The sequence below is a fragment of the Perognathus longimembris genome, chromosome 22 (genome assembly GCF_023159225.1).
Source record: "Perognathus longimembris pacificus isolate PPM17 chromosome 22, ASM2315922v1, whole genome shotgun sequence".
Classification (NCBI taxonomy): domain Eukaryota; kingdom Metazoa; phylum Chordata; class Mammalia; order Rodentia; family Heteromyidae; genus Perognathus; species Perognathus longimembris.
In genome coordinates, this window is record NC_063182.1 from 28,246,616 (window position 1) to 28,318,704 (window position 72,089).

At 35.5% G+C, this 72,089-nt stretch overlaps 1 long non-coding RNA gene across 1 annotated transcript; it reads right to left on the reverse strand.

Annotated features, from left to right (window-relative positions):
- Positions 1–13,734: 13,734 nt before the first annotated feature.
- On the reverse strand, positions 13,735–40,672 carry LOC125340067. Its single transcript, XR_007208678.1, has 4 exons — positions 40,662–40,672; positions 37,875–37,877; positions 26,475–26,481; positions 13,735–13,860 (listed from the first exon to the last, which is right to left on the reverse strand). It is a non-coding gene; the product is annotated as an uncharacterized LOC125340067 (long non-coding RNA).
- Positions 40,673–72,089: the final 31,417 nt, after the last annotated feature.

Here is a 72,089-nt window from a genome sequence, read left to right on the forward strand (position 1 = left end):
TGGATCTGTCTCTTGGACAGAGTGGAGTATTAAAGTCTCCCACTATGATTGTGTTTGGGTCTATCTTGTTCTGTAGTTCTGTGAGAATTTGCTTGACATATTTAGGGCCTTTTTTGTTTGGTGAGCATAAATTTATCACCGTGATGTCTTCATTTTGGTTTTTTCCTTGTATTAAAATGTAGTGCCCCTCTTTATCTTTTTGAGCTGATTTTAATGAGAAGTCCAGCTTGTCTGAAATGAGGATGGCTACCCCTGCCATTTTGGTTGGTGCGTTTGCTTGGAAGATCTTGCTCTATCCTTTCATTCAGAGCCTGTTTTTGTCCCTTGCTGTAAGATGCGTCTCTTGAAGACACCAGATAGTAACTTTTTGTTTACAGATCCACTCTGTCAGTCTGCTCCTCTTTATCAGAGAGTTTATACCATTTATATTCAAAGAGATCATGGATAAGTGTGTTTTTTCCCCTTCCATTTTCCTGTTAGGTTGTTTTTCCTCTCCCTGCTTTCTTATCTTTATTGAGCTGCTCTTCCTGTTGGGCTCTGGCTATTGTAGTTTCTTTCTGTTTCTGTCTGAGGGGTCCTGTACGTTTTCTGTTGGGTGGGGTTCCCCCCTTAGTGTGGGGGTCAGCTACACCTTTAAGGGACCACAGCTGACCTCAGCCTGTCCCTCCCCTTCCTGTCTTTAACCAGAAGAGAAGGAAGTCTGACATCACTTGAGGGACAGCCCCTTGGGACCAATCAGAGGCCCCTCTCTTGTGTCCACCTTTAGGGTATATCTGGGAGGCTCCTCATTTGAATAAACAGAAGCCCTAGAGGCTTTCTCCAGGGGCCCACGCGTCCGTGTTGTTCTTGGCTGCTTTGGGGCACCCTGCGACCACACGCCACCGAGGCTACCCGTGGCCATCGCTCCCGTGAGAGCGATAAAGGGCCACCCAGGAAGGGGCAGACAAGCCCCTTCCCCCCCCCAAGCGAGGGGAAGTTGAGAGAGCCCACACCTTAGAATTCACTGTAAGGCTGGTTTTTTATTCACATAATCCTTTAGATGTTCTTTGCTATGAAAAGATCTGCTTTTTCACTGGAAGGTGAATTCTAATTTTGCTGGGTATCTAATTCTGGGTTGCAGTTGTTGGCCTGGAGGACTTGAACTGTGTTCTTCCATTCGTGCGTTTTAAGTTTGTGTGGAGAGGTCTGCCATGATTATGATCTTTTTTCCATTGCACTATAGCTCTTTCTTCATTTTGGCTGTGTTCAAAATTTGCTCTTTATTCTTGAGATCTGAGGTCTTGATAATTATGTGCCTAGGCGAGGATTTTCTAGGGTCTGGTCTGCCAGGTGTCCTATAAGCTTCCGTTATTTGGGTGAGGTTATCCTTTGTCAGATTGGGGAAGTTTTCTGCAATAACTCTATTGAATATGCGTTGTAAGCCTCTGCTCTGGTACTCTTCTCCTTCATCTATTCCAATTATACACAGATTATATCTTTTCTCCCTGTCCACTATCTCCTGGATTAGTCTGCCCTGGAGTTTGACAGTTTCTTGGAGTGTGGTAATCTTCTGATCCTTATCAGCTGCATCAATGTCCAAAAGAGAGATTCAAGATTCAAGATGATCAATTCTTTGTGATGTGGCTTTGAGTGTGGTTTGCAATGAGGCTTGTGAGATGTGTATGGTTGCCAGATCTGCTCTCATTGTGGTAATTTCTTCTTTTAATGAGTTGTGTTTTGAATCTATTTTTTCATGCATTTCGTTTTTAGGATGTTAAAGTCTTGATTAATGGATGGGTATACTGTATCCATTTTTGCTTCCATTTCTTTCTTCACTTCCTGAAGGTCCTTTGAGACTTCCATTCTAATCTCCTGGAACTGTTTTCTGAATTCGGTCTTGAGGCTTCCGATCATTTCTTCTATCTTAGTCTCAGATGTTTTTTTATTCTCCATCTCCTCCTCGGTCGTACTGCTTTTTGGAGCTGGTGAGTTGGCTTGACCTTTCATGAAATTTGTAATATTTCTTTGTGATTTACACATCTGGAGATCTGTAGGTGGCGACCTTGGCTTTGCTTTGTGCTGGTTCCCTCTGGTCCGTCAGTGGAGACTTGTTTGTATCTTGGCTCTGGGTTTGAGTTTGGCTATTGAATCTTACTGCCCAGTGGGTGAGTGTGACGGTCTCGGTTGTTGCCGAGGTGGTCACCCTCACCACAGTTAGGGGTGGGTAGGTTCTGTGTCTTTCCCTGCAGGACTGTGCTCAGCCATTGTGTTGTGCTGACCTTTGTGTGCCCATGTTGGGGGTTTGCAGGTCGCTGATTCAGTGTGGCATGGCGACTTTTCTCTTCTTTGATGCTTTCTCCGCTAGTTGTTGTGAGTTAAGAGAGCTCACCTCTCAGATTGAGAATTGCCACTCACCCACCTGTGTGGATCGCTCCTGTCAGAGCAGGTGTTGCTGTTGAGGGGTGGCCCGCCCACCTGTGTCGAGTGCGCCTATCAGAGCGGGTGTTGCCACTGGGGGGCCCTGCCCACCTGTTTGGAGTGCGCCTATCAGAGCGAGTGTTGCCACTGGGGGGCTCTGCCCACTTGTGCGGAGTGCGCCTATCAGAGCAGGTGTTGTAGTTTGCCCGCTTGTGTGCTCCCGCAGGGGGTTGGGCAGGAGATCCTCCTGCTGGAGGGCTAGCATGCTGACCCACACTGGCCCTTGGTGGGGCACATGAGTATGCGCACTTGTGCTTCTTTTGGGGGCGTGCTGCCCCGGATTGTTGGAGGGTGCTTGTGCCCTCTCACAAGTCTGCTGTGGGGGGCGGTATGAGTGGGCCCCAGCAGGATCAAGTGTTCAGGTGTGGATTGGCACCCACAGACTCTCTGTGCCTCCGCTGTGGGGGGGGGGGCGTGTGTTCAGGCCCAGGTGTTCTGCTGGGCTGGTATTGCACACCAGTGAGCCTGTGACTGTTGTTTAAAAAGCCCGCGTGGACCAGGGCACCTCAGGTGGCAGTCAAATGCCTACCAGTCCCAGGGCCCCTGCTGGGGGTGTGGTGGGGCTAGTGTGGGCAGATTCAGGCTCCCCAGCTGGGGTTTTGGGGGATGCTGGCCTAGGGTGTCTCCCCGGTCACTTTGTTGAGTGCTGCTCCACCTCTGCTATCTCCCGTGTCCCAGAGGCTGTAGGGTCCTAAAGCCGCCAGATTTGGGGCTCCTTTGTTCCCTCAAGGTAGGGATGGGGAGGGAGGGAGCTCTAGCTTCTTTGTAGGGTTTGGGCTTCTGCTAGAGCTGGTCTTCTGTTGGGGGAGGGGGTAATGGGGAACTTACTGGTTGTGGATTGTGTGTGTGTCCCGTGCTGCTGTGGGCTTTTCGGGGCTGGGGTGCTGGGGTGTGGCGATCGGTTGTTTGGTGGTGGCGGTACTGGCTCTCCCCGTCTGGCTCTCCCCATCTGCGCCACCGGTTCCCCTGCTGCTGTTGTCTAGTCCTGGCTGTTCGGTCCTGCGCCTCCGGTCCCGCGCTGCCATCTGTCTCGGTCATTCTGCGCTCCGTAAGGGTCCGTGGAGCTCCTGCTGTCTGGACTCTGCGCTCCTGGCATGACTTTTCGTCTGTTGCTTCTCTGGTTGCTGACGGTCTGTAGTCCTGTTTACCGGCACCGGGGCCACTTTCCCAGCCTGACTCTGTTTGAGCTGGGGTTGATTGGGGGGGTAGGGGAATGTGGGTGGGGTTGGGGGGGTGCCCCAGAGATGTTCCCACTCCATACAGGTTATAGGCTCTTCTTTCTTTGTTCTTTTTCATTTCCTGTGTTTCTCTCTTTGTTCTGGTTGTTGGGTTTGCTGGTGTCTTGATGGGGTATTGGATGTTGGAGTTCCCAGCTCACTATTTGGTTGGAGTGAGTTGGGGTGTCTCCCTATTATGACAGCACCATCTTCCCTCCCCATTTCCTCACTTTTTAAAGATAATTTTTATTTTGCTTACTTAGTCTGTAGGGAAAGTTTCTAAATGGAAATTCACACAACCTCTTGTTTTCTATGAATTAAATATGCAAACAGTTTTGCTGGAAGAACTTCACTTTGAAAACTGTTACCTGGTTCCAGAAACTTTATTTCAGTATCTTGAGGAAAAGCAGTAACATATTTGATTTAGGGATTCAAAAACACTCAAATTGTTTGAGGAGATTTGTTTAGGTTAATCTTATTACATGTACATACACTCATCTAAGTATTATATAGAAAATGCAGAATTTGTATATGAAAGAATACCTTTTATTTGTAGCCAATAAGAAACATATATTTAGATCTGGCATTTCTTATGAACTCTGGATATTTATTCTGGTGCCAAAATAAGGTTAAATATGTCAAAATCAACTCAGATGCCTTGCTAGAAAGAAATTAATTTATTATTTTTCACTCTATCCAAATGTACGTTGTTATCAATTTCTCTGATATAACTGAATAACATTACCCAGATGGTCAAACCAGAAAAATGAGTTTGACCAATCAACATTTTTGGGGGAAGGGAGGAGAAACAAAACTTGGTAGACATTTATTGAGTAAACAAGCAGGAAAACTGACAAGCAGACAAGCAGAAAGCAGAGACACACTAACAGCATGAGTGCTCTCAAAGGCAGAGTATCAACCAAGTTTTGAGTAATTCCTCATTCAGTTTTAATACTTGAGTGTTCTGGATTTTATTCTTTTTTTCTATTCCTTTAGTTTATCTATTTCGTGTTCACCTGGGTTACGGTTTTATAGACATAATACACCTATTTGCACATGCATCCATGCATATATATGTATATATATATACATATATATGTATATATATACATATATACATATATACATACATATATATACATATATACATATATACATACATACATATACATATATATACATATATATACATATATATGTATATATATACATATATATGCATACATATACATACAAGCATACATACACACATATATATATATATATATATATATACATCTGTGTATAAAAGTTGATCCCAAATGAATTCCCCTGTATTGCTTTTCTTATCCTCTCCTCCTCTCTCATATTTTCTCTCTCATCTGCCCCTCTAGTCATTCTCCTTTTACTTTCAACACAATTTCCCCTTCCTTTTTTTCCTAGCTCCCACAAATGACAGAAAATACACAATATTTTTTTTGTGGGACTGTCTTGTTCTTACTTGACCTCATAATTTATATCTCATACATTCTATCCATCCTCCTCCAAAAAAAAGGCCCTATCGTACCTATGGTTTCTATGACCTTTGGCTGGAAAATATGGGCAGAAGCAAGCTGAAGGCCTATATAGATTTTATAACTAGTACAAATTCCATAGGTGCTTTAAGCATGCTAATCTGTAGATTTACACTTGACTGTCATAAAACTAATGTGGATTGAGATAAAAAACTAACCAGAGCACTAAAAGCTTAATTTTTAAAGTATTTTAGGGGCTGGGGATATGGTCTAGTGGCAAGAGTGCCTGCCTCATATACATGAGGCCCTGGGTTCGATTCCCCAGCACCACATATACAGAAAATGGCCAGAAGTGGCGCTGTGGCTCAAGTGGCAGAGTGCTAGCCTTGAGCAAAAAGAAGCCAGGGACAGTGCTCAGGCCCTGAGTCCAAGCCCCAGAACTGGCTAAAAATAAATAAATAAATAAAATAAAGTATTTTAAGTGTACTAAACACTTACCTAAATTATCACATTAAATTTTTATTACAATTCATAAGAAAATATTGTTTTTAATTCATATTTAGGGAAATAGTTTCCTATGACAGTTTCTGTTGTGCCTAAAATTTATACCATGACTATCACAATTTTGAGTTAGTTTTAACTACCCAAGTGCTTCATGTGCCTATTTATGTTTATGGATTTTCTGTTTATTCTGTTCAATTCCTGTATGATGATCAAATGTCTAAAGTCTCAGAGAACTGCAAAATAATATGGAAGCAACAGATTCATTTGTGACTATGATTAAATAGGTTGCTTCTAGAAACAAAAATATTTTAAATCTGTAGGGCTGCAGATAACTTAAACTGAGCATATACTCTATAGTCAAGCACTGCTTGCTAAGTACAGGAGAAAGACCTGTGGATATAAAGTTTCAAGAAGGAAAAGGCAAAACAAGCACAGAGAAGTTGTTGCCATCCAAGACCATAAACAGTGAATAAACAGGCAGACTCCATGTGTTTTTGAGATGTAGAAAAAGAAGAGATCATATTGGTCATAGAAGTTAGAATAAATTTGATAATTATTCATTTATTTCTCAAGTAGGTTTAAAAGCTGCTTAGAGCTTTAACTGTTCAGGACCTTTATAACTGAGAAGAGATAAGATGATTTAAGAAAAAAACTTTTCTTCATAATTTATAAAAATATCTCACTGGCAGAATAAATTAGTAGAATACCAATACTCTAGATAAAATAAAATAGAACAGGGTAGCTTTGCAAGTTGCAAGATCTATTAGGGCAATGATCAGATTTGATTTATTCATGCTATCACCACACCAAATGCAGTTTGTGAAGGCTTTAATATGTGAAACTACTAGGGAAGGGGAACACTAAAATGGAGAGACAAAAGGTAAATGTTGAACCAATGCAACAGGAATACTTACAAGACAATATGTTGTAAAGCATCTGTACAACTCAAGGGAGGGTGGGGAGGGTGGGGAGGGAATCGGGGAGGGGGGGAAATGGGAGAAAAACGAAGGAAGAGGTAACAAGTTTGATGAGAAATGTATTCAATGCCTTATTATGTATGAAACTGTAACCCTTCTGTACATTACTTTGACAATAAAAAATAATAATAAAAGATTGGAATGATGTGGAAAGTATAGAGACATAATGGAAAACATGGCTTAAAGCAGTCATATGTATTTATATAATGCATTACTCAGCAGGAAGAATGTATTATCATTTTAAAGACAATTGTGAGTTACTCCTTTGCAGATAATTTAATGAACTACGTCATGAAAAATCTTTGCTTATTTCTAAAGATGAAATAAAAATACACACTTTATGTTAGATAAAATTAAAATGATGAGGGAAATAGAATTTATATAGAAGAGGTGGGAAAATTAAAACTGAAGTCAGGCACTACTTTCAATTTGCCTTAGAAAAACATATATATATATATATATATACATATATATATATACACATATATGGAGAAAGAGTTTGCAGAAGGTATTTGAATAAGATATTCAAGAGTCAGAATTTGAATTACTTTATTGAAATGAGTCAGAATATGCTAGTCCAATACATAAATTGATATACTGTGCATTTTAAACTGAAGGAATATGAGGAAATAAAACAAAAACAAAAATCTCCTCCATCTTTACCATCTATCCAATTCTGTCTCAAGCAGATAAAACAATAGCATGTCTAACATAAGGGAAGAAAGGGTAAAGATGTTGAGACACAGAGAGAAATTTTGAGCAAAGCAGGCCTTCATTACAATCTGAGCATAGAGTTTTGTCCACCAACCACATTTTGTATTTTATCCATAAGTACACACAGGTTTCTCTGTTTGGATCCATTGACATTTCTGAGATTCTCCACATTATGTGAAACTGATATTTGTATGCCTTTCTCTTATTAATCTGTCATTTGTTACTGGGTCTCAATCATGAACTTTGTGACAAGTGAAGAAAATAATTCTTTTTCTCTACATATATTTGTGGTTGCATTTTCATAATATACAGAGAGCTGTACACCTCCATTGCAGTGAGCTCAGCAAATGCCAGCAAACATTGTAGATGATGATAATGATGGTTATGAGGTTGACAAGAACAAGATTTCACAGATGTTTAATATTGTATTATGCTAAGATCTACTTTGAAAAGATTGACTTCTCATAGAATTACATAAAATGAGAACATTTACTGAATAATAAACTCCTTGAAAATAAGAACCACATCTTAAGAATCTTAACATGCACTCCATTGGAGTCATCATTATTATACATTAAATGTAGAAATAAATGTTTTTTGTAAATAAAAGTTTCCAGTACTCTTAAAATACTCTTAGACTTCAGTGACTATTTTATCTGGTCAGAATAGAATGAGTTTTATGTAGTGTTTAATGAATACAGACACCAAAGTATATTTTAACATTAAATTGTTAACTTTTATAATAAAGAGAAGTTAGATAACTGCAATTAATGCCAGTGATTCCCTCTGCAAGAAGATGTTAATCAGTTCTGAAGTTAAGCAATTCTTAAAACAAATGAAACCAAAGAATAATACATACATAGATTCTCCTCCCATTATAATGAGGTTATCTCTGGATTAATCCATTCTGAAATAAAAAATATCCTTAAGTGAAATACATTAAATCTTTCTAACATTCCTACCAAACAACATAGAATTTTGCACTGTGTCTATTGCTCACTCTGGTGATTTCTTAGATGTGTAGGAGCTCTTACTTGTTATTACTGCTCAGAGTTCTTAGAACACACTGGACAATGTAGTTGCAGACTGGGAAAAGGCCAAAATCCAAAATCTGAAGCACAGGTTCAACTGAACAAATTTTTTGTTGTTGTTGCATCACCAAAAAGTTGCTTAAATGTTCAAATTAGAAACCATTTTTACTTCTACCCAAATGACATATATATTCTATAATGTGCATCATATATCATAGCATACACTCACATATCATGTATAATACATAAGCCTGTAATTTTAAGTTATATTTATTTTATATTTTATTTATTTTATGTATTTTATATATTTATTATTGTTATTTGTTCATTGAATATTTAAGTTCTCCAGGTAATAGAATGGCAAACAGAAAATTCAGGAGTTTAATTTCTGAAAAGCCAATCAGTTAAAAACTGGAAGAGCTGTTAGTTATCATTTTCTATTATTTTGTAATATAATGATAGAAAACAAACTGCTCAGAGAGCCCATAGTCAGTCACTTAGATGTATAAGCGCTGGCTGTATGGAAAGACGTGACAACTTTGCTCATTTGTATTGACAAAGGAGATCTTTAAGTTTTAGATATCACTTTGACAATAAATAATTATTCAGAAAAAAAATTATTCAAAAAAAGAGAAAAAGCAAAATAAATAAGTAAATGCTACTATTTCCGACTTGGGGCGGGAGGGGGGGGGGAAGAAACAAAGAAAGTATGTTTTCCTTCTGTATATAACCCTTTTCTAACTTCACTCAATCCCTATAGTTAAACGGTTGCCTTAGTACCGATCTTGGGCAAGGAAAACACACACATTCCAAGTATTTCTTTGGTTTCATTGAGGTTTTTTAAAAAGAGAGAAGGTTCCAGTCATTTGCAACCCATCTGCCAGTGTGTTCTCTGCTCAGTGACTGGTTCTTGCAATGGCTGGGTTTTCAATACAAGCTGTCAATATATTTATCTACTTACATGCTTGCTCTTTCCTAAACATTGCCCTATGTCATTCTGTCACTTAGAGGAAAATGTTTTGCTTTTCATGTTTAATGGTTATTGCTGCTTGGTTTTTTTTTTTTTTTTTTTCTGTCTGTGTCTCAGGGCAAATGTAGAGCTGATGAAATGAAATGTTTGACAAGTTTTGAGTCAAAAGAGCAATGTTAATTCAGGACAATTCATCGCTGACAGCAATGGTCAGATAAGTCTGTTATGAGCAGTGTTCTGTTTAAAGGAGCCCTTCCAGTGTTTTTCTCCTGTACAATATTTACTCACAGAATCCTGTTAAATATGTACTAAGATACTTTCTGTATTAAAACCTCAGCTTTTTATGTTATTGGGTGTGGGGAGAGAAATGTGCTAGATCAGAAATATGAAACATTTAAGAAAAGCACACACAATTGTCATGGACACTTTATATTTTATTAAAAGTACTTCTCTGTGACTAGTTTATAAATAATTTTGAGTAAGAATATGAGATCATTGTTTTTTCCCTAGATAGAAACAACTGAGACAACCTTTATAAAGTACTAACCTAGGCTTCTACCAAAATGATCAGCATTGATATTTAAATCGAGAGACAAAGGATAAAAAGACAAATAATACCAAAAACAGCACATACAAAATGATTTGCTGTAAACCAACTGTACAACTCATGGGGGAGAGGGAGAGGGGACAGAATGAGGGAGGAGGTAACAAGTTCAACAAGAAATGTACTCACTGTCTCACATATGAAACTGTAACCCCCTGTAATTCACTTTGACAATAAAGGGGGGGAAAAAAAGAAGGCTGAAATCTGGAGGATATCAGCGTGGGAAGAATAGTTCCAGGCTAGCAAAAATCCAGACTGGAAGTTTGACTTAAGTGGTAGAGCACCAGCTGTAAGCAAGCAAGTTCAAACCCTAATATTTTATTTGATATTAATTAAAATCATTAAAATGTCTTGAATATGGCTGCCCCTGCTCAAAAGTGTCAGAGTTGTAAGACAATAATTTTAAAGTATTTTGTAGCTCTCCCTTTAGAGGAGAATTTCCACTGTTGCCTTTATTTAACTTTCTATTGCTTCATTTACAAACTTTGTTATCTTTAAATAATTTACATAATTATATAAAAATGTATTATTAATATAGCTAATCAATATTTTTGCTCCTTTATATGGGATGAGATAAATCTCAGAAGAGATATGTGATATATAGCCTTAAAACATTTAAAAATGATTCCTGTACTCACACTCATACAGATACACACATGCCACATACCTGCATAGATACACAAACACATAGGTAGGCATGGAAGGATTAAGTAAAACACTCTTTTAAACTATGTGTTGACATCATGGTCTGCATAGCAGAAGGAACAAATGAAACATTATTCTAAACTTGCTTAAAGAGGTGGTTCACAGTGGAAGGAAAGGATAGTGCTTAGATTTGTACTGTTAAATATGAAAGAAGAAATTCCTTTCAGAACGCTAGTGTCATGGGGAAAATGGTTATTCGTGAAGCATAGTAACTAATGAGTAGGTAATGATTCAGTCAAACAAAAAGAAGTGCAATAAAAGTCAATGTTCTATTTTATGACTTTCCTCACATCTTCCTAGAAAAGTTTGTATGTTAGTGTAAATGTATTTCTATTGAAATTTCAAGGAGATTTTTCACAACTAGTTAAAAAGTTATGAAATTCTAGGCCACTATTTCCAGCTTTAGAAAAAATATTAAGTACAAGATCTTTTCTCTTAAGATATACTATGCATGAGGCTACAACTCAAACTTATTGCTTTAAATTGCTAAGGAAAGTTATTCAAAAAGTGCCTCACTAAGAGATTGACTTTGGAATAGAGAGGAAACAAATAGTTTAGAACAGGGTAAAGAATAGAAAATAAGTCAAGGTACAAATAGGTAAAGATGTGTAAGTTCATTCCAGTTTGGATTTTTTTAATGAAAAGCATGTTGTGCATAACTTCTCAAAGTCCATCCACCTCACTTCTTTAGTTTGAATACATATTATGTTTTATTTAATCTCAAAAGGAGAACACCTAAGTTGAACAATTCTCAAATGTAGGTGGATTTTAAAAGTAATGGATTAAAAGATAAGCCGTGCACCCAACAAAGAGTAGGTATAAAAGAGAAAATTAAGTGACAAAATGCTTCAAAGGTTCCAGTGACCAGAATGGCAAAGGTAGCATCTGAGTGCCTTATGTTTGCTGGTTTGTAAACATTAATTCCAAGAAATAATTTATAGCCTCTCTCCCCCATTAGATGCTGGTATATCTGGCAGTAATACAAGGAAGCAATATAAATGCTCAATGTTTTCAAATTACTGATAGCCATGTCATGTTTACAGAGCAAAGAATTGATCAGACTCAGCCTCTGGGATGGTACAGCCACTCATATTAGTAAATTCATATACTGGCATAGTTATCAACAAGGTAAATATGCACTTTAAAAGTCAAGGGAAATGGAAGCTAAGAAAAATAGCAAGCGATTTTAGTTAGTTTTACCATAAGTCTATGACCTCTCAGAATCCAGATACTATTTATTACCTACTTGAATGGGCTCCACTTTGACAATAACAGTAGCACTTTGAATTAATGTTGTATTGACTTCAAGTTCCAAAAATAATGCATTTACCAAACAACATGAAGTAATCTTTCCCAAATACTACCAGTAAAAAGATTGACTGGTAACCAGTTTCCCACAACTGTTGATTAGTTATAACAGAATGAAAAGGCAATGACTTTAACATGATCATCCATTTTATTGCTGTTCTTAATGTATTTTAATGTTTCATTTAGTTTAAATAAGAAGTTAATAATAATAAAACTTTTAAATTAAAAAGGTTTTTTTACATGTCTCAGTAAATGTTTGACTTTAAGTCATAAGGTTTATTAATTTTAGACAAACAAAAACTTCAGTCTTACAAAAATTCAGTTCAAATTTATGCATACATAGGATAATTTTGACTACTGTATTAATGGTTTTATTATAGAAGAAATAGTAATTCTTTAGAGAAATGGCAATGTTTAGCAACATTCATGTGTATTTTATGCTTTGTAACAGCAATTGCACTTCAGGTAAAGCTCACTAACTTGGTAAATAAAATCAGAGTTGTATAGGTCTACATAATGGAAAACTTTTAGTAAAAATAACTAAAGTATTGTTTAAAAATTAACATGAGACTTAATAAGAAATAAATAAAACAGATATGTATGTATATACATATGTTTGAATAAAATTTTACCTTTTATATAAATGTGATTTTGGGCTTTGTCAAAGTATTTATCCTAATATAGAATATGATTACAGTTTAAAAGCAATTTGTTAACATTGGGATTTAATAAAACCTATTAACCTCACTGTAACTAAGTAGTGCGATTATACCATAGTAAACAAATATTCCAAGTTGTTTTGCTTGAAAAAAGAATTTTTCTATATTGCTATGTGTTTATAAAACAATGAAAATGAAGAAACAGACGCATAAACTAATTCGAAATACTGTGTTGTCTTCTTTTTAAAATTAAAACAAGAGGAAATAAGATGGACCTTTGTAACAAGATATAATCTTGCTTTGTATTTATAGTTGAATAGTTGAATGTTACCTACTTTTATTTGAGCTAGAAAGCTACAAAAAAGCCACCAGTGAGGTTCATGTTCCTGGTCAAGGTAAAAGCAACCATAAGCAGATGCTGGCAGGCAAGGCCGATTGCTGTAGTGATCCCAAACTCCAAACCTTTTGCCTGTACCAGCTGTTTGCTCCTTTTCACATGAAAGCTTCCTACCTGACCATTCCTCCAATCTGTTTTCACTCATTGTAGTATGGTGACAAGACCTGAATAAGTCGCTTTGTAGATCAAATGAGATATTTGTTTGAAAGTTCTCTACAGTGAGTTTTGTTTTTTGCAACCTTAAGGTATCTTTATTGTATCTTAGATTTTATTTCCCTTCAGTTTGTCTATTTTTCCCTTAAGGATTATAAGACAAAAAATATATTCCTACCCATATGTCTGTTTTTCTTTAAAAAATATTTCTACGTAGTGGATACACAGAGGGGTTACAGATGCATCCATCAGGTACAACCAGTACAATTCTTTTTGAAATATTTTCCCTTTCCATCCTTCTCTCCCAATCTTTCCCTCCTGTCCCCACTCATAAACTATCCAGTTCATTTTCTATGTAGTGTCCAGTGAATGTCACTGTTGTGTTTGTTCATCCTTAACTCACTTTTTTTGGTATTTTTTATTGGCAAAGTAATACACAGTGTGGTTACATACATAATGCAGTGAATACATTTCTTATCAAACTTTTTAGCCCCTCCTTTGTTTTTCTCCCACCTTCTCCCCTCCCCAGATCTCCCCACTCCCAAATGTACAGTTGGTGTATAGCATATTGTCTTGTAAGTATTGCTGTTGCATTAGTTTGCCTTTTACCCTTCCTCCATTATGGTGTTCCCCTTCTCTAGTTCCCATAAACATACATACAATGTGCCCTCCTTTAGCCTCCCAGATGCAAACAAATACAAATACAGAAAGAAATGAGGACAAAACAAAAAAACAGCAACAATGGCATCTAAAGAGTGTCTCCTGTTTCCTTTTTTTTTTTTTCTTAGTTCATTTCATAAAATACTGTTTTATGTGATCATCTGTCCATTCCTATTGAGCCGACTCCTATGCTCAGCCTCCTTTGCTCTCTGTATGTTAACGATTAGGGTCCTATATAATTGATCATATCCTGGTTTTATTTATTTGTTTTGACCATTCACTATGTTTATTTGTAGATTTAGTGGCACATTCCAGTTTATCACAAATGAGGGAAACCATGCAGCCTATGTTTCTTTGGTTCTGGCTTACTTTGCTTAATATAATATTTTCCAAGTCTTTCCCTTCTTTGCAGATAGTACAATATCTTTCTTTCTGATGGATAAGTATAATTAGACTCTGTGTGTGTGTGTGTGTGTGTATACACACACCATGTTTTGTTGATCCATTCGTCCACTGAGGGATATATGAGTTGACTTCAAATATTGGTTATGGTAAACAATGTTACAATAAACATAGTTGTGCTGGTGGCTTTTGCTTGGACTGTTTGCCATCCACTGGATAAATGCCCAGGAATGGAATTGCTGTTTCATAGGGGAGCTCTATGTTTAGTCTTTTAAGGAACCTCCATACTGCTTTCTAGAGTGTCTGAACAAGTTTACACTCCTACCCACAGTGTAATAGGGTTGCCTTTTGGACACATCCCTGCCATCATTTGTTATTGTTAGTTTTCCTGATAATGGCCATTCTAACTGCTGTGAGGTGGAATCTCAATGCAGTTTTGATATGAATTTCTTTTATGGCCAGAGATGTTGAACACTTCTTGTGTGTGTATTAGCCATTCTTTTTCCTTCCTCTGAGAAGTCTCTCTTTATGTGTTTAGCCCATTTATTGATTGAGATGTTGAGCTGTTGAGAGTTTTTTCTCTTGGGGGGGTTAATTTTTGAGCTCTAAGTATATTTTGAATATGAGGTCTTTGTCTATTGTGTAACTAGTGAAGATTGTCTTCCAGTCTGTGGGCTTTCTATTTATCTTACTAGCTACATTCTTTCCTAAGCCGAAGTTCTTCAGTTTTATATAATCCCATGTGTCCAGACTTTCTTTGATTTTTTGTGATTCTCAATCTCTGTTTAGGAAGTTTCGCCCCATGCCTGGAAGGCATAGGGTGGCACTACCTCTTTCTGTAATATTTTCACAGTATCTGTCCTTACATTGAGGTCTTTGATTCATTTAGAGTTGATTCTGGTACAAGATGATATATGGATATATCTAGTTTCAGTTTTCTGAATGTAGATAGACAATTTTGTCAATGCCATGTGTTGCAGAGACTGTCTTCCTCCAACCTGTATTTTTGGCTCCCTTATCAAATATTAGATGGCTATATGTTTGCTGGCTTATTTCTGGATCTGCTATTCTGATCCATTGGTTCATATGCCTATTTTTGTGCTAGTACCAAGTGGTTTTTATTACTACGACTTTGTGATAAACTTTGAAGTTGGGTATCAATATTCCTCCAGCGCTGTTGTTCCTGCTAAGATTGTTTTTACTCTTCTGGGTCTTTATTATTTCATATGAGTTTTTGGATTGAGTTCTCTATTTCTTTGAAGAAAGTTGTTGGGATTTTGGTGGGTTTTGCAATGAAGTTGTATATTGATCTAGGAAAAAGCACTGTTTTTACTATGTTAATTCTTCCCAACCAGGAGCAGAGATGTTTTGCCATTTGCTTGGGGCTACTTAAATTTCTTTTTTCAAAGTGTTAAAGTTTTCACAGTAGAGGTCACTTACAGCTTTGGTTAAGTTAATTCCTAAGTAATTTTTTAAGGCTGTTACAAATGAAGCTTCTTTCCTGATTTCAGTATCACTCTTCTCATTGTTGACTTACAGGAAGGCTACTGGTTTTTGTTGTTGATTTTATGACCAACTACTTTGCCAAAGTTTCAAATCAATGTATTGTCTTGTGAGTCTTGCTGTTGCTTTGGTTTGCCCTTTGTCCTTTGTTTCACCATTCTGATGTTGCCCTTCCCTTACCTAATTCAGAAAAAAATGTATATACAATAACTAGGGTACCACAATCAAACAGAGTGACAATAGGGGATAAATTATAGGAAAGAAAAAATGAAAGAAAAAAGAAATATTTTCATGTAATGTGTTAAAATCAACAACAACAATGAAAAGCCTATTGTTTCCATATCTTGGAGTTCATTTCCCTTAGGTTCATCTTATATGATCATATGTATATGACTATTGAGTTATTGAGATCCTCTGCTAGGACTATATGAAACATATACTAATTATTACTAATGAGGGAAACCATGGAATCTATGTTCCTTTGTCTGGCTCACTTCACTTAATATGATTTTTTCTAAGTCTTTCCATATCCTTATGAATGGGGCGATGTCCTTCTTTCTAATGGGAGCATAGAATAGCTTGGGTGAGGAATCCATAGGAATCAAATTCCATCCATATGTTTCTCTTGATTTATTGTTCTTGCTAGGAATTCTGGCACTGTGGTGAAGAGGAGAGGAGACAGTGGGCATCCTTGTCTTCCTCTTGATCTTAGAAAGAATTGTTTTAACTTTTCCCCACTAAGTATAATGCTGGCTGTAGTTTCATCACAAATAGCCTATGTTATATTGAGAAATGTTCCATGGATTCCTACCTTTTCCAGAACTTGTACCATAAAGGGGTGTTGAATCTTGTCAAATGATTTTTCTGTATCTTTGAGATAATCATGTGTTTCTTTTCCTAGCTTCAGTTGATGAATTACATTAATTGACTTGCATATATAAAATCAGATTTGCAACCTTGGAATGTATCCCGTTTGATTGTAATGTATGATATTTATTATTTATCTATCTATCTATCTATCTATCTATCTATCTATTTATTTATGTATCTATTTATTTATTTATTTATTTATCCATCTATCTATCTATCTATCTATCTATCTATCTATCTATCTATTTATTTATTTATTTATTGGTTAGCTGTTGAATTCTGTTGGCCAGAATTTTGTTGGGGAGTTTTGCATGAACATTCATCAAATTGGGTTTATAGTTCTCTTTCTTTGGTGGATCTCTATCTGGTGTTGGGATGAGCATTATGCTGGCTTCATAGACTGAGTTTGGTAGTGATCTTTCCTTTTCTATTTCATTGAAGGGTTTCATGAGTATGGAAGTGAGTTCTCCTTTTAAGACCTTATAGAACTTAGCTGTGAATCCATCTGGTAGCTATATCTGTGTCTATCTCACATATATGTGTGGATAGACAGATATTAAGTTCCTTTGGGGAAATTAAATAAATTCATTTTTAGGTTGACAATGCTGGTATGTGAAATTTTCTTTCAAAGTATTTACTTTTTGAGAAGCACAGGAAATCTTGATCTCCATTGAAATGAGTTTAGCAAATTGCACTGCCTCAAAGTTCTACCTGATAAAACAAGGAATCTACCATGCACATAAAATATTTAACATAGAATCCAATTTCTTAAGAGTCAATCCATTGAATTTGTGCTGTTCTCTATAATGTAATCTCTTAAATTCTCTTCTCTGGTGAAGTTCTGCATTATTGCATGTGCTTTGAATATCAAACAGTTCACTTGAATAATTGGGTTCTTTTAAAGCATAACAAATGCTTATATTTATTTACCTTGTTATCTTACAAAGAATCACTATATTTAAGTTGCCTTTTTATAAAGGCTGGTTTTCCTTTTGCAAAGTTTTCAATAATTATATCAGCTCTGAACCTTTGTTTTGTATTCTTAAAGGACATATATGTATTTCTCCACCAATTACCTCACCATCGATTTCCATTTAAGTATCACAGCTCCTGTATTGACTTTGCTTTGGGAATAGTGAAATGTTTATTTAGATCATTTTCATTTTCAATTTATTCTTATTCTAAGTGATTCTAAGAAGGAAGTCAATGTTTTAGATACACAGAATATGGAGTTAGAAAATCATGAAATTTTGCTTTATATATTAAAGGATATTTAGTCTTTGTATAACGAACCTTCCATCATTATATACTTATAGGTTTAAAATAATGTATTGTGTTATATGCAAATTCAGTATAGTTTTCTGGCATTATTTTAGTTCTCTATAAGAAATACATCAATTGATGTCCAAAGTAATTTTTGTTTGAAAATTTTGGGCCAGTATTGAAACTTGAACTTTTTACCTCAGATTCTCTGTTGGCTTTTTCACTCACAGCTAATACTACAAAATTGAGCCATGACTCCTATTCTGTATTGTTGATGTTTATTTGGAAATAAGAACTTCTCAGATTGGTCTTCACTGGTTGGCTTTAAATTTGAGATCCCATACCTCAGCTTCCTGAGAACTGGGAATATAGATATGAGATGCCAGTTCCTGGCTTTCTACTTGGTTCCTGAGAACTGGGAATGTAGATATGAGATACCAGCTCCTGGCTTTCTACTTGGTTTGGAACTACAAGGTATCCAAAATGATTCACCAAAAGTTTTTGGCCATGTTATATTGAAAACTAGTTAGATTCAATATGTCTACTACTTTTTCAAATTTGCATCACATATATAGAAAGATTCAGTAATTTTACTATAGCTACTCCCATATTAAATAAAAATAACAATTACAATTTCTTGCACAAGTATTGCTAACTTTTTTACTTTTATTTTTATAATTAGAATTCTGCAGGCTCTCTTGGCTGTTATTTTAGATACAATTATTATGTTTTTTTACAGTGTTTGTGTGCAGCTGATGGAGAGGAATGAATATAATTTAGCATCATCACTTTAAATGGTATAAAGAAGTGGCATAGGAAAGAAGGAGTTCAAGAAAAGAGGAAGGGAAAAGATTGAGAATGAAGAAAGAATAAAGGGAAGGAGAAGGAAGAAAGGAAAAACAGAAGGGAATAAAGATACAGAATCACCGCATCATTTCAGATTTACTGGTGGTTAATTGGAGATGAGAGTCTCAAGTACTTTCTTGTCCAAGCTGGCTTTGAATCATGATCCTCAGATCTCAGCCTCCTGAGTGGCTAGGTTTACAATCATGAGCCACTGGCACCAGGCTTATATTTGTTATTTAGCATGACATAAATTCTAATGTCTTTTCTGATATCAAGAGAATGTTTCTTAGGGATAAAATTTAAGAAATACAATGTATTATTCATGTTACTTGACTTTGGATATTTGATTCATCACCATTGATTCCAAAATTACTGATATACGAGTAAGGATCTTTACAAAATTATGAAAGCTTCCACACCCCACAAGCCTTATGGAATTTTCAGGTGGTCTTTGTATAAAAAAGAACAAAACCATCTCATTTGCAATATCATGACTAGAATTAGAGATTATCAACTGAGCTTTGATGGTTCACGCATGTAATCCTAGCTACTCAGGAGGTTGAGCACTTGAGGATCACAGTTCAAAACCAGCCAAGGCAGGAAAGTCTGTGAGCCTCCTCCCTCAAATTAACCACTAGAAAACTAGAAGTAGAGTTACGATTCAAAGTGGTAGCATGATAGCCTTCAGCAGGAAACCTCAGTGACAGTACCCATGCCCAAGTTCACAACTCACGACTGGAAAAAAAAGAACTAGAGATTATTGTATTAAAAATAATAAGCCAAGCTCAGCACCAGTGGCTCACATCTATAATCTTAGCTACCCTGGAGGGCGAGATCTGAGGATCTTGATTCAAAGCCAGCCCAGACAATAAAGTCTCTGAGACTCTTGCCTACAATTAACCACCCCAAATCTGGACGTGGAAGAATGACTCAAGTGGAGTCACTAGTTTTGAGCAAAAAGAATGCTCAGAGATAGGCTTAGGCTCTGAGTTCAAACCAAGAATCAAGACACACACACACACACACACACACACACACACACACACACACACACACACCACAAATAAGCCAGACTCAGAAAGACAAATATTGCAGTCTACATGTATTTGGAATTGATAGCCTCAAAAGCATTGAAATAGAAGAGTTTGCATTTCACCTGATTTTTAGATGTTGAAAAATATCATGAGCATGAGGTAACAAGGGAAGGGCAAGGAAGGGTACATGTGATTGAACTATATTATACTCTCTCACAAAATGTCACAACAAAATGCATTACTTGTTAAAAATTTTTAAACTAATGAACAAAAGATAAAAATTATTTACTATACATGTTTACATACATACTTAAACAACCACTGTGCTCAGTGGTATGCTTCTCTTATTAATACATTTTCCTTATTATGAAATAAAGGAAATAAAGAAGGCAAACTATTTGTTCGAATTTGGTTTTCATTTATATTTAAATCTGCCAATGAATCTTGGCACAACAGAATTCTGAAGTAGAATGAACTATTGCAGGTTCAGTAATGTGTCAGGAATCAAGACTATACAAAGTTACATACTCCCCTGAACAATGTTTTATATACTTTAAATTAGCGACAAGTTATCTAACAATCTTTTTTTTTCCTACAACTAGAATACAATCCACATGATACTACAGAGAGTCCATGGAGGAATTTTGTTTTCCATATGTAGTGTGTTGACATCTTATTTCTTTTCTTTAGGTTCTGCTGACTGTGATGGAGGCTGGTAAGCTATCCACTGAAGAAGATTGATTCCTGTTGGTCTATTTAAGTAAATCAGTGGTACTGATTTTTCTATGTTTGCTGGTAAAGGATCACAGAAATTACAGAAACATATTGAAGGCAAAAATTTTAAGAGCTTTGTTTTGTAGGTTAGGTTGCTAAGCAGATGTTTGGAAATGGAAGATCGTTATAAAGTATCTAGTTTGAGATACTGTCCTTAATTATCGGGCAGCATTATTGTAATCCTATTATTGCAAGGGAACAGTGAAGCTCAAGATTGAGATCAAGGAGAGAGAAGATGCTGTTGGCTTGAGATAGAAGAAGAGGCACTAAGGCCAGGAATGTATGTGGTCTCTAAAACTTGGTGGGGAGAAAGGAAAGGAATAATTCACTAGCATGTCTTTACTACACAATGCAGTTCTCTGTCCTTTTACTTTTGGCAATACAACTACTTCAGACTTTTTACTTCAAAAACTAAGATACTTCTAAATTTATGTCAGTGGCACTGAGATTGAGCCTAGACCTCAAGCTTTCTGACAGGTGGAAAGACTTGATCAGGGCCATCCTTGGGTTACATTAAACCTACATATGCCACTCAGGTGACTGGGACCACAGACATGTACCATAATGCTTCATTAGTTGAAGTGGAGTTGCCATTAGCTTTTTTTTTCAAGAGGCAATTCTTCCAGTTTCTGCTTCTAGAATACTTAGGATTACAGACATACACCACCAAACACAGACCATGTTGTATTGTTTTTAGCTAAAAGAAATTCAGTAGAAGACTCAATATACAAATGTGTGATCTGGCTTCAAATACATTACATAAACAATTTCAAAAGCCTTCATCTTTCTATGGCAAGTCACTTTTTAAAATCTGCTAACAGACTTCTTAGGGATTAAGATACATGGTATATGATGTTCAAAATAAATTACTTCTTATTGTTATAAATGCTGAAGACATCATTATGAGTAGTGAAATAATTTTTTTTCAATAAAAATCTTGAATTCTGAAATCCTATAATGTCTTATGAACAATCTTGATATTAATGACATTTTCTAAATGCCTGGTGAATTTAAATTTTCCAAATGCCAAAAATGTTTAAAATACCCCCAGTTATATGGATTTTTTATTTCTTTTAAGTAACTCATGATTTCTAATGGTGACAGATTCTGAACTGTGTGTCTAGAAGCACAAAATAAAATTTTAATAAAAATATGCTGTTTTAAGTTCATTCAATAATTTGGGTCATTTGAAATAACCTCTACAGAAATTCAGAATGTGTGTAGAGTAGATTTACAACATGTTTGGATTGTTGCTTTAATTGGCCTTACTGTATTATGAAAGCACATTAAAATATATTTTCAGAATAAAATGTTCATTTTCACATTTCCCTGATATATAATACACAGTCATATTTAAAATATTTTCTTGGTTCTAAAAGTAAGTATCCACCAAGTCTATATCTAGCTCACGCCTGTAACCCTAGCTACTTGGGAAGCTGAGATTTGAGGATCATACTTCAAAGTCAGCCCAGCCAGCACAGATACTTGTGAAATATCTATTTCTAAATTACTAGGTAATGTCATAAAGTGCTAAATCCAAATAGATCTGTTGCATTATAGGGTGACTACTGATAACAACCACTTACTATATATATTTTTAAAGGATAAAACATTTTTAAGCTTTATGATTAAGAAATGTTTAATCTGATAGACACTATGTACCAAATATATTTCACTCTAAAAATATTTTCAATTATGTTTTGTTGTGTCACTTAACCATAAACTTGAAAATCTTCAAAATTAAATATTTTCTTCAAAGCAACATGTATTACAATTCACAGGTTTAATATACAATTATATATAAAATTTAGGGCTTTTGTAAATTGCGATTAAGTATTGAAGGATTATGAAATGTACTGCTTGTTGGTATTTTTCTTATGCTTGTAGCAACATAAAAGAATTGCTATGACATCTGCCCCCTGGAATATCTTCTAGTATTATGCATGTGAGTTTGTTCCTTAAATGCCCTCTTGAGTTTTAACACAGCAGTGATTACCAGGGATTAAAAACCTAAACAATAGTTTCATTATAGAAAAGAGGAACTTTATACAAATTTTAGAATTATTCTGAACCAAATGGGATATAATGCAGTCACCAAACTCACAAAACTATACATGAAAATTTCTACAGGAGTGAACCACATTTATTTGAGCAAAACTTTACTGTATTATACTTTAAAGTAAAATGTTAAAAAGGTAGATGTAATTTACCATTTGTCATTGACAATTCAGATATCTTAATGACTATTCAACACTGTATGCATTAAGTAAACTGTACTGGTCTTTCAAGAGTATTGACATCTAACGATAGCTTTTTTTTATATGCTATAAAAATTTTCAGTTCTTACAGGAAATGTATCAGTTGAGAGATTTGTTGATGAATTATTTCTTCATTACCTTATACAAAAGTAGTTTTTATGAAGAAGATACATGCAATTTTAAAGGAAAAAATGGTGACTACTGAGTTACTTTATTTTTTCATTAACCAGCAAAAAGCCAGAAGTAGCTGGTCACAGGGGACTTACCTCTGTAATCCTATCTACCGAGGAAGCTGAAATCTGGGGATCAAGATTTGAAGCTAGTATGCAAGAAAAGTCCATGAGACTCAGCTCCAATTAACCACCAAAAAGGTGGAAGTAGAACTCTGGTTTAAGTGGTAGAGTCTTGAGCAGTCTTGAGCAGAAAAAGGAGAGAGAGAGAGGAGAGAGAGAGAGAAAGAATGAGAGAGACAGAGAGAGAGAGACAGAGAGAGAGAGAGAGAGAAACAAAGCAGAACTTGTTGGGTAGTGCTGATAGTAGTCTAACATTAAAATGGCGGGGCGGGGGGACCATTACAGAAAGCAAAGATTGGGCTGATGAGCTTTGGGGTAGAAATGAGGGCTCACATGAGAACTGGAAAGAAGACCATCTATTTCAGCAAACAACTACCTGATTTTGTATAATCATGACAGGGACACACCTTGAATTTAGAGGCTCATGTTCCAACATGTCTTTCTTTTTCATGGATGGTACTCTAAAACTTGGATCAGGTATCCTGGAAATTTTCTAGATAATAAGAAATGTATTCACTGCCTTATGTATGAAACTGTAACTCCTCTGTACATTGCTTTGGCAATAAATAAATGAAAATCAGAGATGGACTCTGTGAGCATTTCTGTGTGGGCTAACTGTGATTTTCCAGATCTCACATCCCCTTGTATAACTAGGAGTAGGTTCTGCTGCCCAGCTTAATTTGTCTGAATTCTGCCCATATCTTGAGACTTTTGTGTCAGATTGTAATTAAAATCAATGGTCGAATTAATTTGAGAAGGAAACACAAAGCTTTCTCACTTCACATTTGATCAAATAACACATGCTCAGTGAAATGGTCTAAGTACTTACTGTCTTTAGAATACTACAATTTTTTAATCATTCTCTGTGAATCCGCTTCATTTCTTTATGTGACAATGAAACACCTCTATCTGTTATTTCTTCAAGGACACCTAGTATGCAGAAGAATTATAAGAAAATGACCCAATGTTGAAAACTGATTCAAAATTCAAAGACTTACATGTAACTCTTACCAGTATACTTCAGATTCTGTCATTCCCTTAAGCATTTTGTCAAGTTATTTAGTAATTAGTTCTATGTTTTATTATGTCCTCAATGTAACAATTAAATATAAGAAGACAATATTCTTTTACCTGATTTTATTTCTAGGACTGCTTCTAAGTCTAAAGACTGTGGTATAAGTAATGGGGGAACTTTTGCTAAGAGCCACGGCTGAGAGCACTGGCCCGCAAAGACTGAGTTGGAAGAGGCTTTGTGTCATGTCTATAGGGTGAGATATGAGCTATAAATATCTCACATATCTTTGTCTTCTAGAAGTTCTCTGTCAACCCCATACAGTTGTAGCAAAACAGGAATGCTTTCTCTCGTCTCAGTATTAGTGTCTCAATGATTTAAAATTAAATCTCGTAAGATTATAATCATTTTAAATTGGTGCCATATTTGAGAATAATACGTGAGTTTTTCAAATAATAGAAGATCAATCTCTAATGCAATATGGGTTACTGAGGACTGGGAATATAAAGGGGTGGGAGGAGGGTGGAATAAGGGAGTCTACCTATGGCAATGCATGCTTTGTGTGTGATACATGTACAGCAAAACCATGGGGAATTCCATTCATGTGTACAATGAACTTGTGTTTATAAAAATATGCTTAACTCTAGATAAGTTACCACAAAGTTCCAAATAAAAATCATATGCACGCAAATACACACACCATAAAGATTGACTTGAAATGGAACACAATTTATCATTAAAAATTGTTTAGAGGGCTGGGGATATGGCCTAGTGGCAAGAGTGCTTGCCTCGTATACATGAGGCCCTGGGTTCGATTCCCCAGCACCACATATACAGAAAATGGCCAGAAGTGGCGCTGTGGCTCAAGTGGCAGAGTGCTAGCCTTGAGCAAGAAGAAGCCAGGGTCAGTGCTCAGGCCCTGAGACCAAGCCCCAGGACGGGCCAAAAAAAAAAAAAAAATTGTTTAGAGTTTGTGAAGTATAATTACATTTGAGAAAGAAAAACAAATGTGACATACAGTTTAGGCACAGTATATGAGTAGCTAGAATTCAGATAAACCTATTCTGTTTCTTGCTGGATTGGCAATTGGAACAATTGCCCTAAAAACATCTGCCAAATTTGAAATTGATCTCAGAATATCTAATTTGGATACTCAGAAATACTGTAAAATTTATCTTAATCAACTGGAAAATTAAAATAAATGAAATTTAAAATTATATTGCTCTTTAGTTTTTTTTATCACCTTCTCTCAAATTCCATTTGCCAGCTCTGTCTTTTGTTGCCAACAGAAAATCCATTCTGTTTGAAACTATGCAATTTGCAGATGGAAATGGAATCTACTTTTTTTCTGCTTCTATGGAATTAAAATAGGAAGGAATAATGGACCCTATTCACAAGCTCTGGGCCCTGATTAAAATAGGACCACCTCAATGGGAGCTCTGCCATACCTGGCTTCTTTGTCTCAGTTCTGCTTGACTGCGAATTGGCTCTGTGTTGTCTTCCTGCTTATGGAGCTTGTTTTCCTTGGTGTTTAATGAATAAGCATCTGATTGTCCGTGTCTTTGCTTTATTAAAAGAAGCCTGCACCCCTTTGGATAGCCAGAAGAGAAAAAGAAGATTGTACTGAGCAAAGGCTGGGAGGAAACTTGGTACCTTTAATGGGTAAATAATGCACCTTATTTTTATATCATGCAAGCTTTGAAAAAGAGACTAAGTGTATATAATTGAAAAATGAATTCAGGTTACTCAGACAATACATTTTATGAGATTTTCTTCACTGAAATGTGTGCTGAAGCAAAAATGGATCTAATTATGGTATGAGTTCCAAGACAAGAATATAAGAGTACAAAAACAAGTATACAAATTGCAATGGCATATATCTATGAACTCAAGCTGTCCTTTTTTGTTTTGTTCTGTTTTTACTTAATTCATTGTTTTAACTTAATTCATGGTGTATTGCTGTTTTTTTTTTGTGTTTTTTTTTGCCAGTCCTGGGGCTTGGACTCAGGGCCTGAGCACTGTCCCTGGCTTCTTCCCACTCAAGGCCAGCATAGCACTCTACCTCTTGAGCTACAGCTCCATTTCCGGCTTTTTCTATATATGTGGTGCTGAGGAATCGAACCCAGGGCTTCATGTATATGAGGTAAGCACTCTTGCCACTAGGCCATATCCCCAGCCTTGCTGTTTCTTATTACTTGATAAAACCATGTTGGCAATTGTTTGTATGGCTCTGTACGAAAGAATTTATTTTCCATGCTTCTAGAACTGTTGTAATCTTTTAAGATTTTTTTTTTTTTTTTTGCCAGTCTGGGGCTTGAACTCAGGGTCTGAGTAATGTCCTAGCTTCTTTTTTTTTTGCTCGGCTAGCACTCTACCACTTGAGCCACAGCGCCACTTCCGGCCTTTTCTGTATATGTGGTGCTGAGGCATCCAACCCAGGCCTTTAGGTATATGAGGCAAGTACTATTGCCACTAGGCCATATTCCTTGCCCATCTTTTAAGATAAAGCTCTTAACTTTACAAGAAGGATGCAGAGTGTTTGTCCCAGGTGTTATTTAGTAGAGTGATGTTTATCCTCCAAGTATTTGAGTAATTTCTGCAGTATCCTTTGTTGTTAAGGACTAATTTGATTCTGCTGTGGTCAGACAGACTACAAGGGATAATGTTACGACTCTTGTATTTGCTAAGTCTCTTTGTGTGAATTATGATATGATCTGTTTTTGAGTATGTTCCCTGGGCTGCTGAGAAGAGTGCATATTGAGTCGTTGTTGGGTGGAATACTCTGTATAATATGTCTATTAGTTCTACTTGGGATATGGTGTCACTTAGATCCAAAGCATTGTTGCTTATCTTCTATGTGATTAATCTGTCTCTTGGGGAAAGTGGAACACTAAAGCCTCCCACTACTATTGTATTTGTGTCTACCTTGTTCTGCAGTTCTGAAAGAATTTGTTTGATACATCAAGAAACTGCCAAGATATCCAATCATAAATAACTGTTTCAAGAGCCTATACTCACCAAAGAAGGAAAACTTCAGAGAAATGGGTAAAATTTTACAGAAATGCAAAATACCCAAACTGAACAAGGAAGATATAAATCAATTAAATAAACCAATAACTTACAACAAGATACAAGAAGCAATCAAAAGTCTTCCTATAAGGAAAATCCCAGGCCCAGATGGATTCACCACAGAATTCTATAAAACTTTTAAGGAGGAGCTAGTACCAATACTCAATCTCTTCCATGAAAGAGAAGCAGAGGGAGAAATCCCAAACTCATTCTATGAAGCTAATATCATACTCATTCCAAACCAGGCAAGGACCCAACAAAGAAAGAGGATTACAGACCAATCTCACTTAAGAACACAGATACAAAACTCCTCAGTAATATTAGCTAACAGAATCTAGAAACAAATTTAAAAAATCATACATCATGACCAAGTAGGCTTCATTCTACCGATGCAAGGCTGGTTTAAGATACACAAATCAATAAATGTAATTCACCACATTAACAAAGTGAACACCAAGAATCACATCATTATCTCAGTTGATGCCCCCAAAGCCTTGACCAAATACAACACCCATTCATGTCAAAAGCCCTGGAGAAAATAGGAATAGAAGGAATATTCTTTAGCACAATAAAAGTCATAGGTGACAGATCAACTGCTAAAATCATACTAAATGGTGAAAAACTATTTCTCCTAAAATCAGGACCAAGAAAAGGATGCTCACTCTCTCTGCTTCTATTCAACATAGTTCTTGAATCCCTAGACATAGCAATAAGACAAGGAAAGTATATTAAAGGGGTCCACACAAGGAAAGAAGAAATCAAACTATCCCTATTTGAAGATGACATGATCTTATACCTGAAAGACCAAAAAAGCTACACTCCAAAAATCCTAGAACTAAAAAACATTTTGGCAAAGTATAAGGATACCAAATTAATCCACAAAAATCAGCAGCCTTTCTGTATACCAACAATATACTAGCAGAAAATGAAATCATGGGAATAATACCATTCTCAATAGCTTAAAAAAAGAATAAAATAACTAGGGATTAACCTAACTAAAGATGTAAAAGATCTATTTAATGAAAACTATAAAAACATAAAAAGAGAAATCAAAGAGGACACAGGGAAATGGAAAGACTTTCCATGCTCACGGATAGGTAGAAATCAATATAGTGAAAATATTCATATTGCCAAAGATGTTACACAAATTCAACACAATCACCATAAAAAGGGTTGTAGGTTGGGGAGAGGGAAGGAGAGAGAAAAAAAGAGGAAGAGGTAATGAGTATGACAAGAAATGTATATGTATTCACTACCTTAAATATGTAATTGTAACCCCTCTATACATCATCTTGACAATAAATAAAGAACCATAAACAGTACAATAAAAAACTTCTGCTTCCAGTTCAATGAGCATAATTTTATATGCTCTTACACATATAAATATTCAACCCTTGAAATCCTCTCCTAAGATATCTTCCTTTGTTCTCACTGTGTGAATACTTAATTCATCATGTCCAGATGTAATTATTTGTGTTTTACTATCCATTGTAGACTTTTAGGCACATTCTAATTATTGAAAATGAAGGAAATGATGCAGCCTCTATTTCTTTGCGTCTGGCTTACTGCACTTGGTATAATTTTTTAAGTCTTTCCATTTCCTTATGAATGGTCATTCTTTCTGATGGAAGCTTAGAATACCTTTGCATATAAGCACCACATTTTCTTGATCCATTCGTCAAGGTCTCACTAACTTTTCCTCTTCTGGTCTCAATACTGTCCTCTTCCTATGTCTGCATCCAAAATATTTGGCACTGTAGATATGAGCCACTAGTCCATTCTTAAAGTCTTTGAATGAATACATAAATGACTGTATAAAGGTTATTCAGTGATTGAACTATATTTACTAGTGACAAATTAGATCACATAAAGAAAATTTTGAAAACGGATGCCTCTTCTTTCTGTTTCAATAGAGTAGTGATCCTGGTGGCCTTTCAAATGTGATGAACTTAGATGGACTGAAGACTGAGAAACTAGGGTATTACCCTGTTTGGGCTTCTCTTAAATATCAGATTGCACCAAGAAATTTTCCCTTACTCTACACATGTTCTAGAGTACATTCATTCTTTCTATAACAGGCCAGTTTTTAATATGGAGTAGAAGGCTACTTAATGTCCAAAACTCTCTTTGTACCACCTGTTCTTCAAAATCCTATTTTCGATTTATTAACAATGCTGAGCTGAGTTGTTTTATTATGGAGGACAGTAAACTCCTCCTTTTTATTGGCAAGCATTGTGTATGTCATCATTCCTCACGCTATTTAATGGTTGACATAAATAGAAACTTTTGAATTAATAATTATGTGTAAAAATGAAGCAGATTAAGCAATTTAGAAGATATTTTGTTGCTCTCCAAAGGAATGGATATACATCTGCCTTCTCTTCCTTGTTGAGGAAAAAAGGACGTTCTTTGATCAGTGAGTAATGAGTCCAGCAGTTGCTGGGAATAGGGGTTTGAGACTGTCCTTCTCAGACAACATTAGGATTAGGTTGAGATTAGACTGACTATATTTAGATTCATTTTTGTAGCACACAGTATTTGGAGCTACACTTCCTTACAATGCTTTGAGGAAAAAAATGAAAATGAACATTAAAAATCTTTAACTGTATCTCCAGTTTAAGAATATATATCCAATTCTCCTGGCATTGCTGGCATACTCCATAAGCAGAAACAGCAATACTTTCTGTCCCTCTAGGATACTTGTGATGTTTATCTAGTGATAATCCTTATGTACACATACCATAAGTACATAATTTCTTTCTGATGTTTTTAACTTACAATTTCAGTAGGATTATTGGCTGAAACAGATTGTGCCAACCTTTTGCGCTATGTATCCTGATTATGTTGTTTATAAATAAAGTTTATATCTAGCCCTCAGCTCAATAATCAGATGTTCAGTCATAAAATTCTGAAATGAGGACCACTTAAAGTAGAATTATAAAATAACAGTGGTAATTCAACTTCAAATAAAAGTGAAAGAAATCTCTTGAAATATAAAATTAGTATAAGACAATAATTTCGATTCTGCTTTTCTTATTAATGTTTTCCATAATGTTTCCCATATACAACAGTGATAATCTAAATTAAACACGAAAGGGGAAATGAAGGTTATTGGAAGAGAAGCATTTTGAGAACAGGAATAAGAGGATTATATCACTGTCTTCTAATCATGCTGTAAAGGAGAAGAAAAATGTAAATAACATTTTCATAAACTTCTACTCATATCCTTGTAGAGAATTAAATCTGATCAAGAAGTGGAAATAATATAAAGGATTGAGAAAATAAAATGAATATTTAGTGTCAGTTTGGAGGACTTAATAGAAACTCATGGCTTCTGATTCAAATAAGCTTTCTGATATTTAGAATATCACTGCCAAATTGTACATAAGATAAAAAGGAGCAGCTTCAATTTTGACAGCTTAAGGTAAGAAGAAAGCTCAGAACATTTGTGTAAATGGAATGATACAGTGGAATAATACACTGAAAGAAAATATGGACTTGGGTATGCTTATCCACAGAATGTCTTATTTGAGTAAATTATATGTTATGTTCAAATATACATCGATAGGAAGAATGAGAGGAAAATCAATTTAGTTAGATTACACAAAAATATATCAAATAAGATAAGAAACAAGAAAAAGTGGTTTGTTATGTGCAAGAAACAACTAACAAAAATGTGTTTATAAAATGCATTAAAAAGGTGGGAGTGTAGCTCAGTGGTTGGGTGTGTGCTCACCATGTACAAGGCCCTGAGTTCAATCCCTAACACTGCAAAACAATAAAATGCATAGAAAAAAACATTTAAAACTAATCGTATTATTTACACCTGAATTGTACCAACAAGTTTCATGACAATTACATTATTAAGGGGTAGCTAACATCATGGCTTATTTTACATCTCCAAGTCTGCTTCTCTTCAGCCACTCTTATTGCATTTTCCTTTGTGAACAAAACTGTGGGTAACTCCAAAAATTGCTTTTTTAAAGAAGCTCATGAGTGGTTCCTAAAGAAAATAGAGGTAAAATAAGTTATTTTGAAGATAGGAAAACATGAGCTTTTTATTTGTGCATTCTCGGAATATATTCACTTGCAAATGAAAGCTCAAGGTTTAGCTTGAACTCAGGCCACAAGTGCTGTCCCTGAGCTCCTTTGCTCTGGGCTAGCACTCTGCCACTTTGAGCCACAGCTTCACTTCCGGTTGTTGAGTGGTGAATTGCAGATAAGAGTCTCAAGGGGACTTTTCTGCCTGGGCTGGCGTTGAACCATGATCCTCAGATCTCTGCCTCCTGAACAGCTAGGATTACAGGCCTGAGCCCGCCATCAGCAGTATTTTTTAAATAATGCTTTAAGTGATTTTGATAGAATATTATTCTGGATGAATTATTTTGTGACTCTCTTATTGCAGATATAAAAATTTCATTTACAATTATTTGCTGTTTTTACTCTTCACGTGGAATACCAAATGTATTACATGGTACTGATAATTTACTTAAAAATTAACTTCTATTTACACTTAACCAGTAAACAGACACAGCCTTGTTGGTATGGAATCTGAATAATGTAGCTAGGTTTCCACAAATACTTCAGTAAACTGTTGTTAAAGAAAGTAGTTAATTATTGTAATCATTTCTCATAAATGAAACAGTGAGTTTGCCCTTTAAGCACATACTGCTACGACTATTTAACACAGTCCCACAAACATGGGAAATTTGATTTCTTAAATGGTTTCAATTTAGCAAGTTTGCCTTAGCAAATATCTTCAGATTATTTTACTTTCATACGGATATTTACAATTGTACTGTGGTTTTGTATCATTTTACAGAGCAAATCTAAATAATTTCAACTATTCTCTTTGACATGATCATTACATATTTTTATGAATATTCAATACAAAAATTGTATATCTTACTCATCACTTTACTCATACACACTACGAGTTTTATTCCAAAAAATACACATATATATACATACATGTAGACAAATATATGCCCACTGATTTTATTGATTAAATTATATATATATATATATTAATAGGTATGTTCTCATTTTTAGATTGTCTTTTTGGACTTTAAGTTCAATAACATTATATAATGAAATCAAATAGAAAGCAAACAAAATACCTAATGTAATATTCTGAACGGTCTTGCATCATTAATATTAATGCCTAATTCAATTTTATATATATATATTATGTGTGTGTATGTATATATGCATTGACCTTGATGAAGTAAAGTGCATTCGTTCATTGTAGATGTTAACTTCTAGCCACACAGGGATTTAACACAGAATGAAATAGGAAAGCAAATGTGTCCTGTGACTGGTTTTGAAAATAAAGCTTTTTCTTAAACTGTCTTGTACCAACACAGTGGAGTTTTCCATGTTTGTTGTTGCATTTGCTATGTTCTTTACTTTATTTAAGACTTGAAGAAACTGTTTTTTCATTTCTTTATTGTTAAAATGATGTATAGAGGAGTTACAGTCATTAATTTATTCTTTAAGCTGAAAACATGTATTTTTATGTGGTATGTCTTGGTGTATGTGTGTATGTATGTATGTATGTATGTATGTATGTATGTATATATGTATGTATGTATATTCTAGATCATCTAAACTGAGGTATGTGATGTGTGTATATTACTTAAAATAATTATTGTTTTTCTATGTTTTTATAATTTTTATAATTATAATTTTTCTATGTTGAGAGTAGTTAAAATATAGTAAGTAATGGTCATGTAGACAACATATGTGGCCACTGAAAATACAAACGAACTCTTGAACTTGTTCCTTGTGCTAACCAATCTCTTCTTGTTTTTTGCCAAAATCTCCCAGTACCCCATTGACATTCCCACCTCCAGCTTCTGTCAACTACTATTCTGATTCGTTTCTTTAAGTTTGTTTATTCCTTATATAAATGAGATTAGTAGCATTTGTCTTTTGTACACAGTATATTTTACTTTTACTTACTAGAAAAAATACACAATAAAAATTTTAAATATATAACATAAACAATATCATTATATAATGATAAAAATTGAGCAATGGATATAACTATAAATACATAGTCACATATATTATAACTGACAAATATAAGATACGATGAATGATTCTTGTTTACATTATGTGAAAACATAATGGTAAATCTAAAAGATATTCTTGGAGTCATACAACTTACCAACATTGAATAAGGAATGAACAGAAAACATAAGCAGACAAATAATGACTGAGGATAGGATAATGAACCATCAGTGAAGAGTGTGCCATCAAATTCTAGAGATTGGTGATTTTATGGTCAAATGTTATAAAACATTCAAAAAACTCTTACAATGCTCTTCAGACTATTCTAAAATATTGAATATGAAGGAATTCTAAATTTATTCAGTGAAACCTAAAATACACTATACTGATACCAGAAACACCACAAATAAAATACCAACCTGAGGAACACAGGTTTAATTACTACTAGACTTAGGAAAATAAGTGATAAGTATCCTCTTTAAATACTACCAAACTAAACTCAACAGCAACGTAAAACAATCAGGTGTGATTCATCCCAGGATTGAAGCATAAATTAACCTTTGCAAATCAATAAATGCTATAAACTACATTAACAGAAAACAACACAAAACCTGTTATAATTTCAAGAGATGCAGAAGTAGCATTCAATAAAATTAAACATCCATTCCTGATAATATTTTCCAATAAGTTACAGAAGGAAGGTGCACTGTCCAACATAATATAGATTATTTATAGAAACCCTATGGGCAGGATTATACTAAGTGAGAATAAGCTTTTCCTTTAAGATCTGAAACAAAACAAAGTTGCTCACTTTACCACTTATATTCAACACAGTGCTGAAATCCCAACCAGAATAATGACGCCAGAGAAAGAACTTCATCAGAAAGGAGGATGCTAAATGGTTACTATTTGCAGAAAACACTTTAGGGCAGGGGTGTGGCTCAAAAAGTATAGTTTGCATAGAAAACATAACTTTATAGATAGTAAAATGCTAAATCCTCGCCAAAATTTGTTGGGATAACTGAAAGTCTACAGTAACATTTCAGTGCATAACATCAGCATCAAACTCACGGCGTTTGTAAACGACTCCAAAAGACTTACAAAACCATTTGGTGTAAACCAACTGAACAACTCATCTGGGGAGAGAGCGGAAGGGGGAAAATGAGGGAGGAGGTAACAAATTGTACAAGAAATGTACCCACTGCCTTACATATGAAACTGTAACCCCTCTGTATATCACTTTAACAATAAATAAGTAATTATTCAGAAAAAAAGAAGCCTGAGTTCAAAGCTCAGCACTACCAAAACATTACTACTTTTCAAAATTAAAAAAAATCTTCTTGTACATAAACAAATTTAATTTGCAACAAATGTGATCTTAAATGTACCTCATAACCTGAAGTTAGGAGAATATTTGAAGAAAAACATTAAAAAAATGTTTTACAGGAATGGTGAAAAGAAATAGAAAGAAAGGAAACTAACAAACTCATACAGTTTGCATTGCATCCAAGGAATACCCATAAAAGGAAAAAATATGGAGAGATAACCTAATAACTTAAAGAAAATATTTCAAGACATACTTTTGAAAGGAGAAAAATATTCAAATATATGATGAACTCAGTAGTACAAGTAAAAAGCAGGCTTTACTATTTATTATAACAAAGTTTGGGCCAAAAAATATTATACAGGTTTACATTTTAATTGTATACCAATAAAGGTTTGGATCCTAGGCTCCATTATATATTTTGTTATATTAAATAAAATTTATATCCCTATAAGAAAATATAATACAAATAGAAATATTTTAATCCTCTGTATCTATTGATTCAGAACAATCAGGAATCTGTAGATTTCTGCATTATCTTATGTACTTTATATCATTTTTCCATGTTTCATGTATAATTTGAATTAGAAATTCATAATCTATGTATTGGTCAAGTTATTCTATTAGCAATGCTCACATTAATAATACCCTTTGCTATTCCAGTTGTGAAGATATCTTTTTCCATCTACTAATAAACTTGGAATTTTCTCTACTTACATTGTACATAGCAATTTGTTTTAAGGGCAGAATTCTCAGATTTTTTTTCCTCTGCATAGGTAATACTTTGTTATGATCATGATTTGCACACTTTGCTGATTAGTGATTCTTTCATATAGCTGTGTTCCACTTTATGTTGCTGTGGAAAAGGTATTAAGGATTTGGCTTTTGCATTCACTCACTTTAATAACAATACATATGGCATGTTATTACCATGGAATGTAAGCTCAGGTAAGACAAGAGAATTTTACAAATGTTCTAGAATATTCTGTAGCATATTAAACTTTGTGTATAATGTTTCAGCAAACTGTTCATTGCTTCCACTTCCAGTAGTCTACTTAGCATTGCCCTCCATGGAAAAACTGTTCGTTTATCTTTGTATGCACTCTTACAATACCTACCTGGGCTGGGGATGTAGCTCAGTGGTAAATTGCTTGCCTGTTATGTCTGAGGCTCTAGATTGATTCCCAGCAGGCGGTGGGAGGGCCAAGCAAGCAAATAAATTCTCTCTATATAAAGATGACATTGAAGCCAGGTGCTGGTGGCTAACACCTGTAATCCTAGACTGCGAGATAAGGAGCCTGGTTCAAAGCCAGCTCAGGCATATAATTTGTAAGAGATTTAGGGTTTTTCCTATTTATTTAGATGTTCTAGATCTTAGTAATTTTATTATACAAATGTGAACATGACTCACTTTAAGAAACATAGTATGTTCTTTACTAAGTAAAAAGCAGGTATGAAAATGAAGCACATATACTTATGGGATGAATCTCACAATGCATAAAGGACAAAGAGATTGCTGGATTACTCATGAAGATGTTCTAGGGCAGAGAACAGCTTCTGGGCACCAAATGTCAAGTTAAATGGGGGTTATTTTCAGACTACCATCAATTTTAAGTGATGAATTTTCATTATTAAATATATTAGCTAAATAATTAACTAAACAGTTAAAATGAGTCAATTGTATATGAATGATAAACATGTGATAAGATGTAGTAATTTGATTAATTGGGCATCCATAATGGTGTAATTATAGACTTCATCTTCTCTTTTAGCAATTTCTATTGGGTTTGATACACTTTTAAATATAACATACCTATTTTCATTTTCTTCGTTAATGACCTCTCTGCTGTATTGTTGTATAGTAGTTACTCACTGTTTTGTTATTTTCAATAACAAATGCTGTTTCTTTTATAAAGGGGGATTTTCAAAGGACATTCATTATTAGTCTTTGTGAAGCACACACCCATCACCCTTGGAAAATTTACAATTGGAAGGACATTGAGTCTCAACTCTAAATCATTAATGCTGCAATGTGGGCCTTCTGTTTATGACATGTGTCTATTATCGGGGGGGGGTGTATGTGTGTGTGTGTGTGAGTTTTAAAGGAACTTAAAATCTATAAAATATGTTTTTACAATATTAAAAATAGTTGGATCTTTGTTCCTATTTATTTTTGGCTCTGAATTTATAAATAGATGAGACACACTTGCCTCATTAAGAACTTATTACCCCTCTATCTTCAAGAGCTCCACAGAATATACAGTATTGGTATGTCTGTATAAATACAACCAGGTGTACATGCTCAACTGTGTTAGAACATGGGGAAAAAAGGTTACATTTGAGCTCCTAAAACTGTGTCGTGAGCTTTTAAGTTTCAACATAAGCCACAAATGAAATTCACAGAGGGAATAAGATAGTGCAGTTACTGAAATTAGAATGTTTATCAAAACAAATTGCATTTTCTTATTTTTGTTCACTGAGTTTAAGTGTTAATGAGATACTCCTTTTCAAATTATATCCACAAAGGCATATATTAGATAAGACCATGTTATCTAGGATAAAGAAAAATAACGGAATTGCTGGTTTTACACTTAATAATGTGGAACAGAGATGTAGGTCAATGGAGAAAAATAAGATTTAAGATATTCCTATTGCTTACATAAAATGATAGTTTATTCAAAGAAATAATCAACATTGTGCACACTTGGAAAAATTATTTGTTTTTATTTCAAATGTCAACTGAACTGCAAATGCTGACATTTTGAATAAAGGAAAGGAAAGATGAAAATGAGCTTGAAATGCTTATCACATATCTTAGACAAAGTTTAATGTATTTCCAAGTATTCTAGTTTAATGTATTATTTCCATTAAGAGTGAGTGACTGGAGTTCTCTTCAGGAATCTATTAACTGTACCTATATCTTAAAGAGTTTCCTGTATACTTCCCTCTTGTCATTTGGAAGTTTCAGATCTGATATTAATTTTTTGTCCCATGTTGAGTTGAATTTTGTGCAAGATCAGAATTTGCTAGTATATTCTATTTTTAAAATACTTATGGTAAAGAAATGCATTCACAAATTAAATTCACTTATCTCTATGATCTGATCATAAACTTTCCTAAAATCCTAGAATTATGTTAGTAGCTTTCTGGTTTTTCTCACTCTTATTAGTAGCAACCTCATGGATTCTCTGACAAATGAGTAAGGACAGTATTGACAACTGTAGAACATACTCTTCTGAAATTTAAAGGTCCAGTAACAGATGTGATGTAGTAATACAGCCTTCATTTTCAAATGCACATAAGGAAAATAGTCAGAATTCAGGACCCAAGGGAAATTTACTGCTGTGATTACATCTTGCAACAAGCTTAGCTTGATGTATTTGAGAGATTCAATCGTACTATTAAGAAGTCCATTTTAGCTTATTTAAGTGTATCCATGATTGATAACAAAAAAAAAGAAAACTAGAAAAAAGGGATACCGATGAATAAGCAAGAAATGCTGCTCCTACGTGAAACACAGCCTGTGTGTGTGTTTGTGTGTGTGTATGTATGTGTTTGTGTGTGTATCTTCCTCTGGTGTTTGCACTTAATTTTTATCATCGTTCTTAGCACAATAGGCCTTATTTTACAGTGTGTGATCTGACATTGGGAAGAATCTGATAGATCTATATCTATAAATTTATCAGATTCTTCATTCAGAAACAAGCATATTTAACTAAATCATTGGTTTTTATTCTCCAACCAAAATCTCCTTGTTTACCTATGCCAGAAACTTCCATCCAACTGCTAAATTGTAGTGTTTTTTTGTTGTTCCAGGATTAGCAATAATCCCAATAATTTGGAACCGTTTGCACATTTCTTTTCTTCAATATGACGTCACCTTGTACTTCATGTCTCTTTAGAGATTATATAGAATTAAGTAAAGACAGGCATTTTATTTCTGACTCAAAGAAATATTGGCTTCTGCATGCCTCCAAAAGGAATTAGTTAGATGTAAAAGTTGAGTAGAGGTATTGCAAGCCCCAAAAGGGCTCAAATTTACATGTTAAAATTTAACTCCAATTCAAGTACAGCTCTATATTAATGATTCAGGCACACACATTCTCCTTTGTCTTTCACCTTCAAGTCCATTCATTCTCTTAGATTCTTCCACGTCCTTGACACGTCAGATGGGCATGATTTGGGAAACTTTCTATATATAATTTTTTTTCTCTGAAAAAAGATTTTACAGTTCTCCCTTTCAGATATGATGAGATTATAATGTTTTTATGTCTTACACAGTATTGAGTAGTGCCATTTTAAAACATGTGGGCTTCTCCTTATGATATATAAATATTTTTTTGGTCAGTCGTGGGGCTTGAACTCTGGGCCTGGGCACTGTCCATGAGCTCTTCAGCTCAAGGCTAGCGCTCTACCACTTTGAGCCGCATTGCCACTCCAGGCTTCACCTTACGAGAAAATGGCCAAACCAGATCCACACAGGATGCTCATAGTAAAGGTAAGCTAGTGTCTCCCAGCAATAAAACCCTTTCTGCAGCAGGATTCTTACAGCCTATACCATTACTGATATCACTTCGTCATCATCATCTTGGTTTCCAGAATAGATTCTATCTGAATTTCTGAAAAGTAAGAGAAAGAATCAATCCCCAACACATAAACAGTACTAGCTAAAACACTGTCTGCGTTTTTTCATGTGAGCAGCATTTTCTTGCTTTTCACCAGTATCCCCGTTTTCTAGCCTTTTTGTTTTTTGTCATCAATCTTTGTTTCTGAAGCAATCTTTGTATTTTTTGTGCCAGAGTAATCTCCACTTTTTTCTTCTGCTGTGCTTTATGTCATGATTCATGGTGTTCAATTTCTTGGATGTGTGTGTGTGTGTGTGTGTGTGTGTGTGTGTGTGTGTGTGTGTATTGGTATTAAGGAAATAGTGCTGTGTATCCCCAACCCCCCAACTTCCTGCTGTGGTCTTTCTGGCTTGGGTCACTCAAATAAAAGATTGGAGAAGGGAGAATGCACCCAACATTTACATCTTATATTTCCACTTTAGCCCACATAGGAGTGAGTTTATATTCAGCTGTGTTTTGAAGGAAAAAGAAATAAAGATATGGTTTAAGCATACTATCCTAACCCATGCTCATACTGAATTGCATCAGAACCTTTAGAGTGACATAAGGAAAAGTCAATATTTGCTAAGCCATGAAGAAAGTTGATATTTACAACTTAGCTATTGATCTCTAAGTGTATTCATCAGTCAGAGCCCTAAAGGAGTGAAAGAATGATTTGGGTAGATCATAAATCCCTATATCCATCTGGTCCTCACCCTCAAGGATACACATAAATAAGCTAAGATGGACTTCTTAATAGTACTGTTGAATCTCTCAAATGCATCAGCCTAAATTTGTTGCAAGATGACGAATACTTAGGGATAAATACTTTGGAAAAAAATACATGATTTGCAATATTTTTAAAGTTAGAAGAAAGTACTCAAAGCAGTATTACCACTGAATTACCCATATAAATATTAATATAAAATAGCATGATGTTTCACTGAATGATGGAACATGACATAGCATAAGGAAAGGCTATTGGAACAAGTTGCAAAATTAATATCTTCAGGGAAACTTGCATTTTCAAAGGTCAAAAAATAGAACTGAGATTACCAAATAAAATCATCTTCTGCCAAGAATCCACATATGACTTCCTTAGGCTGATGCTTAGCACTCTTGTACAATAAAATAAACAAAATCTGATTTAATATTCATAGCAAAGATGAAATAAAACTAGAAGTCTAATTTTTAGTGGCCTTGGTAAAATAAGGTGAAACCCTGAGCCCAATTACTTTTATAAACAGCAGAAATGCACATGAATTTCTAACTTTTATTAATATCTAATATTTTTGCCCTCCAAATATGCATATTTATAAAAAATGACAACATGTGAAATGTAAAGTACAATCACATGCAAAGTTCCCCAAGATATTCTAATTTCAAAGCTCCATATTTACTATCCCCTTTTAACCCAGTATGGGTTTTTTTTGTATTTTGAGGAGAAATATGTTACTTAGTTTCTTAATTAAACTTTACAAGGACAGGATAAATGAGCGTGGTCTGTGCATCTGGCTTCTCACATTCTTATTAAAGTGTGCATACTCAGTTTCACTATTTGATTGATGATCAATACTGTGGCCATGTCTAGTAAATCATTCATTTGTTAAAACTGTCAAAGTAATTAATTGCCCATACAAGGGCAGAATCTTTCGTACTAGCATCTGTTACCTGTTAAATTTCTAATACATGTGATACTAAATATTAAGGAGAGCGGGTCAAGGGCAACACTGGTTAATGTGGGGACCCAAATATTCATACCATGTGTACAGTACCTTTGGGTCATTTTCAAGTGAACTAATTTGTGTCACATATATTGTACTTTACTTATCTTCTCAATGAACTACCTTCATGTTAATGTTCAATGTCCAAGATCCTAAAAGTTTCTACAAAAAAGTAAAGAAACAATTGTAAAGAAATACTATAGCATCTCATAGCACAATTAAATGGTCTTCCTCACCTTTAATTTTTTTTAATATTTTAATCTGCATGGCATGTTATTGTCATATTTTTCTGTTAAACAGTTATTAAATGTATTTTGTCACTATTAAGAATTAATTTCTTATTTTTATGTGTTATCTTTCTACTGATTGTTATACATACATAGTTGCCATTTTTAGGCTGATTAATAGATTGTCTACATTCAAGGAAGATATAGCTAAATGTGAACTTTGGGTATGAATTAAAAGTGTAAAACCTTTTTAATGAAGTTATAGGAAAACAATAGAAAATATGTTGTCTAGAGCAAGATATACCATGTAAAATAATCAGGAAACAATTAGAATCAATGAGAGAGATATGTCTACAAAAAACACCGTTATGTGTAATGACAAACTCATCAGAACTGCATCAGATGTCTGAGCAAAAGAAAGTATGGACGAGGTAACAAACAGTACAAGTAATGTATCCAATGTCTGACATATGAAACTGTAACCACTCTGTACATCAGTCTGATAATAAAAATTTGAAAAAAAAAAAAGAAAGTATGGAATGTCACAATACAAGTTCTGAAAGTAAATCCCAGGGAAGTTTTCGATACCTTCTAGTTGTCCTTTAAAATTGCTTGTGCAGAACACACAACATTTTGATAAAATTATTTAGTGAAAAACGATGGCTGGAGGTACAATTCAGTGGTATCATGCTAGCCTAATGATTGCTAGGCTCCAAATTCAAACCCCAGCACAACTGGGGCAAATACTAACTCTCTAATTAAAAGATGCTGAGTGATGATTAGATGAAAAGAACAAAGTCTAACTATTTGCTTCAAAAAAGACATATCGAACACTCCACCAAGAACCCAGCAAAACCAGCATCCAGAAGCAGTGGAGAAACGCAGGAAAACAAAAAGGAGCAAAAAAGAAGAACCGAAAACCTACACGGAGCCGGAGATTCATCGGGGCACCCTCCCCCCACCAGCCGACCCTGGCCCAAACAGGGCCAGGCTGGGAAAGGGGAACCCGGCGATCGGCAGACAGGTTGCCAGGAGCGCAGAATCCATATAGCGGGAGACCCCACGGCCACAAGGCAGGGTGTGGACCAAGACACACCCGGCAGCGACGAGAAGTTCGGGTCCACACCGGATTCGGACAAAGGAACCCAGCGCGGCAGAAAGAGGGAACGGGGGAGCCACCACGACACTTCGCCAACCCCTGGAGGGCCAACGGCTGCGCGGGACACACACACAAAGCAGCAAAAGTGAGTCCCCCATAATCCCTTCCCCAACGGGAGACCCAAGCCCGAAAAGAAGCGAGATCTCCCTCCCCCACCCCACTCCCGAGGGAACAAAGAATCCCCAAATCAGGCGGGAAGCTCCCATCAGGCGCTGGGAAGCCAGTTTAGCAGGGGAAGGGCGGAACGGCCCCAAGGCCCCACAGGTTCCTGAACTGGCAGAACTGGCCCCGCCCCCTTCCCAACAGGGGCCGGGGGACGGCCGGCAGGGCAAGCCCCACCCGAGGCGCCTAGACCTTGCGGACTCTTACAACTAAAACCACAGGCGCTGGTGGGCAATACCAGCCCAGCAGGGTCACCTGAGCCTGATCTCGTTCCCCCTCCTCGCAGTGGAGGCGAGGTCTGAGGGTGCCAAGCCACACCCGGACAGTCGATCCCACTGGGCCCCACACATACTGCCTCCCCCCCCAACGGACTCGCGGGAGGGCGCAAGCACAACCCAACAACCCAGGGCTCGCTCTGGGAGGCAGACCCCGCTAAAGTGCCTGTTGTAGGGGACTCACAGTGCACAGGAGGGCGGGGCCCCGGCGAAAGCGCCCGCTCTGGTAGGCGTGCCCTGCACTGGTGGGCGGGGCCACAGCGACAGCACCTGCTGCCGTAGACACGCCTACACAGAAGGGAGGGAAGATCTACACAGACCTCCAGATGCGCAAATCACAAAGAAACATAACTCAGTTCATCAAAGGACAAGCCAACTCGCCAGCTCCAAAAAGCAGCATGACTGAAGAGGAGATGGAGAATAAAAAAACAAATGAGGCCATGTTAACAGGAATGATCGAAACCGTCAGAAATGAAATCAGAAAACAATTCCAGGAGTTTAGAGCGGAAATCTGGAAGGACACCCAGGAAGCCAAGAAAGAAATGGAAGCAAAACTGCATACAATGCAAGCCTCGTTTAAAGAAATGGAAGCAAAAATGGATACAATGCAAGCCGCCTTTAAAGAAAATCTCCACACCCTGAGAATTGAAATGCATGAAAAAATAGATTTAAAATACAACTCTTTAAAGGAAGAAATTTCCACGATCAGAGCTGATATGACAACCATGAATAGCTCTCTGACATCCATAAACTCCGCAATTGAAACCATAACACAAAGAGTGGACCATATGGAATCCAGAATCTCTCGCCTGGACGATGAAGCAGCTGACAACAACCAGAAAATGACCACACTCCAAGAAAAGGTGAAGCTTCAGGGAAGATTAATCCAGGAACTAATGGACAAAGACAAGAGATATAATCTGCGCATAATTGGAATAGAAGAAGGAGCCGAATATCAGAGCAGAGGGCTTAACCATGTTCTCAATAAAGTTATTGCAGAAAACTTCCCCAATCTCACAGGGGACCCCATCCAGGTAACCGAAGCCTATAGGACACCTGGCAGGCCAGACCCCAGGAAAACCACCCCAAGGCACATAATATTCAAGACTACAGACCTCAAGATTAAAGAGCAAATTCTGAATTCAGCCAAAGCGAAGAAGGAAACTTTTTTCAATGGGAAGAGGATTCGAATAACATCCGACTTATCCACACAAACTTACCAAGCTCGAAGTGAGTGGAAGAACACCATCCAAGTACTTCAGAATAACAATTTACAACCTCAGATCAAATATCCAGCGAAACTGGAGTTCACATTCGAAGGGAGAACCAGATCTTTCCACACCAAAGAGGAGCTAAAGGAGTATGTGAATAAAAAACCAGCCCTACAGCGAATATTAAGAGGGGAAGCCCACCCAACAGAGATCGTAAAAGACACACAGACAGAATCAGAAAGAAACTTCAATAGCCAAATTCCAGCAGAAAGACCAGCTCACTAAAGACAAGAAGAAAAAAAAAAAAACAGGAAAAAACAGCCCAACAAGAAAATGGAAGGAGAAAAAACACCCTTATCCTTGATCTCTTTAAATATAAATGGCTTAAACTCCCCGATCAAGAGGAGCAGACTGGCAGAATGGATCCGCAAACAAAAAGTTGACATCTGCTGTCTACAAGAGACCCACCTTACAGCAAGGGACAAAAACAGGCTTCGAATGAAAGGATGGAGCAAGATCTACCAAGCAAATGCACCCACCAAAACGGCAGGTGTAGCCATTCTGATCTCAGACAAGCTGGATTTCTCTTTAAAGTCCACTCAAAAAGACAAAGAAGGACACTACATATTAATACAAGGAAAAATCCAGAATCAAGACATCACGGTGATAAATGTATACTCACCGAACAAAAGAGGCCCGACATATGTCAAGCAAATTCTCACAGAATTACAGAGCAAGATAGATGCAAACACAATCATAGTGGGTGACTTTAATACTCCTCTCTCTCCAAGAGACAGATCCAACACCCAGAGGATTAGTAAGGGAGCTGAGGACCTAAATAACACCATTTCCCAAATGGATCTAACAGACCTATATAGAACCTTCCACCCTACAGAGACCCAATACACCTTCTTTTCAGCAGCCCATGGATCATATTCCAAAATAGACCACGTCATAGCCCACACAAAGAACCTCAGCAAATACAAAAGTATTGACATCATCCCATGTATTATATCTGATCACAGTGGATTAAAGGTAACCCTCAACAACAAAGGATACCACAGAGCCTATACACACTCTTGGAGGCTAAACCCCACGCTGCTATCCAACACTTGGGCCACAGATCAAATTAAAGATGAAATCAACGAATTCATAAGCCACAATGACAAAGAAAACACATCACAAAGAAACCTATGGGACACAGCTAAGGCAGTACTGAGGGGCAAGATCATTGCACTCAGTACCCACATTAAAAGAATGGAAGCAGAGCAGGTGAATACCCTCACGATGAAACTAAAACAACTGGAGAAACAAGAAATGACAGAATCTAAAACGACTAGGAGGGGAGAGATTACAAAGATTAAAGAAGAGATAAATCTGATTGAAAATAGAAAGACCATTCAACAAATAAATAAGACTAAAAGCTGGTTCTTTGAGAAAATAAACAAAATTGACAGACCCCTTGCAAGACTCACAAAAAAAAGAAGAGAAGAGACTCATATTCGTAAAATCAGGGACTCCACAGGAAAAATTACAAGTACACACGATATTCAAACAATCATAAGGAGCTATTTCCAAAACCTCTACTCAGCAAAAAACAATAATTTTACAGAAATGGATCAATTCTTAGAGAAGTACAAACTGCCCAAACTGAACCAAGAAGAAATAAATCAACTAAATAAACCAATAACTTACGGTGAGATACAGGAGGTAATCAAGAACCTCCCTACTAAGAAAAGCCCAGGCCCAGATGGATTCACCAATGAATTCTACAAAACCTTTAGTGAGGAGCTAATTCCAATACTCCTCAAACTCTTCCGCGAAATAGAAACGGAGGGAGAAATCCCGAACTCATTCTACGAAGCTAATATCATACTCATCCCCAAACCAGGCAAAGATCCAACAAAAAAAGAGAACTACAGACCAATATCACTAATGAACACAGATGCAAAGCTCCTCAATAAAATATTAGCTAACAGGATCCAGAAAGTGATCAAGAATATCATACATCATGACCAAGTAGGCTTCATCCCTCAGTCACAAGGATGGTTCAACATCCGTAAATCAATCAATGTAATTCACCACATAAACAGAACTAAAATCAAGAATCACATTGTTATCTCAGTCGATGCCCAAAAAGCCTTCGACAAAATACAACATCCATACCTATTAAAAGCTTTGGAGAGAACAGGAATAGATGGAACATTCCTCAAAACAATAAAAGCCATATACAACAGACCAACTGCTAATATCATATTAAATGGAGAGAAACTTAAATCATTCCCCCTAAACACAGGAACAAGACAAGGATGCCCACTCTCCCCACTTCTCTTCAACATAGTACTGGAATCCCTAGCCATAGCAATAAGGCAAGAGGAGGACATCAAAGGGATCCACATCAGCAAGGAAGAAATCAAGTTATCCCTATTTGCAGACGACATGATCTTATATCTCAAGGACCCAAAAAACACAGTACCCAAACTCCTACATCTAATAAACCAATTTGGCAAAGTAGCAGGATACAAAATCAATCCACAAAAGTCAGCAGCTTTTCTGTACACCAGCAATAGACAAACAGAAAAGGAAATTATGGAAACAATTCCATTTACAGTAGCCAAAAAAAGAATAAAGTACCTAGGGATCAACTTAACCAAGGACGTGACGGACCTATTCAATGAAAACTACAAAAATCTAATAAGGGAAATCAAAGAAAACACAAGGAGATGGAAAGACCTCCCATGCTCATGGGTAGGCAGAATCAATATAGTGAAAATGGCCATATTGCCCAAATTGTTATACAAATTCAATGCAATACCTATCAAAATCCCAGCCACATTCTTCACTGAAATAGAGAAACCAATCCATAAATTCATATGGAACAGCAAAAAACCTAGAATAGCCAAAGCAATTCTAGGCAAAAAACATAGTGCAGGAGGTATCACCATACCAGACTTCAAGCTCTACTACAAGGCCATCATAACAAAAACAGCATGGTATTGGTATAAAAACAGATCGGAAGACCAGTGGATTAGAATTGAAGACCCAGAAATAAAACCGCACTCTTACAGCCAACTGATATTCGACAAAGGAGCTAAAGACATACAATGGAATAAACATAGCCTCTTCAACTACTGGTGCTGGGAGAACTGGGCAGCCATATGCAGAAAACTCAAAGTAGACCCAAGCCTATCACCATGCACCAAGATCAACTCAAAATGGATCAAGGACCTCAACATCAGACCTGAATCCTTGAAACTACTGAAGGACAGAGTAGGAAAGACACTAGAACTTATAGGCACAGGAAGGAATTTCCTGAATAGAGTCCCAGGGGCACAACAAATAGGGGAAAGACTCAACAAATGGGACTACTACAAATTAAAAAGTTTCTGCACAGCTAAGGTCATAGCCACCAAAATAGAAAGACAGCCAACGATATGGGAAAGGATATTTACCAGCACAGCAACAGACAAAGGCCTGATATCTGGCATCTACAGAGAACTCAAAAAACTAAGCCCCTCCAAGCCCAATAAACCTATTAGGAAATGGGCAAAAGAGCTAAAGAGAGACTTCACAAGAGAAGATATAAAAATGGCAAAGAAACACATGAGGAAATGCTCAACATCCCTGCTAGTAAAGGAAATGCAAATAAAAACAACCCTGAGATACCACCTCACCCCAGTTAGAATGGCCTATACTCTGAACTCAGGAAACAACAAATGCTGGAGGGGCTGTGGGGAAAGAGGAACCCTTCTCCATTGTTGGTGGGAGTGCAAATTAGTACAGCCACTTTGGAGAACAGTATGGAGGTTTCTCAAAAAGCTCAATATAGACCTACCCTATGACCCAGCCATACCACTCCTAGGCATCTATCCTAAACAGCAAAACCCAAGATATCAAAAGGACATTTGTACTTCCATGTTTATCGCAGCACAATTCACAATAGCCAAAATTTGGAAACAACCCAGATGCCCCTCCACAGATGAATGGATCCAAAAAATATGGTACTTATACACAATGGAATACTACATAGCGATTAGGAATGGTGAAATATTGTTATTCGCAGGGAAATGGTCAGAACTCGAACAAATAATGTTGAGTGAGACAAGCCTAGAACACAGAAAACAAAGGGGCATGATCTCCCTGATATATGACTGTTAACAAAGGGAGATGGAGAGACAGTAGAGACCAAGTCTGTGAACACTGTATATGTGCTTGATACATTGTATATTGCATATGGGTCTACCTGACCTAGACAAGGGATGGGAAAACAGGTTGTAAGATATCACAAGAAATGTACACACTGCCCTACTATGTAACTGCACCCTCTTTGCACAGCACCTTGTAAAAAAAAATTTTATGTTCAATTAATAATAAAAAAATAATAAAAAATAAAAAAATAAAAATAAAAAAAAAACAAAAAAAAACAAAAAAGACATATCATTTCAGCAAATTCACATACACAAATTCGAAGGATTAAATAAATAACAAACTAAAAGCAAGATGATTGTTAAACTCATATTTGACAAAGTAAACTGCAAGTCAAAGGTAGTCATTAGAGATAAAGGTCACTCCAAGTTAACAAGGAGAGCAGTCATTCAAAGAAGATAACATTGTAATTTTCTATGCAACTAAAGGTTGTGCACTCAATTTAATATACAAAGTCTGCTGAAAATTAAGAATTAGATAAATGAATAGTGTGGGAGCTCAATACCCTGTAAAGCGAAATTACCAGGAAAAAAAATTTACAAGAGTATTAGAGTTATAATGCACCATAGGGCAAACAGAATCAATAGATATCTGTATAATATTCCATCTAACTGCTATAGAATACAAATTTTTCTTACAAGCTGATTGAACTTAATCATCATAGGAAACATTTTAGAATACAAACCAATCCGCATTCTAGATGAAAAATAGCCTCACAGGCTTATGATCCTCACCAAAAAGGAGTGAGATCTGAGGACTGCAGTGAGGAGCAAGCAAAGGCAGATTATATATTCAAGAATTGTATCTCCACAGAACCAGGAAAACCAGAGGGTAGGCATGGATCAGGTGTTAGAGTGTTGGCCCTAAGCCCCCCCACCCCCCGAAAAGAAAAGTAAGAAAGCATATCCTTGAGTTCAAGTCCCACATAAAAATGAATGAAAAGTACAATCATTTCTTATATCTAATTAGACTAATAAAGAAGGAAATCAGACAACAGAAATAAAAATTACAAAATCTATAGAAACTGTGTGGGGGGTAGAACAATATATTTCAGAAAGATCAGTGGGAAGTGGAAGAAATTGTGGAAGAAAGTATACATTCTAATGTATACATAGAGGACTCTATATTCATGGAATTAAAATGGAAACAAAATGAAGCAAACGTAGATAAGCGTTTTCTATGATCAGATACACATAGCTATAGGAAATGGAAACAAGGGTTTGTTATTGTTATTCACGGTTCTGTTATCTTCTCTTTTAGTCTTTTCGTTCATTTGTCTGTCTTCAGGATGGTAAAGGGGCCATAGAAATTATGGAGAAAGAGTAAACACTTGCAGCAGTGATAATCACTAGATACAGTGTTGAAAATGAACTGTATAACATGTGGGTGGGGATGGGAGGGAAACACTAGGAGTGAGCTAGGAAAGGGATAGCAGTATTCAAAAAGTAATGTACTCTTTCCCTTCCCTAGTTCCAATCCAGAGACAAAGGACAACAAGTCAAACCATGCAACAGCAATATTTACAAAACCATATAGTATAAACCAACTGTACAACTCATGGGGGAGGGGGAAGAAGGAAATGGAGAGAGGGCGGCAGGGGAAAATGAGGGAGGAGGTAACAAGTTGGATAACAAATGTACTCCCTGCCTTACCTATGAAACTGTAACCCCTCTGTACTTCACTTTGACAATAAAAAAGAGAAGAAAAAAGAAAAGAAATTTATTCTTTATGTTTTGTAGCTGCAACCCCTCTGTATAGCACCTTACAATAATAATTTTAAAATACAACATATTGGGACCTGTGGAATACAGAAGCCTCAACTCGAGAATGTTTGTATATATTAAATATTAAACATTAAAATATCATTGCAAACTCAAATAAATAACCAACAATGAGCACCTATTAGAAAAATAAGAGCAATCAATTTCAAGTTTTTGTAAATAAAAATAATTATGAAAACAGGGCAGAAGTCAATGAAATGGAAAATAAACCTGCAACACAAAACAGCACTTTCTTCTATTATTCTTTGCAAAAAAATCAAACTCATGTCTTAATGGATCCTATGCAGGCTACTACGCACATTCTCACAGACAATGATCCACTTAAAGTTTCAGTGTTATTCAGTTTACTTTCTTTGCCCTCTCCCTCCCACAAACTCAATTATTATTCTGCGAGGTGAAGATCTGAAAATTTGCTTTCAAAAGCAAACATCTGTGAATATGTATATATACTCCTTCTTGAAATAATGCAATAATTTATAGAGAATTTAGTAACTCCCTCTTTCCCATGACACATTATTCCCATCATAAATAATGACATTCAGCTGCTTTTCTTACTTTGTGTCCCTATAAGATTTCAAGTCCCCAAGTGAAGATTTAGTTATCCTAAAAGATATTTTTGTATCTCACTTTCTTCGTAATAAATCTTCACATTTTTTCATCAGACTTCAAAATAATCAGTAGTTTTATGTCATGCATTATGTGTGCCCAAATCTTGGTTAAAAACACACAGTGTTTGGAATTTTAATATATGTATTTACCTAATTCCATAAGTGTTTGAAAGAATCACAGTTTTAAAAAGCATCAAATTAAAACAAATTGAACTACCAAAAATAAAGAAAAAAGGAAAAAATTCCTTTGAACCTAAAAAAAAATAAATCTTCAAAGATTTTGTTTGCTTAAGTATTAATTCTCTTATCATGCATTTCTTGATTCTCTTTTGGATACTGATTATTCACATATGTTTCTATGCTTCTATTTGCATTTATACTTGTCCAGAACTTTTTACAATTGTTAACCTCTGCCAGGAGTGCCTTTTTTTTTTAATTGCATGGTTCACTTATCCCCTTCCTGTAGTTGTACCTGCGCTATCACTGTATCTTATCTGAGTATATTGGAAACTGCATATACTGGTATTAGAACTAGGAAAATGAAAGGGAATACCAAAATCGAGAGACACAGGATAAAAAGACAAACGACTACAAAAGCAATACTTGCAAAACCATTTGGTGTAAACCAACTGAACAACTCATGGGGGGAGAGGGAAAGAGGGAGGGAGGAGGAGGGAATGAGGGAGGAGGTAACAAACAGTACAAGAAATGTACCCAAGGCCTAACGTATGAAACTGTAACCTCTCTGTACATCACTTTGACAATAAATAAGAAAAACAAAAACAACAACCAAAATTGCATGGTTCACTTATCCTTTGTTTCCAGAATTTGAGTCAGGTATCATGTGTTACATATGCTTCCACTGGCTTAAACCAGTGTAATCTCTAACAGTTCTTAACATCTCACTTTACCTCTTTGTTCTACATATTCATCACTGTTTATTCTCTATCCTCTGTAAGATCCATGAAAGTGGAAGATATATATTTAGCCTTGTTCTGGGCTCTATTCTGAAACTTGGCACAATAGTAATTGATATAGACCATCAATTAGTATGGGATAAAAATATAACAGGGTTTATTTTAGAATTTATTGTTGCCTTGATGAAAAACTTAAAGACAAAGTATACACTGTATTTTTCTGCCCCATAGTTTGGAAAACATTAGGTTTAATTATGATTGTCAAATGGCTCCTATCTTCAACTCAACACCATCCAACTATTCAGGAAATCAAAGGCTTGAATACTTTTCACAAAACAGGAATTCAGGTGAACAGATTTGTTGTAGATAGGGGAACAATTGAAAATTCCACAAAATTATTAATTTATGATAATAGAATTTCTCTATAATACATTATATAGTACATAAATTACATTATACAAAATAATATTTGATATATTACATAGGATTTATTTACATATAAGTATATGGAATATATTTACATATAAATACTATAAATGTAATATACATTATATATACTTAATATATAACTATATGTTACACATATTGCCTATTATATATAATATATGTTAAACTCTGTTTCTCTTTTCAATATTTGACTTTTTTAACAAAATATAGCTATTCAGACTCAGATAAGACCAGTCCTAAATTATCCTTTCTCTTGAGAGTCAATTTCCTGATGCTTAAAGTAAAATCAATAATGCTTAATTTATGTTTTACTGTGTACGTTGTAAGATAATATATTGACAATGCCTACTTAGTTCAATGAATAATATTATTAATCTATTTTAACAATTTAAAAGTTTATGGAAAATTGTAGTTTGGATCTTCCTTTTACAAGAGAATAAAATGTATTTCTGAAACCATGGTTAGCAACCTATAGCTTGGCAGAAACCTCTATTGTTCTATGCTTTCAGTTCAGAATTAATTTACACACTAGTAATTAAATATACCATATTGTCACAAAACAGGACTAAAAACCATTAATTAATCACATATTGCTTTCTACTCAAATGGTATAACACTCACCCATGGAGGTAAGACAGTGAGTAAAGCAATGTCTCCCAATGCTTATGCATAATAGAGATCTACAGTTAAATGTATAGTCATTGGGTGGGAAGCATTACAAGTATATTTAGTAGGTTATTTGCGACCATTTACATTGAAAAAGTATATACATTTATCATAGTGATTATGATTCTAAAATTCTCATCACATTATAAACAACCCAATAAGGCTTGTGGTGAGGAATAGTTGATGAATAACTGTACTTTTGGTCTGAATTTGTCTATGTTATTATATAACATATCATTTCCACATGAGAGACAAAAAATCTGTCACTATATAATTAATAGCATCCAAAGAATGTATGATATTGATACATATTTGGGTTGCTGACACCTCTGAACAAAAAATATATTTGAGATTCTGAAAGATTAAGACTATTTCACTGAAGTCAAATCAATTACGATTGCGAGACAATTTCAGTCAAATTTAATGGACATCTTAGTAGCAATAAATTATCTCCTGATCATAGAAAGCAGTGGATAATTGAGAACTCTGTACATTGAAACAGAATATGAAACTTGTCAAAAACAAGTGTGAGCTTTACAACAATTTAGAGCAGACTTAAGACAAACATCTCTAATACAAATTGCACAATTCCAATCCATAATGCAAAGTTATTGACACTTTTAATTTTATAATGTATGCATTTCTAGTGTAGCCGTCATGCTTTTGCACTACTTCAAAAATTTTTCAATAAGTCCATCTCCACATATTGTATAGCTTCAACCCAACACTGAAATGTATTGCACCGCTTAAAAGAAAAATTCCCCTCATGGAATAACACTAGATTGTACTATGCCCTGCTTTCTTGGAGATATAGACCTGTAAAATAATTGAGTTTTATCGGAGGTGTCCAGAGTTTCTCTAAATATACTAGAGTGGTACCAATCTGACACAATAACATATGCCACAAACTACCTGAGGCTGTAAAATGTGCCACTAGTATAAATTGTTTTAAAAACTGAGTTGGGCAAGTATTTGGAGGAAAGAAATATTGAAGGGCAGACCTGCTAAATCAAAAGGAAGTGATGGGCAATAAACGCCAAGCCACTGAGTCCTTGTGAGATTTACTGCAAATTCTTACTCTACAGTAGTCTCATTTTTTTCCTGTGAAGAAAATGAAGTTATTTTAAGATATCATGCCAAATATCATGAAATGTTATGAGAAAGCACTAAAAACTGGTAGACTTTCTCCATGAAGCTTCTAAAGATGACTTCGTGATTATCTACTTTGTTAAAACTCTGCAGTGAAATTGAGCTACTTTCAGAAAAAATAAACAAGAACTGTTTTATCAGTAATTCATAGTTTGTCATTTAAAAAAATAAATGGACATTTTATCTTTTTGTGTTTCTGACACCAGTATGTATTCTTATTTGTTGCCAACGTTTATGATAAATAATATATTCTCTCTAAAGAAAATGTTATGAACTTCTCAGGTGAAAAATGTGCTTAACTTTATCTTTCTAGTAAATAAGATGGACTTCACTTTTAGTTTTCTCACCCTTCCCATATTATGGGTTACTACACACACATACTTACACAGGAATGACTATGGAAATTTATCCAATAAAATTACTCACCCTGGCATTTGCAAAGAAGTGTTCTACAACAATGCCATTATAGGAACTAGAACAAACAATAAATAGCCTCAATTTATTCAATGTGTCTAATACCAAATTCTCTGGGCTAGATATACTTCCTTACAATAATACTGCTATTTATTCCTATGAAGCATTTTTGTTCATCATCCCAGAATCATTTCCTCAAGTTGCAGGTGTGGAATCAATTTTGATGGTCTTCCTCCTTGATATCTACTATGAGTGTTAGACTATAAAAAAAAACTCTCTGATTGACTTGCTTCAGGCTTCTGGGAATGATGACAGCGTACAGTCCTGAGCTCACCTTTTCAGGGATTGTCCTGGCCTACATCTAATGACGGTTCTTGGGAAAATACATAATAATAACCAATTGTATCTGAATATAATCTATCTCTAATCAGCTATTCCAGTCTTAGTGCTCTGTAGATTCCTACTTCCCAAATCATACGAGCTGGTAGGAGCATAACTCAGTTGCTTTCCTCCCTCTATTTATTCCTGCTTCTGCTTTCTCCATTTAAATTCTTACATTCTGAGTAAGAATCCTGAGCACTAAATGGTTTGAAGCCACTTGTCAAAGGATCCTATTTTCCACATACTCATACATGATACCTTTAATATGATCATCAACATTTGTAACTAAACTAAAAATCCATTTGAGTTTCTGTTGTCCTGCTTCTTAGTAGTGTTTGTTATTTATATAATGTTTAGTTTTCTTATCCTGTATCCTTCAAAGAGGAAGACTCTCACTGCTATTAAAAAGGGAAAGAAAACTTCATGTGAAATAGTTGATGTTGTTGGGCACTAATGACTCACATCTAATACCTTAGCTATTCAGGACATAAAGCCTGGAGGATCATGGTTAAAAGACAGTCTGGGAAGAAAAAATTTTGAGACTCCTTCTTAACCAGCAAAAGCCAGGCTTGAAATGTGGTTCAGGTGTATAGTTCCAATGAGAGAGCTATGAGCAAGAAAGCCAAATGAAAATGAGGCTTCAAGTCCTGTTAATTCACAATTAATAATTATCATCATCATAATAAGTAGATTTCTTTCTACTCATAATAGCCTAATAATTATAGGTAACATATCATACTTCCCATTAAATGCTAATTTTGAAACATGATGCAATTTTTAAAAAGTTTTATCCAAATTTATTTTCCTAAAAATTTAGTTTTCCTAAGTGAGGGAAGGGGAAGGTTGGGAGGCATAAGTAAGAATGTTTAAAGAGATATCATTGACCAAGGTATACTATATTTATAAACTGTTGTTGAATGGTAATTCCTTTTTATAACTACTTAAAAATAATATAAATATTTTAACTATGGTATTCATGATTGATTCTTGTGTTGAACTTCTACCTCTTCTCCCCATGCCTTTTAAAAACTTACCTTCATAAAAACTATATTTTTTGTCATTTTAATATACCAGCCATCTTACCAGATTTGGTGAAAGTCACATGTTCTTTTTCCACTGTGAATTTATCAATATTATTTCCTTGTGGTTTCTTGATTATTGTAAATCCTTTTTCCTTTATCTCAATGACATTAGTGCCTTAATATTCCATATGGTGGAAAGAATGATTTATTGTACAGAAGAACCATTACATACTGCATCCTTTAGTTGAATATAATTATCATTACTAGAGAAACAGCGTAATGTTTGTCTAGTAAATTTTACATTTATCTAGTAGACATTATTTCTAAAGAATCTTATCAAGGAAAATTTTTCCATTGAATTTTTGTCTTTATGATATTGAGAATAGGATTCATGAAGGTAACATTTAGTCTAAAATGAGTTTAAAGACTTCTGCAAATAATCTTTTTGTAAAATCTTGACAGTAAGAGAAAATTCTGTAAACAAAAAATTTTCTGTACTTTCTTGTAATTTGAGATAATACAATTAAGAACCTATACAGCTGCCTCTATCCTGTGCTTGACTTGTGTGACTTGGTTGAACTGAATAAAAATCACTGCATGGCTAAGCGGATACATGCACATGAAATAAGCTGACCATAGTCATTAAGCTATTATAATGCTGTATGTAAGGCTGTGCAGATATATATTCATGCATGTATAATTATTATATCCCTGCATTTTAATATCCTTAGCTTCTACATTTGGAAAGGACAACCAAAGGACAAACTATAATTTCTCTGCTTCTTCCTACTTTTAAGACTTTTTTTTCTATGAAGCTTATCTTTAAATTAACTTGTAGGATCCAAATCAATATATTTCCAGGGCTTTTGTTGCCTTATCTTGATTTAGTGTTTCTGAACTAATGATGAAAATGCAATTTAGGTGTGGTTCAATTTGAATCTGCTGAAGGACAAAACTTATTTTTCTTCCAACCAACTCTGTCTTTTTATATTGCAGCACACTTTTCTATTTTAACAATGGCATTTTTGTTATTGCTATCATTGAAAAACTGGTAAGCATTTTTCTGATAAATATCTGTCCTCTTGGAAATTCTTCTGTAAGAAATTCAAGTACTCAAAAAATGTTTACAAAAGTCTCTGAGGAACTGTAAGTATTAATCAGCATGATTTTCTAAGATTGCTTGCCCTGATCTCATAGAGGATGAGGAGAATTTCTTTTATTCATTATGTCATTCATTCCTCCATTATTCTTTACTAAAAATGGTGATGATATTTTCTTCATTAGAAAAGGAAGTATCTTATCTGAGTACGTTGGAAACTGTATATACTGGTATTAAAACTAGGGAAGTGAAAGGGAACACCAAAATCGAGAGACACCGGATAAAAAGACAAATGACTACAAAAGCAATACTTGCAAAACCATTAGGTGTAAACTAATTGAACAATTCATGGGGGGAGAGGGAAAGGAGGGAGGTGGGAGAGGGGAATGAGGGAGGAGGTAACAAACAGTACAAGAAATGTATCCAATGCCTAACGTATGAAACTGTAACCTCTCTGTACATCACTTTGACAATAAATAAGAAGAAAAATAATAAAATAAAAACAACAAAAAAAGATTAATCACATGAAAAAAAAAAGAAAAGTAAGTATTCTTGATAATGGCCATTCTAACCAGGATGAGGTGGAATCTCAATGTTGTTTTGATTTGCATTACTTTTATGGCCAGAGATGTTGAACATTTCTTTTTTTTTTTAAATTCAGATTTATTGATTTCTACCATACTGACTTTAAAAACGGTCTAAAGCTGACTGCAAGAAAGGGAACCAGTGATTTTAAGTTAAAATTAAGCTATGGTGAAAGTACATTACCTCTGGCTTCAGTCAGTACTTCGCTTCAGGTTGAACAGAGGAGTTGCATGAACAAAGTTCCAGACCTCGTTAATCCAGGGGTGCTGCAGGCCTCTCCAGGCAATGTCCTTCACGGTGGGTCAGTCTCCTGGGCCAGAGGTGATAGTGCTTTCAAAAATACTGCCATTTTCCCAGCACAGTGTCCTTGACTGCATCCACATATTGAGTTGGAACCCAGTACACCATTTCTTCATGTGTGTATTGGCCACTCTTACTTCTTCCTCCCTAAAGTCTCTCTTTTAATTATTTAGCTTATTAATTAATTGGGTTGTTGAGTTTTTCAGAGTTTTGGGGGGAGGATTTAATTTTTTGAGCTCTGAGTACATTTTATATATGAGGCTCTTGTCTGATAGTTAGTTGGTAAAAATCTTCTCCCATTCTGTGGGCTTTCTATTTACCTTGGTAGAAGTTTAGTCATTAAGACATTTTACAGTCAATGCAGTCTCATTTATCCAAACTTTGCTGTGATTCAGGATCTTTCTTTAGGATCTCCTATGCCTAGGAGCCCTAGTGTTTCCCCTATTTCTTTCTGTAACATTTTTACAGTATCTGGCCATATATTGAGGACTGTGATCCACTTAGAATTGAAAGGCTCAATTGTAACATGAATATGCTCATATAAAATCATATCTTAGAAATTGAACTTGAAGAAAAGGAGAGATTTTGTTATTGTTGCTGTTTTTGATATCTTTCCTCTTATTTATTTGTCTTCAGAAGGGTAAGGAGGGCACAGGAAAGGTGGAACACAGGATGAGCAAATACAACAGGGGTACTCATTAGACACTTTGTGGAAAATGATCTATAGAACTTGTGGCTGAGGACAGGAGGGAGAAACTGGGAATGAGGGAAGAGGAGAAATGGTCTAAGAGAATTGTACTCATTATTTGACTCATGTAACTATAACCACACTATATATCATCCCTACAGGAACAGTAAAATATATTTAAAAAGAAGAAAAGCAAATATTTTGAATTTGCAACAAATATATTGTTTAGTAAAAAGTTTTACATTGACTATCAAATCTGTTGTTTTAGATATCATTTATCCTAGATTTCACTCTATCAAGACATATTTATTTTTATCCATGTTAGTCTTAAAACATGGCCTGCAGAAGTGACACTAATATTCTAGCTGTAAGATTCCAATGAGGTTATTGTGATTTAAATTTACTCTAAGTTCTCCTGAAGTTACTTTCATTTACAATGATTTCTATATATTATAATCCTATCCATAAAAGCTTCTAGTCATTAATTATTTCCTTTTCTCTCCCCCCAAAATCATGATTTTTTTTCCAGCATTTTACCCTTACTAGCTCTCCTGCTCCATTTGTGTCCTTTGTGCATTTCCAAAGTATTTGCTCCTATGTTTCTGTTTAGACTTATATTTCTAACTTCCCCATGGTATTTTTATTGTTTGTAAAGTTTCTATTATTTTTTTTAAACTAAAAGACATTTGTGAAAGATTTCAATCTCTAAGTGAAAACAATTGCAGGCAAGCATGGTGAGACATTGTATTCGCCGTCTCTGGCAGCTTGCACCTTGTATTTCACACACTTGACACAGCAGTCATTGAATTTCCAGCATGAATGATTTCTTGGCTTTGACCTCAGGTTCTCTCAATTTTTCCTCTCTCTCTCCAACTGAGTTTAGTCATTCTAACAAGGTAATCTCATGATTAAATGCCCCAAAGATACTTTTCTCTCTGTTTTTATTACACTCACTTTAAATTTTGAGTTTTAACTCTTATGATGAATTATGATTTGAAATACCAGTTCTAAAATTACATTTAAAAATTAAAGAAAAAGGTAAAGTGATAATCAGAAATTGTAAGAACTCAGGAAAATTCAACCTATTAAACAAAACAAAACAAAATAAGACAGAGAACATCTCCCTTTCTTCACAGAAAGGAAAATCATAGCATTTAATAAGTCTTTTTAGAGTTTATTTCACCCTTATATTGTGGCCCTAAGTGTCTAGGGATGTACTTCTTTCTGAAAAGTTTAAGCAGGACATCTTAGCTCCCTTTGTTTAGAGGATACCAAATGGCTTTTAATTCTTAGATGTATCAATATCGTGAGCATACAAACTAAGAATAAAACAACAATAAAATACCATGAATATTTTGAGGATAAGAGATTTATAATCATTATAGAGCTTATTGAGAAAAATGATGTTTCCGTGTTTAAGAATGAAAAACCTTTATAGCATATGTAAGAAAGTACTATAAAGCAAATGAAGCATGCATTGTGAAATAAAGAAAATTATTTTACAGTTTTGGTCCCCGAGGAATGTCAAGCATCACAGGCTTTGCTGACACGTCGATTTAACTGCTTTTGAAATTAGTGAGTAAGAAACACAGAGCTAAAGTTAGGAGAATATTAACAAGCTACCAGAGTAACTTAATATTGGATTGGATACTTTTGTTCCCTAATATGTAATCTTATTTTTTTCTGTAATTTATTTTTTGAGAGCTATTATCTCTAGCTAGTTGCATTATTCGTGTATTTGTCAATGTGTATAGAGCCTTATCTCCCACTATTATTTTTGTCATACTGCCTAAGTGCTTCCAATTCTCCTCAGCTTCACATACTCACAATATATACAATGGAGCTGAGGGCTTTCCTTTGTTGTTGTTGTTTTTTGTTTGTTTGTTTTATTTGTTTCTTTTGCCAGTCCTGGAGCTTGAACTCAGGGCCTGGGCTCTGTCCTTGAGCCCCTCTGTGCTCAAAGCAACAGTCTACACTGGAGCCTGAATGCCACTGCAGCTTTTCTGAGAAGTGTTTTGGAGATAAGGGTCTCATGCACCTTCCTGCCTGAGCTGGAGATGAACTTTGATCCTCAGATCTCAGTCTCCTAAGTAGCTAGAATTATAGGTCTGAGCCTGGGCACTGGGCTAGCTTTCTGTTTTATCCATTTATTTTTTGCTTTTTAAAATATCATTGTTCAAAAGAAGTGAAAGACCTCTATGATGAGAACTTTAAAAAACATTAAAAACAAAATTAAGGCAGAACTAAGGAAATGGCAAAGCCTCCCATGCTCCTGGATTGGGAGGATTAATATAATCAAAATGGCAATATTGCCAAAGGTTATCTACAAATTCAATGCAATACTCATTAATATCCCAACACCATTTTTTAATGAAATAGAGGAAGCAATCCAGAAATTTATATGGAACAACAAAAGACCTAGAATAGCAAAAACAATCCTAAGCAGAAAGAACAGTGCTGGAGGAATTACAATACCAAACTTCAAGCTGTATTATAAAGCTATAGTAATAAAAACAGCTTGGTATTGGCACAGGAACAGGCCTGAAGACGAATGGAACAGAACTGAAGACCCAGAAATGAACACACAGAACTATGCCTACTTTATTTTTGATAAAGGAGCTAAAAAAAGAGTCTGGAAAGAAGATAGCCTCTTTAACAACTGGTGCTGGAAAAATTGGTTCAACACATGCAACAAACTAAAAATAGATCCTTATATATCACCCTGCACCAAAATAAATTCCAAATGGATCAAAGACTTCAAAATTAAAACAGATACCCTGAAAACAAAAAAGGAAGGAGCAGAAGAAACACTTGGGCTCCTTGGCACTGATGGAACTTCCTTAACAAAGACCCAGAAATGTGACAAATCAAAGAAAGGATGGACAAATGGGACTGCATCAAACTGCAGAGCTTCTACAAGCCAAAGGACATACCTCACAAGATAAACAGAAAGCCCACAGATTGAGAAAAGATCTTTACTGGCCATACAACAGACAAAGGCCTCATATCTAAAATATATGCAGAACTAAAAAAATTACATTCCTCCAGAACAAAACCGCAAAGAACCAATAGCCCCTTCAAAAAGTGGGCTAAAGACTTAAAAAGAGACTTCTCTGATGAGGAAATGAGAATGGCCAAGAGACATATGAAAAAGTGCTCTACATCACTGGCCATAAAGAAATTCAAATCAAAACAACATTGAGATTCCATCTCACCCCAGTAAGAATGTCCTATATCAAGAAAACTAACAATGACAATTGTTGGAGGGGATGTGGCCAAAAGGGAATGCTACTTCATTGTTGTTGGGAATGTAAACTGATTCAGCCACTCTGGAAAGCAGTATGGAGATTCCTCAGAAGGTAAACATAGAGCTCCTCTATGACCCAGCAGCCCCACATTTGGGCATCTGCCCAAAAGACCATAAACTAGAACACACTAAAGCCACCTTCACAACAATGTTCATCACAGCACAATTTGTATATCTAGAATTTGGAACCAACCCAGATGCTCCTCAGTAGAAGAATGGATCAGGAAAATGTGGTACATATACACAATGGAATTTTATGCCTCTATTAGAAAGAATGACATTGCCCCATTCTTAGGAAATGGAAGGACTTGGAAAAAATTATACTAAGTGAAGTGAGCCAGACACAAAGAAACTTGGAGTCTATTGTCTCCCTCATAGGGAATAATTAGCACGGGTTTAGGCTAGTCACAGCAGAGAATCACAGGAGCCCAATAGCTATGCCCTTATGAACACAAACTATGATGCTAAGTGAAATGAACTCCATGTTATGGAAACAACTGTTAGATCACTATTGTAATTACTTTCAACATGCGATGTGAAACCCTAGCTTCTATTATTGATGATCCTCTTGTATCCCCTTTCTGTGGTTGTACCTGCACTATCTCTGTATCTTATCTGAGTACAAACCGTGTATACAGGTATTAGAACTAGGAAACTAAAAAGGAATACCAAAATTGAGAGACAAAGGGTAAAAAAGACCAATGATTACAAAAGCAATACTGGCAAAACTGTTTAGTGTAAATCTACTGAACAACTCATGGGAGAAAGGAAAAAGGGGAGGGGGGAGGGGGGTATGAGGGACAAGGTAACAAACAGTACAAGAAATGTATCCAATGCCTAACGTATGAAACTGTAACCGCTCTGTATATCAGTTTGACAATAAAAAATTAAAAAAAAAATCAGTGTTCGGCACTTACTAGAAGTTTGATATATTTTTGTTAAAATTGCTCATCTTTAACAAAAAATATATTGCAATACAAAATTATCAGGTAAAAGGAAATTATATAAATCATTATTTCAAGTAAATGTAAAACTCCAAAATTTTAAGAGGTAGAAAATATCAGTAGCCAATTTTATTAAATGAGAATATGTGAAATATCATTGAGTTTTTAATACATTAGATAAAATTGTATATTCCCATATTACTAAAAAGGAAAATAAAATATATTTTGAAAGGCAATATATCTATGTGCAAAACAATTTCAAATCTCATTAGCTAAGAGCAGAAAAAATATATTATGATTTATTCAGAAGATTTTAAGAAGTAGAAAATAAGGTGGGAATAGATTACTCGAGTCTGTAATTCTAGCTATTCAGGAGATTGCAGTTTAAAGTTAGCCAGGGCAGGAAAGCCCATTAGACTTCTTGGTTTAATTAACCACCAAAGGCTGGAAGTGGAACTGTTGGCTCAATTGGTAGAATGCCAGGTTTCAAGAATAAAATTCAGGGGCTGAGGGTATGGCCTAGTGGCAAGAGTGCTTGCCTTGTATACGTGAGGCCCTGGGTTCAATTCCCCAGCACCACATATACAGAAAATGGCCAGAAGTGGTGCTGTGGCTCAAGTGGCAGAGTGCTAGCCTTGAGCAAAATGAATCCAGGGACAGTGCTCAGGCCCTGAGTTCAAGGTCCAGGACTGGCCAAAAAAAAAAAAAAAAAAGAATAAAATTCAGAGACACACCCAGGCTCTGAGATCAAGCCCCATGACCCGTACACACACACACACACACACACAAAAAAAAAAAGTAAAGAGGAATTGAAGGGAAATCATCAAACCTTAAAATGATTAGTATTGGTTATGTAATAACTGGGCCTTTGTTGTTTTAATTTTAATGCTTCATATTCCTTAAACTTCATTTATAAGCATATAGTTTATACTTCATACACCTTAAAAAGACCTTTTACAATTAAATACTAGCAATTTTGACTTTATACTGTTAAAAATCACTTAAAATTTAGCTAAAATGACATTGATCAAAAAAGACCTTCTTTCACTGACAGCTGCTTTATACTATTCATATTATGTACATGAAGCAATGAGGTGGCAGGGACCGCTTTGTATTCTCAGATGTAAATCACACCTAAGTGACCGGTAGTTAGTGTAGGACTTGCAGCCCTGACAACTGTGTGCCCAAGGCTTATGGGATGGGCTGACAGATTCAGAAACTTCTGGAAGCCTCATGTCCTGAGAACTAGAGACTCATAGTTCCAGGATCTTGAGGTGGGATAGGCATGGCCCTACAAGGTAATTTTTGGATTTCCAGTGTGTAGCTTTTGGACACTATTTAATACTCAGTTCTTAGCTCCAACTAGTGAGGCGGCAGTAAGTGCCAGTGATCACATGACTATCCCAATACCCTGGTTATTGGGACCTTCAGCTCTTAAAAGCCGTTAGTGCTACGGTTCTTGAACCTTAGCTTTGGGATTTTCGCCTCCTCTGCTGCAGTGCCTAGTGTTGCAGCTCTTTAGCGGTGGAAGTAATTAATTACCCTTAGCAGTTAAACCTTGGTTAAACCAGGATCTGTAATCACACTCCGTAGACTTTTCTCAGCCTTCTCTGCACTTCCACCATTGTCATCTCGGCACTCTGGAAATCTTGTTCAGTTTATTCACTGTTTCTGCTGCACTACTGCTTGATGCAGTGGATTCCACTGATTGTTTATTACTGCCCCTTCTATTAAGGCAGCAGATCAGTATGTCTGCTGCCTCCTCTTCTTGTTACCAAGGGAAGACCACATGTAAGCAAGAAACCCAAGCAGCCTTTCATTCAACCTAGTATTGCAATGCCCAGGGACTGGACAGTAGCGTGTCTCCTACACGACTACACAAAGGGTGGTCCTGATTTATGTAACTATAACTTCTCTAAACATCACATTCACAATAAAAATATAAAAGGAAAAAGGAAAATAACTCAAATAGTCTGGTGATATAGTCAGAAAAAGGACATGGTGTGGGAAGACATGCAAATATTGCATCATCATTGGCACCAATGACAGTACAGACTCCAGTTTAAGCAATTCCGAATCCCGGGCTTTATGTAAGAGCCAATCATATTCCTCTAGTTGTGCAAATTACAAGCTTCCTGCTAAGCCCTTGGAAAATGTGTCCCCCTTACTAATACAACCCGCCGTAGCTCAGATGAGACTAGTGGCAGATTGAACAGGCTTAGAGTTCATTGAAACCTGACAAGGAGTTATATTTTCCAGGGCCAGACTATATTGATTTGCATAGTAAGGACCACAACAAGACCCTCTGAAACAGGTATTATAGCTTCCAGTAGAGTCGTCTTGTTAAAATGAAGTGTTCCCTAGAATAGTAATAGAGGGTCTGTGTTGTCTTGAGGAAGCCCAGTTGGTTGCCAAAAAAAAAAAAGGGTTGATTGATTGGAAGTTCCCCATGAATTAATTGCTAGGCATAGAAATGCCAGGCATGGGAAGAGATCTAATAACTACTACTCAAGCAAAGATGATATATCTTCTTACCAAGAGTTCAAATTATCCAATGTGGGGAAGGGGGAGAGGAGGAAGGAGTATGTAAATCAGAGTCAATATGAAATTAACTCTCATAACAGCTCTTAACAGAATTCCGTACTTACAGTGCTTAATTGGTCTTAAAACATGTTAAATGATCCTTAAGGGAAAGCTGGGTTTCCCTATCCTGTCTCAATAATACTTGTTTCTATCTGATATTTTATTACTAACTTGGATGCTATTTGTCTCTCTTCCTCATTATTAAGTTCCAAAAGTGATTCTTTAACACTCTATTGTCTAGAGCTTAGAGAATTTCTTAGTCTATTTTCAGACAATGGCAAATATTTGATAAACTTGCATGCATTCTTCAAAACAGTTCAGTGGCTAGAATGAAAAATTATAAAACATCCACCAGAATGATGGAAATGAAAGGAATGACAATTCCAAGTATTATTGTTTACAGGCATTGGAATGATAAATGAATTTAGACTTCAAAGACAAAGTTGGCAATACAGTATGATAGAAACTCTGGACTATAGCTAAATAACTTGAATTAAATCCCAGTTGCTTTTGTCAATAGTTCTCTGTGGTCCTAGGAAATTGACATGCCTCTCAGTTTCATCATTTATAAAACAGGTTTATTAGTAATAATATTGTCCCATGGGTGATAAGTAAATGATATGGACCTCTAGTTACAAAATACTTAATATTAAGCCTCATAGATTTGACTATCATTAACATACATTTAAGAAATTAATAACCCTGTCCTCTCACGTTGTTTATTTCATTTCAAATGCCAAGATCACTCTCTTGGGGACTGCCATCTTTCTAGAGCTCCGATATTTTTTTCTATTGACACCATCCCTGGAAAGACTCAATACACTATCTCTATTTTATAGATTAAAACATACAATGTTGTATGTTTCTATATGTATATAACAATCCCCTGGACACCGTACTTGTCCCTTCTTTAACTGATCTCCTTTGCCTTCCAAATAATCTCACTTGTAATTTTGAGGTGGGCCAGGTCCTTAGGGCCTAGGCACTGTCTCTGAGCTTTGTTGGATCAAGGCTAGGGCTCTACCACTTGAGCCACAGTGTGACTTCTGTCCTTTTCTAAGTAGTTTATTGGAGATAAGAATCTTATGGGAAAAAATAAAAGAATCTCATGGACTTCTTTTTGCCCCAGATTTCTTCAAACCTCACTGCTCAGATTTGAGCCTCTTGAGTAGCTGGGATAATAGGAATGAGTGCCAGACGCTCATTTTATTTTAAAAATATTTTTATCACTATCCTCTATCCATCTATCTATCTATCTGTCATCTGTCTATCTATCTATCTACCTATCTATCTATCTATCTATCTATCTATCTATCTATCTATCTATCATCTATCTATGCATCTACCTAAATTCACAAAATGCAAGGCTATGTAGAAAAAATTAAGGCACCCAGTGATCTCGGTAACTAGTGGGAAGGAGACTATCTCAAAATACTATTTGGAAAGAATTTAGGCTCACCTCTTTTATACTGGCATTCAGTTTGCTTTGTAGAAACTATTGCTAAATTTCTGTTTCTAAATTCATAAGATATGAGAATTTCATTATTTTTAAAATTTATTTCTGATATTCCAAAAAGTTCAGGTATAGGGAAAGATTGTGTGTTAAAGACAGCATACAATACTTTCACTAAGCAAATCATGGAAAGATAAGCTTTCTAAAAATGCCTCGTCACACAATCATGGAGACACAAAAGCCAGTGGTTAGTCATAAATGGATGGATGAAGGCATCAATTTCAAGTTCCTTTTATCCAATTATCTTTTCATGAATTTTATTTAGTGTGTGTGTGTGTGTGTGTGTGTGTGTGTGTGTTTGTTTGTGTTTGTGTTTGGGTGTAAGGTTTTGGTAAAATTTCTCCACAGATCATCCAGGCAACAGAATACTCAAGGACTGACTGTTATTGAGAGAAATTATGACTACAAAAATCTAATAATTATTTGAAAACACATTCTCTATTATAGACAATGCGCATATTACATACACTTATTATTAATTCTGTGGAATGAAATTTTCCATGCAACTGGTACAACTGAATTTTTCACTAACACACTCAGTTCCACCCACAACTCTAAATTCTGTTGTAAGAGGCAAAATAAATGTTCAAGCAAAATGTTGTAGTGTATTTCCAGTTATGATCATTACTTGTCTAGAAATCCTGTGTCAGTGTTTAGACTTCAGGGTAACAGGTTGCACCACAGTTTGATGGAAAATATGGATTACACAGCTAAGTATTTAACTTAAATCCAGGTGCTTCTGTCAATAGCTCTGTTGTTCTATGAAACATACTTAATCTATATGCAACTCAATCTCACCATTCGTAAAACAAGCATATTAAAAGTGAGCCTATCCCACAGAATCCAAAGGAAATACAATGAACTTCTAGTCATAAAGTATTTAGTATTAAGCATCACTTATTCAAATACAATATACATAAATAAAAATAAGCAACTCTATATGCCTAGTTGCTTATTTCCTATTTTATTTCAAATGCCATGATCAGTGTCTTGGGGACGGCCAACTCTGTGGAGCTACAATATTTTTCACTAACACAAATAGGACAGTCATGTACCAACATGATACACATAACATACTTGGTTACTAAATGGTTCTTGTATTTCTGTTATACTCTGTAATTATGTTCCTCCTTCTTTCCTTAAAACACTTGTCGTCATCATCATCATCATCATCATCATCATCATCATCATCATCATTATTGCTCTTTCTGGACAAGGACTTACTAGAGAGCATAGGTTGCCCCTGAGCTCAGTTGTGTAAGTGCTGGGATTACAGGCACGAACTCCCAGCACAGCTCCTTTTTCAACTTCTCACATGTCATATAATATTCACGATTTCTTAAATACTGTTTAGGGTGCAGTATAATCTATTATCTGTCGAAGGTCTCTTCTGACCTCTTTTACTCTCAGAATCCTCACAAACATTTAGAAAGTAAACCTTTGTAGTGTTCCTAGTTTATACACTCAATAGTAATTGAAAAAAATAAGGCTTAGAGAATTTAAAGAGTGAACTCAAATCAGAGCCTCATGCAAAATGCATTTGTTGACCGTGTGGACAAATTTTCCCTAATATTGGGAAACAGAGGCAGGCACCTTGGTGACTTCAGGGCCCCTCATAAAGAGCCTCCCATTTCGTCTCAGTTTTCTTGTCATTTTACTTCCTTCCTCTTTTCTAATGGGCCCAGCAGCAATCTCAGACTGAGCAGAATAAATCACATCACTAAAGTTTTGTTGCCATCAAATCTAAAACTTTAATCCCTGTTACTATTGCTTAAAGATGTCAGCAAATAGCTGTAGTTCAGTCGATAATTGGATCAGTAGTTCACAGTTTCAGCTTCTTAGTGTCAGACAGTGTTCAAATAGTCAGGATATGACAGTTCATAACACAATATTAAGAAAAAAGACCAATTTCCTTAAAAACTTGTGATAATGAATTTTTGATAAGCTTTAGATAATACTAAAATAAAATATATAAACACATACATATTGTCTTCATCATTGCCTCTCTATTATGTGTAGGAAAAATAATATATAGTGCTGGGATTCTTGAGATAATGGTAATAAATCATGCCCATGTGTCTAACTGTGGCATTTCATTATGGAGAGATTTATGTTCACATTTATTGTCTTAAAAGGGTAATGCTATAATAGCTTCACAGAGATGGGAATAAAGTTTTTGAAATGGATTAGTGGGCTCATTCAAGAACACTAGGCATGAAGCTATGGTTTGGCCCACAAATTTCTAACCATTACCTAAAATATAAATCTGGCTGTGCAGATGTTAAGGTTGATTGATTAAGGTACCCTAGAATTGTGTCTGTTTTTAAGTCTCATGACATAGCTCATAATATCCAAATTTGTAATAATCCTTCATTATCTCTTTTAAGTAGTTATATCTCTTTAAAACTATAGTAGGGATTATTTCAGAACAAATAAAGATTTACTATTTCTTTTTAATCTGTATTTGTTACTACTTTTCTAATCTTACTACACAACTGGTACTCAAGATTCCTGTTGAAGCAGGGCACCACTGAGTCTTGCCTGTAATCCTAGCTATTCAAGAGGCTGAAATCTGAGGATTTCAGTTCAAAGCCAAGAAAGTCTCTGAGACTCTTATCTCCAATAAACTTAGTAAAGGCCATAACTAGTGTGGTGGCTCAAGTAGTAGAGCAGTAGCTTTGAGCCAAAGAACCTCCGTGATAGTACCCAGGACCACATTTCAAGCTCCAGGACTAGCAAAAAAAAAAATTCATATTGAATGAAAGTGATGATAAAAGATATACTTCACTGTTTCTCATCTTACGGCATGTAGCATTATATTACTTTTAGACTCTTAACATGTAATCTGCAGTATTTTACCATATAATTTGTGGCATGAATCATATTAGCATGAAGCTAGATTTTTAAATTTAATTTAATTAATTAATTTATTTTTCTTTATTGTCAAAGTGAAGTACAGGGGGGTAACAGTTTCATATGTAAAGCAGTAAGTACTTTTTTTATAAATTGGGATCTTTGATTTGGAAAACTTTTTAAGGATTTTTCTGCTATAATGTCAACATAGTTTATAAGTATACATAACTTAATATGCTCTCCACCTACAAGAGACATTTAAGATCATTATAATAAGAAAGTGGTATTATGTGAGGGTGTGCTTTTTGTGTGTTTATATGATCTACGAAAGGTATTTTTAACTCTATTATCACATGTACTGTTTCTGCTATTATCTGTAGTCATTGGAGATTATCTGAGTGCAAGTGTTACAAAGAACTAGTTGGAAGTGTCAGAGGACGGTCTATCAGTGATATGCCAATAGACCTCATTCCAATTATATTGATGTCTTCAGGAAAGAGAACAGTCAGAATAATACATGTGCTTTCATATTGTACCTGTCAATTGGGAGAATTGATCATATAATTGAGACATAGTCTTCCAAGAAGTAGCCAGCTTCTGGGCTCGCATGGGTAATCTTTCCTTTCAGAACTGTTTCCAAACTTGTCAGGAGTGCGATTTTATTGTCTTATGTATGTTTAAAAGTTAAATATGTACTGGATTATCAAGTACTAAAATTTAAACCCAGAAATTCCACTTGTTTTCCAAGTATCCATTATATCAATAAAGTATATGATCAGTTTTTACAAATCAAGCCTTATTCTCATTTTGTTTTAATGGTAATTTTTCTACTAAATTTTCATTTATATTACATCAATTAATGTTTTTAATTATTTTTATGTAATGGTCTTGCATAAGCGCTGGTGTGTAGAGTCCATCTTAGCCAGCTCTTGTGTCAACGAGAAAAATATTTCTTATAAATTGTGTCATGTTATTTAGGAAATGAAAATAAGCTCTGTCAGGGAGATGAAGTAGAAGAGACAATGTAATAAAAGTGCCTAAAATAAAAGAAATGAAAAGAAAGAAAGAATCTCAACATGAAACTAAAGAAATAATCTCAGTATTACATTTGAGGATAAGTAGAAATTTTAACTTTCTCTCATGTTTTTTGAGTCTAAAACTGGGCTAAAGTGTGCTATGAATTTATCCATGTTATGTATCTCTCTGTACCTGTAAAAACTTCATTACAAAACATAAATCCAAGCAAAATAATTCAAGAATGGAGAAAAGTTTGTCATTGGCTATCTCAGTTCAGGATCTTCACCAAGAACAAAATGAATACATTTTTCTGATTTCTTTTAATTTCTGGGTTAAATTTTCTTTGGAATCCATTAACCTGTATAGACTTTAGATTTTCACTTAAGTCCCTTACTATTCACCTCAGTCATAGCTTTGTTAACTTGAAATGGATGTCCATTAAACAAACATATACCTGGAAACAAGTGCATACACAGACACACATGCACGCACACACACACACACACACACACACACGAATCAAAGTGTTCCAAGCCTGCTTCATTATCTTGTACTAAGTAACCTGGACTTATACTGTTTAAAATGACTAGATTTGCCACATACCCAAATCAATCATCCGCATCATTTGGCATATCTCATGGAATTTAAAGGTATTTTTAAGAAGAATTTGCTAAATTTACCAACGTATTCTCATTCATATCCAAGTACATAATGTTTTCTTACCTCAGAATCATAATTCTAAATTGAAAATTTTTATATATTTATACAGGTTTGGATCTTCAGAACCCATGTTTTCAAAAAGGGAATTGGAGCATGTAATTCACAGCAGAATTACTTTAAAAAATTAGGTGTGACATGCCCTACACATTCATTCATATTCCTTTTCATATATTTTCTACAGTTCATGTGTCATTCAAGTAGTTTTGTGGGGTAAGTCAACAGAGGCAATTTTTTTCTGTCCATTGTGAGGCTTGAACTCGAGGCCTGGGTTCTGCCCATAAACCTCTTTGTGCTCAAGGCTAGCTTTCTTCTTTTTTTTTTTTCTTGCTTTCCTCTATCCTTTTTTAAATAATTTTTTTCTTATTTATTGTCAAAGTGATGTACAGAGAGGTTATAGTTTCATATGTTAGGCATTGGATACATTTCTTGTGATGTTACCTCCTCCTCATTCCCCCTCCCCCCTCCCCCTTTCCCTTTCCCCCCATGAGTTGTTCAGTTGGTTTACACCAGTTTTCCAAGCATTGCTTTTGGAGTCGTTTGTCTTTTTACCTTGTGTCTCTCGATTTTGGTATTCCCTTTCAGTTTCCTAGTCCTAATACCAGTATATTAGTTTTTCCAGTGTACTCAGATAAGATACAGTGAAACGACTGTTATTTCACTGTTGTAATTACTGTCAACATACCATGTGAAACTGTAGCTTCTATTGTTGATGATACTATGGTATCCCCTTCCCGTGGTTGTACCTGCAAGGCTACCTTTCTACCGCTTGAGCCACAGCACCTCTTTCTGATGTTTACTGGTTGATTGGAGATAAGTGTCACACAGGGACATTTCTGAATAAGCTGGCTTCGAACCACAATTCCAACCTCAGATTTGAGCCTCTCAAATAGCTAGGGTTAAAGGCCACTGGCACCTGACTGCAAATGTTTTTCTTTATATCACATTGCCTCGTATCATCCTTGTATGCTTTTAAATCACTTAAGCATCTGACAAAAATCTTTGTTTTTGTGAGCAT